General features: G+C 45.4%; 1 protein-coding gene across 1 annotated transcript; it reads right to left on the bottom strand.

Annotated features, from left to right (window-relative positions):
- Positions 1-41,390: 41,390 nt before the first annotated feature.
- LOC132817233 (caspase-8-like) lies at positions 41,391-60,839 on the bottom strand. The gene is made up of 11 exons (XM_060827556.1): positions 60,761-60,839; positions 59,704-60,029; positions 58,906-59,011; positions 50,968-51,100; positions 49,934-50,031; positions 47,875-47,944; positions 47,668-47,760; positions 44,830-44,894; positions 43,985-44,093; positions 43,286-43,895; positions 41,391-41,634 (listed from the first exon to the last, which is right to left on the bottom strand). The coding sequence occupies exons 2-11, from the start codon at positions 60,012-60,014 to the stop codon at positions 41,475-41,477; spliced, it is 1,755 nt and encodes a 584-aa protein (XP_060683539.1). The 5' UTR covers positions 60,015-60,029; positions 60,761-60,839; the 3' UTR covers positions 41,391-41,474.
- Between the last annotated feature and the right edge of the window lie 11,250 nt (positions 60,840-72,089).

The raw sequence follows: 72,089 nt of genomic DNA, 5'->3' as shown, positions 1-72,089 counted from the left end.
ATGTGCTTCTCTAAGGATTGTTTAAATCTCCCTAATGGGGCTGAGTTGACGACATTTGTAGGTAGGGCATTCCACACCCTTACCACTGTCTGTGTAAAGAATCTGCCTCTGACATCTGTCTTAAATCTATTAAATCTATTATAAATCTATTAAATCTCAATTTGTAGTTATGCCCTCTCGTACAAGCTGACGTCATCATCCTAGGGAAAAGTCTTTCACTGTCTTCCCTATCTAATCCTCTGATCATCTTGTATGGGAGTCCTTGATGAAAACAGCATTGATGGAGCTTTACTCTATATCTAACGGTGTGCTGTATCTGTCCTGGGAGTGTTACATTAGGAGAGGTTAGAAGGAGCTTTACTCTATATCTAATCATGTGCTATTCCTGCCCTGGGAATGATTAATAGGGATAATGTAGAGAATAAGTTTTACTCTGTATCAAACCATGTGCTGTACCTGTCTTGGGTGTGTTTTATGTTAACATATTGAGGTAGCTTTACTTTCAGTTTAAAACAGTAGAGGGAGCTTTACTTTGTATTTGGCCTCATGTTGTACTTATCCTGGAGGTGTTTGTGCGGGTCAGTATTGAGGTGCTTTGCTTTCAGCTTAAAAGAGTACACAGAGCTTTCCTGTAATTCCATGATGTCTGTGGTCTGGGAATGTTTGAAGGGAACAGTAGGAAGACAGCTTTACTCTATATCTAACACAAGAAACCACATAATTTCCAAAGGTTCTTACAACCAGCTATAACCTCCAAAGATGGGAAGGTGTGATTGTAACACTGCCATTCAAAAGCAAGACAGGAATCCTTGTGAAAATGATAATCACTTTAATCTAACCTTGGTTGCTGCTCTGTAACACGAGGAATGTGTTCGTCTAGTTCTGTCAGCATTCTGAGTTGCACAGCAGATGTTTAAATCAGCGAGGTGAATATTTCTGCAAGTTGGATGAATTTACAAGTTTTCTGAAATTTGCTGAGACTAGATTAGGGGCTGTGTAACTAAACAGAGAGGGCGTTGTTGTGGTGGCACAGGGAAGGAACTAGGTCAGCAGTATGAAGAATGATGGTGTGAAAATAGTCGGGAGGTCCTGATTTCACTTCCAGGTTTCCTTCTGTAGCTGGAGTGATTGAGCATGTGTACAAGGGGAAGGAGACAATTGTTAGTGGCTGAGCTTTATCACCATGTCAAGGTCAACAATCTAGTCCTGACCCAGACACAGCTCCAAAGACCCAGTCCAAGCCTTTCAGCTAAGGGTGTTTCCAGACTCTGCTGTATTGACATCCCCAATCCTTCTTGACTCTAACCGTTGGCTAGATAACTCACAAAAAGCACTTTAGAATTGGAAGCCCCAAGTTGGTGTGGCACAGTTCATTCCTTGTTTGTACTAGAGATCTTTTGGCACAGTGGATAGCATAGCTGCCTCTGAACTAGAAGCCCAGCATTCCAATTCCCACTTCAGGACTTGGTGGTTAATAAAGATCCAGTCGTAATGTGGCCAAAGGTTTAAGTATCAAATACATGCCAACATTCGGCATTAAGAACCATCCAGTCAGCCAAGTGCTGTAAAGAAATTGAAGCCTCTCCCATCACTTGTTTCATATTGCCAGGCTACAACAAAGAATCCCTACAGGGTGGAAGCAAGCTATTCAGCCCATCGAGTCAACACTAACCCTCTGAAGAGCATCCCACCCCACCATATGTTTACTACAGTTAACATATCACATCCCTGAACACTATGGGCAATTTAACATGGCTAGTTCTGCTAACTTAAACATCTTTGGACTGTGGGAGGAGACCAGGGCAAACCCACACAGATACAGGGCAAACGTTCAAAGTCCACACAGACAGCTGCCCGAGAGTGGAATCAAACCCATGTCCCTGGTGCTGTGAGGCAGCAAGACTAACCACTGAGCCACCGTGCACCCAACACATGAGTGTTGCCTCATCAACTCTGACTCTCTGAGTGTAACAGGTCCAAGACCAGTACACTAAGAGAACAAATTTGTGTACAAAATCCTCTGAAAATAATTTGCAAAGCATTTCCATGCATGTTCCCACACTGACCCTGAGGTTATTGTTATTCAAAAGCTGTTATTCCTCCCATTGCTATTTACTCTCAGATTTGGGAATCTAAATTTTGGAAATGGTCTCCTTCTGCCTAAAGCTGCCTGATACATCTTGGTAAGAAATTTAAAATGATTCAAAGTGGATATAGGAAGAGGGTGAGGAGACAGGGTCAGATTAGTCTCGAATAGCTTCCTTGGGCAAAATGGCCTCTTTCCGTCTTGGAAGTCATCTAATTCAATTTCTCATATCGTGTCCCTGAGAAATCAAAGGAAAGTTGGGAAGCCCTGATTCTATAGAAGATTCCAGAATGAAACGACTGAATGAGACCACGTGGATCAATGAGGAGTATCCAATTAACACAGAGGAGATTCCTGCCCAGAATGGAGGGAGCATTCGAATTTCAGAGAATAACTGCCAGATGGAGAGTGAAGAAAGGATGGTCAGATTCATCACGATCAGGATTGAGGAAAATGGGGCTCCATTGGAAGGTGAGACTGAATGATATTGACCCTGATTGAGATTGTTCTTCTCTGTGCCCCAGTCCAGAGCTCAGTGAGGGGCTTCTCTCTGCACCAGTGCAAAGCTTAATAATAGGCTTCTCTCAGCCCCAGTGTGCAGCTCAGTAAGGGATCTGTTTCTAGCCTAGTGTGGACCTCAGTGAGGGACCTCCCTTTGTCCCAGTGCAGAACTCAGTGAGGGGCCGCTCTTGGCCCCAGCACAGAGCTCAGATCCATCTGTCTCCTCTTTGACTCTCTGCTGTACCATGGCTGCAGCTACCATTTAAAATAACCATTGGATTTTGGTGTTACCAATGAAGCAGAACAGGTGTTTTTCTTTTATGCAGTGATGGAATCGGTTTCCAATTAAAATTGTTTTCCCTAATAGGCAGGCCCTTGGTACGACTCAGGCTCAGACACAAGCCAGGCCCAGCAATATTGAATAGGCACTGCCACTGTGTTGGCCTCTGGGCTAGTAAATAGAAAGGACCAATTTTGCCACATAAGGGGCAGGCGATGACGGTCACCTACAAGAAAGACTGTAACTATCACCCCTTGACATTCAATGGTGTTACCATCATTGAATCACCCCACTATCAACATCCAAGGAGTTACCATTGGCCAAAACCTGACTGGATTCTCCATGTAAAGACTGCAGCAGGACAGCATGTCTGAGCCTGGGAATTGTGGGGCAGTTAACTCACTCCCTGTCTCCCAAAGGCCTGTCAACCTTCTGAGGTACAAGTCAGGAGTGCGATAGAATACATTCATTTGCCTCGGATAAATGCTGCTCCAGAAACATTCAGGGAACTCAACACCATTCAGGTCAAAGCAGCTAGCTTCACCCACATTCCACTCACCACGACCGTAAACCTTCACTCCATCCACTCAGTAGCAGTCGTGCGTGCCATCTACAAGATACACTGTAGTCACTCACCAATACTACTTTGATAGCACCTTCCAAACCTGGGACCTCTACCATATCTTTCCTTTCTCTAGCACTAAGCTGTTAAATTTGAGAATCTAAGTTCAGAAAACTGCCTCTTTCATTGTTCAATGCCAATTTGAAATTATTCTAATAAATATGGGAAGTCTGCAGAGGAAAATATTCAAATATGCTGTTTTTGCCATGTCTGGGCCGGGGCAATGGGCTGAATAGGCTCCATCCATGCTGGAAATCCACTTTATAACAGATTTATAACATTCTGTCTTTGTGAAATCAAAGAAGAGTTGGAAGCTTCTGAATCTCAGGAAACTTCCAAAATGAAGGGACTGGATGAGTCGACACAGATCAATGAGGATTATCCAATCCGCACAGAGGACAGGTCCAGTCAGGATGGAGGGAATGTTGGAATTTCAGAGAAAGTGACCCAGAAGGAGAATGAGGAAAGAGATCTCAAAATCATCAGGATCAGGATTGAAGAAAATGGGGATCTATTGGAAGGTGAGGATGGATTATGTTGGGTGAAATATTTGATTTGATTTATTATTGTCCCATGTATCGAGATACAGTGAAACGTATTGTTTTGCATGTCGTATGGGCAAACCATAGCTTACATAAGTGTGTCAGGGTACAAGAAATGATGTAGAATATAACATTACAGCTACAGAGAAGATGCAGAGAAAGATCAACTTCAGTATATGACAGGTCTGTTCATAAGTCTGATAATAGCATAGAAGAAGCTGTTCTTAAACCTGTTAATAGGTGTTTTCAAACTTTTGTTATCTCCTGCCTGATGGAAGATTGTTATTGTTCCTCTCTCTGCTCCTCAGTGGAGCAGAACAGGATTAACAGTGGGCATGTAGGTGATTGCAAGTGGAGCTGCTTTGACTGTGGCTTTCTTTTGTGCAGTGATGGAATCGATTTCCAATTGAAATTGTTTTCCCTGATAGGCAGGCTCTTAGTATGGCACAGGCTCAGACACAAGCCAGGCCCAGGACCAGGCCCAGGCCCAGGCCCTGGACCAGGAATATTGAACATGTCCTGCCCACCATGCTGGCCTCTGGGCTAGTAAATAGGAAGGACCAATTTTATCAAATAAGGGGCAGGCGATGACGGTCACCTACAAGAAAGACTGTAACTATCACCCCTTGACATTCAATGGCGTTACCATAATTGAATCACCCCACTATCAACATCCAAGGAGTTACCATTGGCCAAGACCTGACTGGATTCTCCATGTAAAGACTGCAGCAGGACAGCATGTCTGAGCCTGGGAATTGTGGGGCAGTTAACTCACTCCCTGTCTCCCAAAGGCCAGTCAACCTTCTGAGGTACAAGTCAGGAGTGCGATAGAATACACTCATTTGCCTCGGATAAATGCTGCTCCAGAAACATTCAAGGAGCTCAACACCATTCAGGTCAAAGCAGCTAGCTTCACCCACATTCCACTCACCACGACCATAAACCTTCACTCCATCCACTCAGTAGCAGTCGTGCGTGCCATCTACAAGATACACTGTAGTCACTCACCAATACTACTTTGATAGCACCTTCCAAACTTGGGACCTCTACCATATCTTTCCTTCCTCTAGCACTCAGCTGTTAAATTTGAGAATCTAAGTTCAGAAAACTGCCTCTTTCATTGTTCAATGCCAATTTGAAATTATTCTAATAAATATGGGAAGTCTGCAGAGGAGAATATTCAAATATGCTGTTTTTGCCATGTCTGGGCCAGGGCAATGGGCTGAATAGTCTCCTTCCATGCTGGAAATCCACTTTATAACAGATTTATAACATTCCGTCTTTGTGAAATCAAAGGAGAGTTGGAAGCTTCTGAATCTCAGGAAACTTCCAAAATGCAAGGACTGGATGAGTCGACACAGATCAATGAGGATTATCCAATCCGCACAGAGGACAGGTCCAGTCAGGATGGAGGGAATGTTGGAATTTCAGAGAAAGTGACCCAGAAGGAGAATGAGGAAAGAGATCTCCAAATCATCAGGATCAGGATTGAAGAAAATGGGGATCTATTGGAAGGTGAGGATGGATTATGTTGGGTGAAATATTTGATTTGATTTATTATTGTCCCATGTATCGAGATACAGTGAAACGTATTGTTTTGCATGTCGTATGGGCAAACCATAGCTTACATAAGTATGTCAGGGTACAAGAAATGATGTAGAATATAACATTACAGCTACAGAGAAGATGCAGAGAAAGATCAACTTCAGTATATGACAGGTCTGTTCATACGTCTGATAATAGCATGGAAGAAGCTGTTCTTAAATCTGTTAATAGGTGTTTTCAAACTTTTGTTATCTCCTGCCTGATGGAAGATTGTTATTGTTCATCTCTCTGCCCCAGCGCAGAGCTCCGTGAGAGGCCTCTCTCTGCCCCAGTGCGGAGCTCAGTGAGGGGCCTCTCTCTGCCCCAGCGCAGAGCTCCGTGAGAGGCCTCTCTCTGCCCCAGCGCAGAGCTCCGTGAGAGGCCTCTCTCTGCCCCAGCGCAGAGCTCCGTGAGAGGCCTCTCTCTGCCCCAGTGCGGAGCTCAGTGAGGGGCCTCTCTCTGCCCCAGCGCAGAGCTCTGTGAGAGGCCTCTCTCTGCCCCAGCGCAGAGCTCAGTGAGAGGCCTCTCTCTGTCCCAGTGCAGAGCTCAGTGAGGGGTCTCTCTCTGCCCCAGTGTGGAGCTCCGTGAGAGGCCTCTCTCTGCCCCAGTGCAGAGCTCAGTGAGGGGCCTCTCTCTGCCCCAGCGCAGAGCTCAGTGAGGGGCCTCTCTCTGCCCCAGCGCAGAGCTCAGTGAGAGGCCTCTCTCTGCCCCAGCACAGAGCTCAGTGAGGGGCCTCTCTCTGCCCCAGCACAGAGCTCAGTGAGGGGCCTCTCTCTGCCCCAGTGCAGAGCTCAGTGAGAGGCCTCTCTCTGCCCCAGTGCAGAGCTCAGTGAGGGGCCTCTCTCTGCCCCAGCACAGAGCTCAGTGAGGGGCCTCTCTCTGCCCCAGCGCAGAGCTCAGTGAGAGGCCTCTCTCTGCCCCAGTGCAGAGCTCAGTGAGGGGCCTCTCTCTGCCCCAGCACAGAGCTCAGTGAGGGGCCTCTCTCTGCCCCAGCACAGAGCTCAGTGAGGGGCCTCTCTCTGCCCAGAACAGAACTCAGCGAGGGGTCTCTCACATCACATTGCAGAGTCTCTTGCTGTCCCAGCGTGGAGCTCAGTGAGGAACCTCTCACTGCCCCAGCACAGAGCTTAGTGACGGGCCTCTCACTGCTCCAGTGCAGAGCTCCTGTCTGTAAACCCTTTGGCCCACCCAGACCGCCTGGCCGTACCTGGTTCAGGTACATGTTTAACAAAACACAGGGCCATAATGAAGTGTTTAATTTGGAGTGAAGTAGGAAAATGTTGTACTGGAGTGAACAGTGCTGGTGTAAGGATGTAATCAGCTGTTGCTTTGACTGTGTACCCCATGTAGTATCTGGGTAGTGCAGGTTTACAACTGGGGCACTCCTTCCCCTGTGGCAGGGGGCACCTGCTCCATGTCAGACCCTGGCCCAGCCCTTCACCAACCAAAACCCAGGCAATGGCCGTTACCTTCTCTTAAGCTTTCTGGCTTTTTTATTCTTCAAGGGATGGTTGGTCTCTAACTGGGCCATCATTTATTGCCAACATGAGGATGCTTCACAAAAGGAGTATTTTGACTGCACTGCCTCAGTCTGTCACCAACCTGTGTAGATTCTGTCGGAGAAGATGTTCACTTTCTCACACTAACATTTATGAATATTCAGGCACAAGCCGAGAGTTTGAGGTCAGTATTGTTCCTGAGTAAAGGATTAACACCTTACTTTCCTCTCCGTACTCTGTGCATCTCTCTGAGCAACAGGAGGAGGCCTTTCTCCTCCCTTGAGTCTGTTTCAGGATTCAGTGAGATCATGATTGATCTGTTCCCACCATTGCTCCATATCTCCTTGTACTTCTGATTTAAGAAACATCCATCATCCTAAGGCATGAGATGAACAGCTGGTGTACTGTCAATTGCCATTTGCAGAGAGAGCTCCAAATGTCTACCATTATTTCTGGGTAGAGGGATTTGCTAATTTCACGTCAGTCACCTGAACCAGTACAAATAGATTTTCTTGATCTGTCTTATTCGATCCCCTTAACATTTTCAAAATGTTGATTTGAATCACACTTAATTCTCTGCGTACCAAGGAAGTGATCTAATTTTCTGTCAATTCTCCTTGTCTCTTAACCCATGGTGTTCAGGTTCCTTCTAATAGACCTTTGCTACACTCCCTCCAAGGCCATTGTATCTTTCCTAAGGCATATTCTCCAGAACTGAATGCAGTAAGTCCAGGTGAGGTCTCCAGGGCTTTGTATAGATGAAGAATGATCTCTATCCCCTTGTATTTTAGTCATCTATGTATATATGTCAGCATTCCACTGGGAATGTAACTTTGGAATATTGTCCTTTTCACCTCCATCTTACAGAGGTTCATAATAATAAAAGATTGGAGACAAATATGGAGAGAGGAAGGTGATTTTGGTTAACAGGTTTAGATTGGACCAGAATGGGTCCAATGGACTGAATGGGCCTATTTCCCATGCAGGAATTCCTCAGATTCCATTTTTGAAAATTCCATTTTCTCTTAGGAAACAAAGGACTGTTGGAAGTCCCTCATTCTATGCAAAATTCCAGAGTGGAGGCACTGGATCAGTCCACCCGGATCAATGAGGAGGATGCAAACAGCACAGAGGAGAAGTCTGGCCAGAATGGAGGGAATGTTGGAATTTCAGAAAATAATAGCCAAAGGGAGAGGGAGGAAAGAGAGGTTGAATCCAATGGGATCCGGATTCGGGAGCATGGGAATCTGTTGGAAGGTGAGTGTGGATTTTCTAATGTGAGATAGTCAGTGTCCCTCTCTCGGCCCCAGTGCAGAGCTCAATGAGGGGACTCTCTTTGCCCCAGTGCGGAGTTCAGTGAGGGGACTCTCTTTGCCCCAGTGCGGAGCTCAGTGAGTGGCCTCTCTCTGCCCCAGTGTAGAGCTCTGTGAGGAGACTCTCTCTGCTCTGGTGCGGAGCTCTGTGAGGGGACTCTCTCTGCCCCAGTGCAGAGCTCAGTGAGTGGCCTCTCTCTGCCCCAGTGTAGAGCTCTGTGAGGAGACTCTCTCTGCTCTGGTGCAGAGCTCGTTGAGATACCTTTAATCAACATGAGATTATCTGAACCGGCCTGGCTCAGAGTTCAAATCGCAGCTGGACCCGGAAGATATAGTTATAGTTGAACTTCTCATTTGTGGAGAGGCTTGGCTGTTTCCTATCTGCTGAGTTCCCTTCTCACTGGCTCAAAAGACCACATTAAACTTTAACACATACCGTGTAAGCCACATTGAGGGACTTCACATCGCCCCTGGCATTTTCAGCTCACCCACGAGTCCTTCGCTGTCTGATTCTTGACTGAATTCTAAAGACAGTTTTCCTCACACAGGGGGTGATGATCAGAGTCAGAAACCTGGGCGAACGCTACAACTGCTGCCTCCAATTCATGAGACGAGAGGCCCAGTGGGAAAGCGGAGGAGTAAGCCAGGCCTCAGGTGCAAGGCCAGGAGAACCAAGACTCCATCATTGGGTCCTGTTCGTGGCTCTGTACCGAAGGAACTAAAGGGTAGGCACAGAATTCCAGGGGAACAGAAAGGGGAGCATTAGCAGGGGGACACAATTGACATGGGAACAGAGGAGACCAATCAGCCCCTCAAATATATTCAATTATTCAGTTAGCTCATGACTGATCTGTTGATTAACTCCATCAACCCTCCTTATTTCCAATTCCATTATCAACTTTGGCAACATAAATCAATTGCATTCCATTCAGTAACATTGAATCAGCCCCTCGACTTTCTTAGTAATGCTTCAGGGGAAGAAGGTTCCAGGTGTCCGCTCCCCTTTGTGTGAAAAAATGCTTCCTGACATCATCCTTGAATGATTCCACTCTAATTGTAAGAATCTGCCATATATTTTGGTTATCCCCTCCAAAGGAAATCATTTCTGTCTATCCATCTCAGCATTCCGAGGTACAGCAACCCGTCAGTATCAAAATAGGAGCTGACCAAAATCTTTATCTCACTGAATGTAGTCTCCACCTATTTGAACATCAAGGCCAATTTTCTGTTCATCTTTCTAATTATATTTTCAACCTGCTCACATTTTTTCAGTGATTTGCATTCTCGGATAGAATCTCTACATTGTGGAATCAGGCTATTCGGGCCATCGAGTTCACACCAACCCTCTAAAGTGCATCCCAGACTCTGCATTCCCCATGGCTAATCCACATAGTCTGCACATCCCTGGGCAATATGGACAATTTAGCAAGGCCAATCCACCTAACCTGCAGATCTTTGTGGGAGGAAACCCACACTGGGAGAACTTGCAAACTGCACACAGACAGCTGCCCAAGGGTAGAATCAAACCCAGGTCCCTGGCACTGAGAGGCAGCAGTGCTAACCACTGAGCCACCATGCCATCCTAGCGCAGATCTGTTTGTTTCACCCCAATTTCCAGCTTCTCACCACTTCAGAGGTCTTAAGTAGATAAACTCCCATTTGGCTTGCATTGCACTCCACCTGGAATTGGTCTGCACACTTAGCTCATCTACCATTACCCCTTTGCAAGTTTCTGCTGTCATGCTCACTGTTAATGCTTTCACCTAACTTAGTGTGGCCAATAAATGTGGATACAGTAATGGAGGGAAATGAATCTGTGTATTGGATTGGGAGCTGTTTCCAATCACACTCAGACCTGTTTGGTTGTTAAGAATGACTGTGATGGGTGTGATTGCAATGTGGTTGGACTCTTGCTGTACCTCTTATCCCAGATGTGGCAACGCCCTAAGTCAGAGTACTTTGAGTTATTCAATGCGACAGTCAGATTTCTGATTCTTCTCTCTTTCTGTATAAGTTCACAAGAACATTTCAGTGGGCAGCCTCCTGATGGCTCCAGATGGTGAGATTGTGCACCTTTCCTGGCTGGGACCTTACCAATGCCCAAGCAATAACTTGATGATCAGCTTCTCTCAACAGCAAGGTGAGCAATTCTCCTGGACTGGGCTTCTAGAAACACAAGCTGGTTTCTGCTCCTTCTAAACAGGCCTGTCTCCAAGGGGCAGGACAACGTTTGAAGCCAGTGGCTGATCTTTTATTAGACTTTGGGTCATCAGATGGTCTTCTTACCACCTGAGTCTTGTGAGCACAAATGAGACTGTTCCCAATCTTATCTGCAATGTATGTGTGTAGTACACCAAGAGTGTATTATACAAATGAGGGGTGTGTGTCTGTATGATAAGCACATTTTGTGTGCTCTCTCTCTCTCTCTCTCTATGATATATTGTGTGTCTATGTGTCTGTATGGTACATTTTGTCTGTGTGTATGAGTCTGTCTGTTTGTATGGCACATCTGGTGTATTTAGTCTATACAATGTGCCTGCATGGTGCAACCAGTGTGTTAATGTAAATTTTTGTGGTACACTCCATCTATGTGTATGCATATGCAACTGTACATGGGTGTATATGTGTCTGTAGAGTAAAAGTGATGTGCATGTATGTCTGCCTGTGTGATCCATCCTATGTGCCTGTTTATATGGTATATCTGTGTGTGTGCGCTACACCCAGTGTATTTCTATAGTACAACCAAGGACTTGGTGAATGCGTGTGTGTGAGGTACATCCATGTGTGTGTGTTTAATCTCCTCTCACAGTCGATCCCTGGGCTATCACCTAGGAAATCAAATAAATTCCAGAGGGTTGAATCATCCTTATATATTCACTGGCGATCTAAAGCCCCAGATTCCTCTCTCCCTGAAAACAGCCACACCGTCTTGCTCCTGTTCATTCCTTTGGCTCACTTCACACCCAAACCTCTAAAACACAAAGCAGAAATATTCCCGAGCCTAGGAACAAACTCAACAAGTTGGGCGGAGGGGGGTGGGGAATGGGAATTGTGCTGAAAGGCCATCACGATGAAACATTAACCCCACGCTTCCTCCCACCTACAGACCTGCCGAGAGTTCGCCAGTGTTTTCTGTTTTTATATTTTTGTAAATTTTTTCATGCGACATAGGGTCAATGGCTTGACCAGTTGCTGATCCCTAATTGTCCTTGGGAAAAGGGAGGTGCCTTCTTGAACCACTGGAGTCAATGTTGTGAGGGAACCCCTGCAGGAATGTGCTGGGACTGAAACGACTGACCTCTGACCACTCTAACCATCGCCCCTTGTGCTGGGCATTACTGCGGCTGCGTGAGAATTTCCCCCCGATTCCCATTGATTTGAATATTACTCCAGCTCCTCAAAGCTATTATCAGTCAAATGCTGCCTTGATGTCAAAGGACGGTCACTCTCATCTCCGCATTGGACTTCAGCTTCAACTCTGAACCAAGGCTAGAATAAGATCCAATCCTGCATTTCCCAGTCCTGCTTTTTAAGATTGATGACAACTAGATCCATCAGGCAAAGAGGACTCTTTAAATCTGGGAAGCTACAGGGAGTAAGGTTCTCTGATCAAGGTCTCTATGGTAATTGGACTCCCTTATTATCCAGGGCACCGTCCACTTGAGTGTGATGCGAGTGGCAGGAAAGCCGGACTAATAACTAACCAGGAACCAGAAGGTGAGGTAGTGAATGGGGCTGTGCACAGAGATACCAAACACCTCGGAGATGTTCACATAGAGACAGGTTAGTACCTGCAAAGTAGAGTCGGCTCCTTGTGCTCCTGGTTGAGGAATAAATATTGGCCAAGCTGCTGGGACAACTCCCCTGCTGTTAATGGGAAAAATACTGTGTCCACCTAAGGGGGTAGGTAGGGATTTGCTTTACTGTCTCATCCTATAGACAGCACCTCAGACTGTGCAGCCCTTTCCCAGGTCTGACCCAGATGCCAACCTGGAGTACATGCTCGATACAGTGCAGTGGGACTTGAACCCACAATCTCCCGAATCCTGATCACCCTCTAGTGATCCCTGAGATTAATTTAATAATTATCTATGTGGTATGAACCCAAGATTTATGAGAACACATGTAAAACTCGGAGTCAGATATTGAGAACATCACATCCTACTTGGATCCTTTTGTGTTTGACCATCTTGTCAGTGTTATAGTATTCAGCTTGCCATTTATTTTGATCCATCAATTATAAAAGAATAAGTTAATGCCTCCTGAAAAGTTTCTTGATTTGAACATGAGAACTTAGATTTGAATTGTAATTCCCTGACTGTGACTCGTGCCAATCAAATGTTGCAGCATTGCATTACTCAAATATGTTTCAAGTAACAAATAATATAATGAACAAGAGTCTGAAGCATTTTGAATAAGGATCACTAGATCCAAAACATCAACTTCCTCCTTCTCTACCTTCCGTCCCTCCCTCCCTCTCTTCCTTACTTCCCTCTTTTCCTTGCTCCCTTTCTCTCTCTCTCTCTTCCTTGCTCCCTTTCTCTTTCTCTCACTCCCTCTTTACCTTGCTTTCTTTCTCTCTCTTCACAGATGCTGCCAGACCTGCTGAGTTTTTCCAGCAATTTCTGTTTTAATTTCTCATTTCCAGCATCCACAGTTCTTTCCATTTTTCTTTTCTATAGTCACCTTGGTCTCCTCCCAACAATCGATTAGGTCCTCTCCTTCACAAGTGCAGTGAAGAACTTTAAAAACCACTGTCTTTTACACTGAGTTAATGGCCCTTCCTGTAATTCCCCGTTCCTTCCAAATCTGCAAGTAGGCATTCCTCCAATCTCCTGCTCAGGTTAGCTGAGCTTGCAGTCTTCCAGATAAGGAAGACTAACTTTAGTCTTGTCAGGAGTTGTTCACAGTGCAGGAGCCTCTGGCATAACCTCAGCCCCTTCTGAATCTGAAACTCTCTCACAGGTCAGAAACTTTATAAGAAAAAGAAGACATAGTTGCTCCCAGCTCTGCATTTTTCTTTACGTGTGCACATTCAATGTCAGGTTAAACATTACATCATTTGCTTCTTTTCCTTCCAGTTGCTAGCAGCAAGGCAGCAAAATATTCCTCAAAAAACCCTCCACGTCCTCTCTGCGATATCGCCACCTACTGATTCCCTCTATTCTCTTCAGATTGTTTCCCAGATCCTGGATGCCTTGCCCTGGATTTCCATTACCTGTACACATCACAATTACACATTACATTACCAAATCCCCACTTTATTTTTAATTCATTCTTGGGATGTGGGGATTGCTGGCTAGGTAATTATTTATTGCCCACCCCTAATTGCCCTTGAGGAAAGTGAGAGGCGTTCATTCTGTAATCTGAGACCTGATACAAAGTCATCAGTTATCGAAATCTGTGCATGCAGAATGCACACAAATTTGTCTCAGATCCTGTAACCTTGGGGATGCCAACTCATTTTATTTTGATGTGCTTGATATGCTCCTGAACTGGGAATTATACGCAGGAACACCACCTGACTGACAGCCTGAATTCAGCAGAAGATTGACAAATAGGCTAAGCACTGGACAGTGGAAGTCCAGTGATAGAACAAAAATAGTTTGTTTTAGACAGTTTTGACTAGAGTAGCAGAGGAAAGGATGTTGTTAGTATAGTGTTAAATAGTTGAATGCTTCCAGGTTTGATTTGCAAGTCTATGCTCACTGCGCTTGATTGATGAGGTATGGGTGTTGACTGAGAGCAAAGTTAAAAAGTAAAGTAACATAAACCAGCACCAATGTGACTAGAAACTGAGCCTTAGTATGGACGTAGACATTCTGTGAGCGCTGAGATACTATAGAACTTATTGCATACTTAGAAACTAATGTAATCTCTGGACCACTCTGAGATAAATAAACTACACAAGAGTTTTATGTGGAATACAAGCAGATTTGTTACAAACCTTTGTAGGAGAATTGTACATAGAAACAAAACATCTGTAGGGCTATAAGGTACGAAAAGGTGAGAAGGACAAATTGGAATGCTCGTTCAAAGAGCAGGATGACTACAATGGGCTGAAAGGCCTTCTTCTCTGCTGTTAGTCACTTTGATTCTATATGGAGTGACATTCCCTTTCTTCTAATTCCTTCCTGATGTAGGTGACGACATTGTTTTCAGGAGTGACAGAGAGTCTGGTCACTCCCCAGGATCATACAAGAGGTCACAGCGAGGACGTGCCAGGAAGGTCAGTGTCAATGCTGCTTCTGTGGGATTCAGTACATTGTCCTCCATCACTTTCTAATTAATTTAAATGGTTAGGGGGAAAAAAAGAATGTTATGATTGCATGAAATTTGACACTTCCAGTGTTTGTCCTGATAATTACAAGATGAAGAGGCTTCAATGACAAGCTTCCATTTTCAGGAAAGGATTTATTCTTGGAATGTGGGCAATGTTGGCAAGAAGCCATCCAGGTTGCCATGAGGCGTTATGGGTCAACCATTATGGAGCATGGGACTGGAGTAACATAAGACATAGGAGCTGAAATTAGGCCATTCAGCCCATCGAGTCTGTTTCACAATTCAATCATGGCTGATAAGTTTCTCAACCACATTCCCCCAGTTTCTCACCATAACCTTGATCCCCTTGATAGTCAAAAGCCTATCTATGTCAGTCTTACACTCAATGACCTGGCCTCCACAGCCCTCTGTGGCAATGAATTCCATCGATTCCCCACTCTCTGGCCGAAGAGGTTTCTCCTTATCTCCGTTCTAAAAGGTCTTCCCTTTATTCTAAGGCCGTGCCCTCGGGTCCTAGTCTCTCCTACCAATGGAAACAACTTCGCAACATCCTGTCTGCCCCAGGCCATTCTGTATTCTGTATGTTTCAATTAGATTCCCCCTCGTGCTTTTAAAGTCCATCGAGTATAAACCCAGAGTCCTCAAACGTTCCTCACATGTTAAGCTTTTCATTCCTGGGAGCATTCTCATGAACCTCCTCTGAAGAGATGGGCTAGAGGATTGGGATTGAGAGAAGCCTGGGTTGCCATGGAAGGACACTACTTTGGTCGGTTGTCTCTTTGACATCTGAGTTACTGACTGCATTTTCATGGCTTTGATGGTTAAATTTGGTTCCAGCATGGTGTTTAGGTGACCCCTGAATGGTTCAGTGATGTCAGCAGCAGTCTCTTGATGAATATAAATGTTGATTCTCTTCTTGAAGAGAATGCGGGAGTCTCTGGTTCAATATAGCTTTAATTATAAATAGAGCCTATGTGACATCTCTGTGAAAACTTATACACTGCTCTAAAGTTCTGCTGTGAGTATTCTCACCAACAGACTGTGTAACCTTTATACGCACTCAGTTTCTGTCAATTTTCTTTTAGGCTTTCAGACAAGGGGGCCGGAGACGGAATGACCCTGATGGGGATTCATCAGGTAAGGAGCAGGTCATCAGGGAACTTGGGTCCGAAACCACCAGGCAGCCATTTAAACGCTGTCAAGAGACCACAGTATGGCATTTTGTGTGACTATGTTTAGGTCACAGCAGGTTTCCTACAATTGCTATGCTCAGGATAGGTCACACTGAGGTTCAACCAATTGCAGGAGCCAAGACATATCCCTGAAGGAAACTGCAGGAAATAACCATTACTTATTGGTCATACCACTTCTCCATTTCGAAAGAGGCAAGACCTATATTCCTAAACCATTAAAAGAGAATTGGCCAAGTACTTGGAAAGGAAAATATCTGCAAGGGATGTAAAGTGGAGAGAGACAAATTGGAATATTCTTTCAAAGAGAGTGAGCACTGTTCACCAGTTTTACGGGTTTTCCTTCTGGGATGGAGGTGAAGAGTTTGCGATCCCAAAGAGTTCGGAACATCCTTCACTAACTTCAGAAACACTTCCTAAACCCATATCCTATCAGATGTTTCTCCACAATGACCTGCACTTACTTCTGACTGTGTCTCATCGGGTCTCCCCAGCCAGTCACCTACAGTCAGGGTACCTCAGGAGCCCTGTGACTTTCCCTGTTATCGTACAGACAGCAGCCCATGGGCTACTTGCTTCTGCATTAGGATCAGTGGTGTAGATTTGGTCTGCCCCAAGTGTGCATTAAAAGACCATGTTGTCTATCAGTAAACGAGCACAAAGTGGACCTAGTTGAGTGAGTCCCTATGAAAGGGCAAGAGCTGAATTCAGAGAAAGGAGATGATAGGAGACCTCTCAAAGTCACAACTTGGAGATGGTGGTTCCAGAACTTAGTACTGGAGCCTTTTGTGGCAAAACTGCAGGACATTTGGTCGGCTTTAACCAGAACAAAGTGAGACAGTTAAATGTGTAAGTGTTGTTTTAAAGACTGAAGTGTGTGCCAGGACCCTGACTGGGCAAGGAAGGAAATGACAGACAGTGCCAATGTTTGACTTTGCTAGCCACAGTAAGTAACCTGAATTTTGCTGGTCCTGCTCTGGTTTCCAGTTAGTGCGGGAATTGATATCAGTGCCAGACCTGTGGGTGAGGGAGCTTGTCTTGATGCCCATGACTCCTTTTCCCGAGGTGAGTCACATCTCTGGCCCGATGAGTGGCACTGCAGCCCAGGATCTTGTGCCATGTGACTTACAGTTGCTGCACAGTGGGCAGAGGGTCACCAGCAGGGCCCTTCTCTTGCACTTTCCCATCTAACCCACAGGGTTCAGGTGGTGTTTGAGCAGTCTTAACTCTGAGCACCTCATAACAATATCATTGGACATAGCAATGTCTGCTTTATTTTAGCAGCAGAAATGAGAGAGTCCAGCTTTGTCCTTTTATTTACCTGGTCAGCTCCAATCTACATGGTATATACTAAAGGCTGCACTGAGTTGGAAGTGGGGTTGAGGGACATAGGGCAGTCTACATGTTCCAGACCATGCTGGCATTTGGTGCCCCATCAGTCAATGCTCAGTCATCAGTCAGCACTTGCTCAGCTGTAGTCTACTCACCAGCGCCCAGTTTGGGGTCTGCTAGACCCACTTAGCTCCTCACTTCATTACAGCCTTGGTTCAAACATGGACAAAGTAGCTAAACTCCAGATGGACTGCCCATGACATCAAGGCTAGTTATTGAAGGTGAGTCATTTCAGTCCCAGGACATCTCTGCAGGGCAATATCCTTGGCCCAACTATTTAGCTGCTTCATCAATGATCTTCCCTCCATCATAAGGCCAGAAATGAGGATTGTTCGTCCATGCCAACCAGGTTTCCTGAACTGAACTAGTCCCATTAGTCTATGTTTGGCCCATATCACTCTATCCACGTGCCTGTTTAAATGTCTTTTAACTGTTGCAATTGTACAAGCCTCTACCATCTCCTCTGGCAGCTCATTACATATACGCAACAACTTCTGCATGAAAACATTGCCCTGTCCCTTCTAAATCTTTCCCGTTTCACCTTAAAACTATACCCTCCAATTTTGGACTTTCCTACCCTGGGGCAAAGACTTTGGCTATTCACCTTATTTATGCCTCTCGTGATTTTATAAATCTCTGTAAGATTACCCTTCAGCCTCCGATACTCCAAGGAAAAAGGTTCCAGTCTATCCAGCCTCTCCTTATAACTCAAACCCTCCAATTTCACACATCCTTGTAAATATTTTCTGCACCCTTTTCAGTTCAGTAATATCCTTCCTATTGCAGGATGACCAGGTTGTACACTGTACCTCAAATGTGGCCTTACCAATGTCTAGTATAGCCACAACATGTCATCCCAACTCCTATACTCAATGCTCTGACCAATGAAAGCCAGGTGTTCCAAAAGCCTTCACCACCCTGTCTACCAGTGACACCACTTTCAAGGAACTCTGTACCTACACCCTTAGGTCTCTCGGTTCAACAACACACCCCCAGGACTCTTCTATTGGCTGTGTAAGTCCCGCTGTGGTTTGTCTCACCAAATTGCGATACCTCTCTTTTGTCTAAATTGAACTGCATCTTCCACTCCTTGGCCCAGCTGATCAAGATCTCATTGTAATCTTAGATAACCTTCTTCACTGACCACTATACCACCAATGTTAGTGTCATCTGCAAATTTGCTACCATGCCTCCTATATTTTCATCCAAATTGTTTGTATAAATGACATACAACGGTGGACCCAGCACCAATTCTGGCAGCACACATAGGCCTCGCGTGCAACCAACTGCACAGTGTTCAGCACCATTCAAGACAGCTCAGGTATGGAGACAGTCTGTGTCCATATGAATAAACATTAAGTTTTGGGATGGTAAGAGGCAGTCAACATTCACACTATACAAGCCCAGGCAATGATTACTTGGATGAGCCACATAAATACTGTGACTACAAGAGCAGATCAGAGGCTAGGAATACTGCGGTAAGTCATCTGACTCCCCACAACCCGTCCACCATCTACACTGCACAAGTCAGGAGTGTGATGGAATGCTCCCCACTTGGCTGAATGGGTGCAGCTCCAACAACACTCACAAAGCTTGATACCATCCAGGAGAAAGCAGCTTGTTCGATTGGCATCTGTCCATCAAAATCAACATTCACTCCCTCCACTCTGATGCTCAATGTGTACCATCTACATGATGCAGTAATTCACCAAGATTCCTTAGACCACCATCTTCCAAACCTGTGACCTCTATCACCTAGAAAGATGAGGGCAAACACGTGGAGGGGAACACTGCCTCCTGCAAGTTCCTCCATAAGCCACACACCATCCTGACCTGGAAATATTTCACTGTTTGTTCATTGACGTTAAGTGAAAATCCTGGAAATCCTTTAAAACAGCACCGTAGGTGTACTTATAGCAGAGACACTATGGTTGGTTCAACACCATTTTTTTCAAGGTCATTTAAGGATAACAACAAATGCCAGCCTAGCCAGTGGCACCCATATCCTGTGACCGAAAGTTTAAAAACTTTCATTGCTTAAATCCATTTTATATCTCTTCTTCACTGACTGGAGCAGAACTGAGCTGATTCAAGAAAATGAAATCACAAACAGAAAAAAGTCAGATTTGTGTCTTTATTTCACTAACATGTAATTGAATTAGGAAAATCCGAGAGCAGATCACCTGGAGGTGGGGTGAAGGTCAACTCGCACAGAAGGGGAAGGGTCAAACGGCAACCCTCAGAAGACCCCAGCAACCTGCAGGATGTTGTGTTGGATGAAGATGGAAATCTGACCTCTGCTGGTTCCCATCGAAGCCCAGTCAGTGACTCATTTCTTGAGGGGGAGGTAATGCGGAGCAGGAGACGTGCTGCACGCGGTAAGTGGTGCATTCTAAACCGATTCTCAGCGTATCCAGCCCAGGGGCTGAGGAAATTTCTTCAACAGGACAGACTTCTAATGTTTGAGGAATGCACTTAGTCATAGAGGTGGACAACACAGATGCAAACCTTTCAGTCCAAATCATCCATGCCAACCAGATATCTTAAATTAAGCTAGTCCCATTTGCCAGCAGACCCATATCCCTCTTAACCCTTCCTATTCGTATACCCATCCAGGTGCCTCCTAACTGTTGTAATTGTACCAGTGTCCACCACTTCCTCTGCCAGTACATTCCATACATGCACCACTCTCTGTGTGAAAAAGTTGCCCCTTAGATCCTTTTTTAATCTGTTCCCTCTCAGCTCAAACCTATGCCCACTAGTTTTGGACTCCCTGACCCTGGAGAAAAGACCTTGACTGTATACCCCATCCATGCCCCTCATGATTTCATAAACCTCTATAAAGGTCATCCCTCAGCCTCTGAAGACCCAGTGAAAATAGCCCCAGTCTATTCAGCCTTTCCCAATAGCTCAAACCCTCCAGCCCTGGCAACAACCTTGTAAATCTTTTCTAAGCCCTTTCAAGTTTAACAATATCTTTCCTTTAACAGGGAGACCGGAATTGAATCCAGTATTCCAAAAGTGGCCAAACTGATGTCCTGTACAGCCACAACATGACCTCCCAATTCCTTTCCTCAATACACTGACCAACAGAGGCAAGCGTACCTAAAAGCTTCCTTACTACCCTGTCTGCTTGTGACTCCATTTTCAAGGAACTATGAACAATTCAATATCTCTTTATTTGGAAACACTCCCCAGAACTTTACCATTAAGTGTATAAGTAACATACAAAGCAGCAAAAAGGAAACACTATCCAACCCCAGAAAAAGACCTTCCGCTGCCTTTTCTCTGAGCCTGATCTTTTTATATTTTCTAATCAGCCTGATCAGCGAGATGTTATGATACACCTCTTGAGCAGGTGGGACTTGAACAGAGGCAGGGACACTATCACTGCACCACAAGATCTCTTCTCTTCGCATGACAAAAGTGAGAGTACATGTTCCTCAGATGAAAGTTTTCTATCCTGCTCTGATAGTACCAACTTAATTTGTAACAATACTTCCAGAGTCCATCATGATCAGAAGTTTCAGAAACCTGACGTTCATCTTCCAACATTAAAAAAAAAGAAAGTTCAATATTTACTTCATTAAATCTGAGGAAATCTAGTTTGTTCCATTAGCTACAGCAGCTAGATCACTCCCTATCTATCAAATTCAACTCAAAGACAACATGACAATATCAATCATGTTATCATGAATATGTAATAGAACAAGGGTGTTTTTCACTCTGTACCTAACTTCATGCTGTACCTGTCCTGGGAGTCATAGAATAAGAGAGTCATAGAGTCATACAGTTCATTAACAGACTCTTCAGTCCACCTCGTCTATGCTGACCATAATCCTAAACTAAGCTAATCACACTCGCCTACATTTGGCCCATATCCCTCTAAACCTTACCTATTCATGTACTTATCCAAATATCTTTTACATGTTGTAATTGTGCCTGCATCCACCACTTCCTCAGGAAGTTCATTCCACACACGAACCACTCAGTGTATAGAGAGCTTTATGTTGTATTCAATCCCGTGCTGTCCCTGTCCTGGGAGTGTTTGATGGCGACAGTGTACAGAGAGCTTTATGCTGTATTTAACCCTGTGTTGTCCCTGTCCTGGGAGTGTTGATAGTGTTAAGGGACATTTGCTTTCCATTTAAAAGAGCACAGGCCACTTTACTCCCTACCTATCCCATGCTGTATCTGTCCTGGGAGAGTATAATGGTGACAGTGTAGAGGAAGTTTTACTTTCAGTTTAAAAAAGTAGGGGGACCTTGCTCCGTATCTAACCCTGTGCTGTACCATCCCTCGCAGAGTTTCCTCGTAGAGAGACCTTATGATTAAAAGAGTAGAGAGGATGCTTATTCTGCATCTAACCTCATGCTATCTCTGTCCTGGGAGTATTTGATGGGGACAACATCGAGGAAGCTTTATTTTCCTTCCCCTTTTAGTTTAAAACGGTAGAGGGAGATTTACTCTTTATGTAATCCTGTGTAGTATCTCACCCGGGCTTGTTTGATAGTGTCGAGGGAGCTTTAATTTTAGTTTTAAAAAGGGAGAATAAGATTGACTCTGTATCTAAACCCATTCTTTTCCTGTCCTGGAGGGTTTGAGAAGGTCAGGCAACGATCGTGTGGCATCAGGAAAGCAGCAGAAATTGGTTTGTCCTCCAGAAATGTGACGGACCACCCAACTCTGCCTCCATTTTGGAGACAATAATCCAGTCCTGTGTCAGGCTTGTTCCATAGAATGTAATGTGTTACCAGAGCAATGCCTTTCTCACCAGCTCTGCTGTACTCTGTTCTCAGGTTCCGGGTTTGAAAACTCAGCAGTGATCCCTTCCCTGACAGGCTGGTCCGAGACAGAACCCAGCAGCCTATCAGCAACTGACGAGCTGGAGGCAATGTGTGGTCTGCACACAGTGTGAGTGTTACTGAATTTGTGAGAGAATAGCAGAGAGGGTTCTCCTAGCTGGAAGCTCAATGGTACCAGGATTTAAAAGGATTGGCAAAAGAACCAAAGGGCAGATGATGAGAGTTTTCCTTTCAGATATTTTTGAATCCACTTGTTCAGAGATGCTATGACACGCCTCTGGAGCAGGTGGGGCTTCAACTCACATCTCCTGAAAGCTAATTCTTACTTACTCGGAGTTGTTGTGATCTGGAACATGCTGATCTGATCAGGTGATCCAGCCATAACTTCCAAAGGGAAATTGGATGATTAGAATCATAGAGTTGTACAGCACGGAAACAGACCCTGCGGTCCAACACATCCATGCCGACCAGATATTCTAAATTAATCTAGTCCCATTTGCCAGCGTTTGGCCCACATCTCTCGAAACCCTTCCTATTCATATACCCATCCAGATGCCTTTTAAAAGTTGTAATTTGAGGGGCATGATTTATCCAGGCTGTGGGAGTGAGCAGGGGAAAGCACAATTAATTGCATTGTTCTTTCAAAGAGCCTGCAGTGACCCAATGGGCTGAATGGCCTTCCCAACATACATCATTCTCGGAGTGCAGTATCGCTGTATTCTCCCACTTTATAGTACGGAGTGCTGAGTGCTGGGGAAAGGGATCTTGCCTGAGGGGATTTCTCCCACCAAAACAGCCCCCATATCAGAGAATCCCCGATTCCCACCCTATGCTTGGCCTGGTAAAGATGGGGTAGACTGCTGTGCCACGGAGATTTCCCCTCTCCTTGTGGCCCAGCTCTGGTTGGGGTCTTAGCCTCCTGGAAAAGCATGAAAGGCATGGGATTGTCTATTGATTCCCTGAGCCCCCACAGCCCCTCCTCCCTGCTCCACGTGTAACCATGGGACATGCTCTGTTCTGTGCAGCGATGATGGACGTTCCCCTAGTCGCCGTAGGAGGAGTCGGCTTCTGTTAAAGGATGATCATGTGGTTGCAGTGGATTTGGGGACAGATGCTGAAGACCAAGAGGCTGAATTATGGAACCAACAAGGCAAAGGAAGCACTGGAATCAAGGCTGTAAGTTAGTCAGAGTGGAACTCCTCTCCTGAAGGGTTTAGCTTTGATGTAAGGCCTGAATAGGTTCAGGGTGTAGATGGAACTGGGGGCCAGGGCTCTGGGGGACTGGGAACTGGATCATTCTGGAGTATCCCTATAATTAAAGCTCAATCTTTCAGCTGTTGTTACAAACAGCCAAAGAGAAGAATTATAAGGACATTAAAAGATGGTGTGAGACTATTGTCTGCAAATAATTTTGATAGAAAAGCATTGAAGTTAGAGGAGGGTTTTTTTTTAAGGTTGATAGTTTGGAACTGATTTGATGAAACTTTCAGATACACAAACAGCAATATGAGCTAAGGTTTGAGTATAGGTAATTTCTGGCTACAGCCATTCTGAGTGTGACTGTGATAAGTCCTGAGATTGGGAATGTTGACTGGCCTCAGTCCTGGGATTTCAGAAGGGCAGCCATTCAGCCTGAGGTGCAATTTGTAAACGTATGTTCTCTCCGCAGAAGAAAAAGAGCAAAAGAAATAGAGGGCAGAACAGTCCCAACCAGGATCCAAATGCTGAGGACAGTGATGGTACGCCCAGTGACTGTGAAGAGCTGAGGAGCTCACGGGAATCAAACTATGGAGCAGCCCTGAACAAAGCACCAGGCCCGAGGAGGTCACTGGGGCCGAACCCAGCATTGGGGCTGAACAACCCATCAGAGGCACAGAAGCTGACGGGTGGAGACCAGGAATCCGGGCCAAAACGCCAGCCAGGCCCAAGGGGTTCACCAGCTCCGAACCAGAGCTCGGGGCCAAACAATGAAAGAAGCAGGAACAATGGACGCGCTGAGTTTGTTGTAGGTGAGCTGAACTTTACACCTAACTGAGACAGGGGGAGGCAAGCAGGTTTGGGGGGGAGGGGCATGGTAGTTAATGTGCAGCAGCGCTGAGTCAGCTACCTCCCTGCTCACTCTCACTCCCCACATGGGTATTTTGATGACAGGAGTGGAGTTGGGGGACATTTCACTCTTGTCCATATTCTCTCTGTAAACTGCCCAAAGCCAAGTGTGAGGCCTATCAGGTGAAACCTGGACTGGTCTAAGGTGAGGTGGTGTTGGTTGGACAGCAGAGGACTGCTCCTGAGGTTCTCTTTTTCCTCCTGCGTTTATCCTCCAACCCTGCCCTGCTCCATCAGTCCTGATTACCCTTTTACCATCCTCCCTGGAGCTCACCTCCTGAATTCCTGGGCTGACCTGAAATTCCAGTCCCCTTCTGCCTGTCATCCCAAGGATGGCCACAGCTCCTGGTGGCGCTGCAGGGGCGTGAGCTGCCAGTCATAGACTCAGAGAGTCATAGAGATGTACAGCATGGAAACAGACCCTTCGATCCAACTTGTCCATGCTGACCAGATATCCCAACCAAATCTAGTCCCACCTGCCAGCACCCGGCCCATACCCTTCCAAACCCTTCGTATTCATATACCCATCCCAAATGTCTCTTAAATGTTGCAATTGTACCAGCCTCCACCGCATCGTCTGGCAGCTCAATCCATACACGTACCACCCTCTGCGTGAAAAGTTGCTTCTTAGGTCTCTTTTATATCTTTCCCCTCTCACCCTAAACCTATGCCCTCTAGTTCTGGACTTCCCAACCCCAAGGAAAAGACTTTGTCTATTTATTCTCTCCATGCCCCTCATTATTTTGTAAACCTCTATAAGGTCACCCCTCAGCCTCCAACGCTCCAGGGAAAACAGCCCCAGCCTGTTCAGCCTCTCCCTGTAGCTCAAACCCTCCCAACCCTGACAACATCCTTGTAAATCTGTTCTGAACCCTTTCAAGTTTCACAACATCTTTCCGATAGGAAGGAGACCAGACTTGCATGCAATATTCCAACAGTGGCCTAACCAATGTCCTGTACAGCCACAACATGACCTCCCAACTCCTGTACTCAATACTCTTACAAATAAAGGAAAGCATACCAAACGCCTTCTTCACTATCCTATCTCTCTGCGACTCCACTTTCAAGCAGCTATGAACCTGCACTCCAAGGTTTCTTTGTTCAGCAACACTCCCTAGGACCTTAACATTAAGTGTATAAGCCCTGCTGAGATTGTCTTTCCCAAAATGCAGCACCTCGCATTTATCTGAATTAACTCCATCTGCCACTTCTCAGCCCATTGGCCCATCTGGTCCAGATCCTGTTGTAATCTGAGGTAACCCTCTTCACTGTCCACTACACCTCCAATTTTGGTGTCATCTGCAAACTTACTAACTGTAGCTCATATGCTCGCATCAAAGCTTTTATGTAAATGACAAAAAGTAGAGGGCCCAGCACCGATCCTTGTGGCACTCCACTGGTCACAGGCCTCCAGTCTGAAAAACAACCCACCACCACCCTCTGTCTTCTACCTTTGAGCCAGTTCTGTATCCAAATGGCTAGTTCTCCCTGTATTCCATAAGATCTAACCTTGCTAATCAGTCTCCCATGGGGAACCTTGTCGAACGCCTTACTGAAGTCCATATAGATCACATCTACTGCTTTGCCCTCATCAATCTTCTTTGTTACTTCTTCAAAAAACTCAATCAAGTTTGTGAGACATGATTTCCCATGCACAAAGCCATGTTGACTATCCCTTATCAGTCCTTGCCTTTCCAAATACATGTACATCCTGTCTCTCAGGATTCCCATGAACAACTTGCCAACCACTGAGGACAGGCTCACTGGTCTATAGTTCCCTGGCTTGTCTTTACCACCCTTCTTAAACAGTGGCACCACATTTGCCAACCTCCGGTCTTCCAGCACCTCACCTGTGACTATCGATGATACAAGTATCACAGCAAGAGGCCCAGCAATCACTTCTCTAGCTTCCCACAGAGTTCTCAGGTACACCTGATCAGGTCCTGGGGATTTATCCACCTTTAACCATTTCAAGACATCCAGCACTTCCTCCTCTGTAATCTGGACATTTTGCAAGATGTCACCATCTATTTCCCTACAGTTTATATCTTCCATGTCCTTTTCCACAGTAAATACTGATGCAAAATATTCATTTAGTATCTCCCCCTTTTTCTGTGGCTCCCCACAAAGGCCACCTTGCTGATCTTTGAGGGGCCCTATTCTCTCCCTAGTTACCCTTTTCTCCTTAATATATTTGTAAAAACCCTTTGGATTCTCCTTAATTCTATTTGCCAAAGCTATCACATGTCCCCGTTTTGCCCTCCTGATTTCCCTCTTAAGTATACTCCTACTTCCTTTATACTCTTCTCAGGATTCACTCGATCTATCCTACCTATACCTTACATATGCTTCCTTCTTTTTCTTAACCAAACCCTCAATTCTTTAGTCATCCAGTGTTCCCTATACCTACCAGCTTTCCCTTTCACCCTGACAGGAATATACTTTCTCTGGATTCTTGTTATCTCATTTCTGAAGGCTTCCCATTTTCCAGCCATCCCTTTACCTGCGAACATCTGCCTCCAATCAACTTTCGAAAGTTCTTGCCTAATACCATCAAAATTGGCCTTTCTCCAATTTAGAACCTCAACTTTTAGATCTGGTCTATCCTTTCCCATCACTATTTTAAAACAAATAGCATTATGGTCACTGGCCCCAAAGTGCTCCCCCTCTGACACCTCAGTCACCTGCCCTGCCTTATTTCCCAAGAGTAGGTCAAGTTTTGTACCTTCTCGAGTAGGTACATCCACATACTGAATCAGAAAATTGTCTTGTACACACTTAACAAATTCCTCTCCATCTAAACCTTTAACACTATGGCAGTCCCAGTCGATGTTTGGAAAGTTAAAATCCCCTACCATAACTACCCTATTATTCTTACAAATAGCTGAGATCTCATTACAAGTTTGTTTCTCAATTTCCCTCTGACTATTAGGGGGTCTATAATACAATCCCAGTAAGGTGATCATCCCTTTCTTATTTCTCAGTTCCACCCAAATAACTTCCCTGGATGTATTTTCGGGAATATCCTCCCTCAGCACAGCTGTAATGCTATCCCTTATCAAAAATGCCACTCCCCCTCCTCCTTTGCCTCTCTTTCTATCCTTCCTGTAGCATTTGTATCCTGGAACATTAAGCTGCCAGTCCTGCCCATCCCTGAGCCATATTTCTGTAATTGCTATGATATCCCAGTCCCATGTTCCTAATCATATTCTGAGTTCACCTGCCTTCCCTGTTAGGCCCCTTGCATTGAAATAAATGCAGTTTAATTTATTAGTCCTACCTTGTCCCTGCCTGCCCTGGCTGTTTGTTTGACTCACTTCTGTTCTCAACTGTACCAGCCTCAGATCAATCTCTTTCCTCATTATCTCCCTGGGTCTTCCCCCCACCCCCCCCCACCCCCACACACACACACCTTACTAGTTTAAATCCTCCCAAGCAGTTCCAGCAAATTTCCCTGCCAGTATATTAGTCCCCTTCCAATTTAGGTGCAATCCGTCCTTCTTGTACAGGTCACTTCTATCCCAAAAGAGATTCCAATGATCCAAAAATGTGAATCCTTCTCCCATACACCAGCTCCTCAGCCATGCATTCATCTGCTCTATCCTCCTATTCCTGCCCTCACTAGCTTGTAGCACTGGGAGTAATCCAGATAGTACTACCCTTGAGGACCTCCTTTTTAAATTTATGCCTAACTCTCTGTAATCTCCCTTCAGAATCTCAACCTTTTCCCTTCCTATATCATTGGTTCTAATGTGGACAATGACCTCTTGCTGGCCCCTCTCCCCCGTGAGAACATTCTGCATCCTCTCTGAGACATCCTTGATCCTGGCACCAGGGAAACAACACACCATTCTGCTTTTTCTCTGCTGGCCACAGAAACGTTTGTCTGTACCTTGGACTACAGAATCCCCTAACACAATTGATCTCTTGGAAGTCGACATACCCCTCATTGCATTAGAGCCAGTCTCAATTCCAGAAACTTGGCTGTTCGCGCTACGTTCCCCTGAGAATCCATCACCCCCAACATTTTCCAAAACAGCATACCTGTTTGAAATGGGTATGTCCACAAAAGACTCCTGCTCTAGTTGCTTACCTCTCTTACCCTTCCTGGAGTTAACTCATCTATGTGACTGTATCTGAGACTCCCCCCCCCCGCCCCCCCCCCAACAGCACTTATGGCAGATATAATCCGCAGTAACCCTTAAATTCTCTTTAAACTCCCTCATCTGACAAGAAGTACATATCACTGCAAAAGGACATTTTTGCTCCTTCACAATCTACAGACCCAGAAAATAACACCGTCTTATTCCTCTACAAACACTGCCCCAGGTTAAATTAATAGCTATGGCTTATATTTTAAGTTTAATCAAGAGACTTATCTCCAAAAACATATAATCAAGAAAGAACCCACTGTACTCACTAATACAGCCTTTCTCTTGTACAGACTTAAAACAACAATTAACTTATCTGATTCTGTGCTGTGAACTTCATCCAACGGTTCCTCCAAGATTAGTTGTGAATTTCACTGTTTGTTAGTTTTCCCAGATGCACTTCGATGTCCAGCAATACATGAATTCAAACAGCAAAGGCAGTAACTGTGCAGGTTCTCTCTCTCTCTCTCTCTTTAGATAGATTCGGCACCAACATTTACACCCCCATTCCCAAATCCCTCGTCTCAAAGCTCGGCATCTTGTTCCCAGGTCACAATGGTGTGATCCGGTTCATACCGTGAATCCTGTTGATGTCCCCTGTGGTCAAACTGGTGCTACTGACCCTCAGGGCTGAATCCCTTCTCGATTGCTGATCACCGTCTTATCCAGATGCAAGCGAATGAGAAGGCCATCCCAAAGTTGACAAGTAAATGAAATCCTCCCTCCATTTGCTTGTATAGGGAGGCCCAGGGAGATGAGAGCGCGGCAACCCCAGCAACGACACCCCTCCCAAACAAAGCAGAAGGAATCTTCCAAACCGGTGACAAGGAAAACGGTGAGAGGCGATGGTGAGGAGGAGGATTCGGAGCAGAGCTCTGAGGAAGGTGGACCCCTGCACTCAACCAGGACGAGGAACACTCCAACATCAGGGTCAACACTCACTGCCTTTACTGCTGGCCAGGATCCCAACTCCCAATACAACAACACCACAATGAGAGATCCAGAGAAGGATCAGGTGATGTACAGAGAGCCTTTCAGAGTAAGTGACACTGGAAATGGGTCAGACGGCTGCTCAAAGGAAAATACATATCCAGGGGAGTTGGCCACTGGCATTTACCAAACCCCACCCCCCTCACCTTTAACATCATCTGGCTCCACTCCTGCCTCAGCCCATCAACTGCAGAAACCCTCACCTATACCTGTAATTAACTCTAGATTCAACTGTATGAGTACTTTTCTGGTAGGCCTCCAACATTCTAGTCTCCATAAACTTGAGGTCCTTCTTAAATTGCAACAGGTCCTGGTTCCCTATCTTCCCTGTGCTCACCGGCCTCTGGTCAACAATACTTCCATTGAAAAGTTCTCATCCTTGTTATCAAATCCCTCCATGTCCTCTGCAAAATCTGTAGTCATCCAATTCTGGTCTCTTGCAGCATCCCTGAATCTAATCCCTCTTAGGTTGGCAGCAAAGTCTTCAGCTGTCTGGGCTCCTAAGTTTTGCAATGTCCTTCCTACATCTCCCTTGTTCTTCCTTTCCTCCTTAATGCCGCCATCTTTGGCCTGGCCGTTGCCAATCTGGTAACTCATGTGGCTCAAAGTCAACTTTTGTTTCATTACAATTCTGTGACAGTGCTATATAAATCAAGTTGTTGCTGCTGAGGTGAACTGTCAACATTCTTCACAGTAAAGTGGGAGAAGTGCCCTTGTGCCGTCACACAAATCAGCCAGCTTACCCAGGGATCAATCTCAGGTTCCATAACAGGCCAAAAGCCAACTCTCCCTCACAACTGAGGTAAAATCCAGCAGGGGCTTTTTACAGAGAAAGGGGTGTGCATGCTCTAACTGTCTTTGTATCTGACTAGGAGAATCCGGACTACCCACAGGGGACTACACATTTACCAGGCTCAAGGTCCCTGAGGAGGTCAGGGAGCAGCAGCCTGATGGAGGGTGGAGACTGGCTCCAGAGCCAACAGGAGCACAGCGAGCAGAGACGGCAGGAGGTGCAGCGGCGAATTCAGCAGGAACTGGACAATGATCAGAGACAGAAAGAACAGGAGATCAGGTAGCAGGAGCTGGTGACGGGGGGGGGGGGGGGGGGGGGAGTGGTGTGTGTGGGGGGGGGAGCAAGGGTTTAAACATCCATCTCCTATGGGTTTTGTGCAGCAGTATTCTCAGTCAAAGACACCTGCCCGGGGTGTTCAGGGCATAGCAGGTGCCTGGGGTTAGACAGAATCTCACCCAACCCCGAAATCGTCAGCCCACTCCATTCTCAGAGTTCAGGTGCCTGAAGCTCAGTACTACTTTGTTGGACCTTTTCCACGATTCTGGCAGTACCTGGAACTCTGCAGAGTCTGTCTGGAGTACTGGCTGCAAGCCTGGGTTCTTTATAACTCTCTGTATAATTGGCACCTTGCACTGTTATTGCTGTAAAAACAACAGGCTGCTGCAGTGTTTACCCTTGCACTCATACCAGGACACATGCAAGAATGCACAATTTCAACTGCAGCAATAATTTATATTATGAGAATAACGGGTGCAGATTGGTTAGCAAGTCAACTCTAATTTAGATTTCTTACAGTGTGGAAACAGGCCCAACAAGTTCACACCGACCCTCTGAAGAGCAACCCACCCAGACTCATTCCTCTACATTTACACTTCACCTAACACTAGGGGCAATGCCCCTGACCTGCACACTTTTGGACTGTGGGAGGAAACCCACACAGACAAGGGGAGAATGTGCAAACTCCACACAGTCAGTTGCCTGAGATGGGAATTGAACCCAGGTCTCTCGTGCTGTGAGGCAGACGTGCTAACCACTGTGCCACCGTGCCGCCCTAATTAGCCTTGATTAGTCAAGGTATTGCCATGAAGAACGCACTATATTCCTTGAGGAGTGTAAGGAGAAAATGGATACAGGCCCAGTAACATACAAGACCGCTAACCACCATCTCTGACATCCAGCCTGCAGTGTTACCCTGGTGACGGACTTTGCTTGTGATTTACAGGAACCAAAGGCAACAACGCGAGCGCGCGATATTGCAGCAGCGGGAGGCTGAGCAGAACCGGCAACAACAGGAGCAGCAGTCACAACGACGGGAACAAAGGCAGCAGGAGGAATATCGTAGGAAAGTGCAGGAAATGCAGCGGAGGAAAGAGAGGAGCTTGGCAGAGAGAGCAGGTGGGTGGATGGGGGTCACCGACATGCAGATTCGTTTTTTATAAAAATGCGCTCATGGGATGTTCACATCTCTGACTTGGCCAGCACGTATTGTCTATCTCTAGCTGCCCTGGACAAGGTACTGCTGAGCTGTCTGCTTCAACCACTGCAGTCCACTTGTTATAGGTAGGAAACATACACAGTACTGTTAGGGAATTCTAGGATTCCTTCACTCAGAGGATTTTGGATCTTTGGTATTCTCTACCCCAGAGGGCTGTGGAAACTCAAACAATCATTGAGCAGGCTCAAGACAGAAATTGCCAGGTTTCTGAAAACCAATGATTTCAGGGATATAAAGATAATGCGGCAAAGTAGCATTTGAGTAGATGTGCTCCACCGTACATACTCGAGTAATCATCACATTTTTTTGACAACTTTGTAAGGTTAAATTTATGAAGTTGACTATTATATGGATACTACTTTTGAGGGGCTGAAACTCAGGCCTATCAAAATTCATATCATATCATGAGCAGATGTCCAACTGATCTCTAAACAAATAAAGAGAAAAACAGTGAGTTGTGGTAATTCTGAAGACCCAGATTGGAGCAGGACAATCAGCACACTGACTCATAAATGTTGATCTGTTATCTGTGAAGAACTAAAGGTGACTTATGAGATATATGCAAAATTCCAGATTTTGTGGCCAAAAATAGGGGGTCGACTTTTACATGAGATCGACTATTACTCGAGTATAGACGGTAACTAAATGGCAAAGCAGGCTTGATGGGCTGAATGGTCTACTCTTATTTCAATGTGCTATGGGGTGTACAGTGCCAGAGGGGAGGGAATCATTCCCTAAAGATAGGCAGGAGTCGTGGTGTGTGGGATGAGGTCGTGATTTACAAAGCCAATGCTGACTTGTCCCATGGGGTGGTTCAGGAGGACACTTGGTGCTTTTCAGAAATTTAGTGTGAATGATGAAGAGATGTGGGAATGAGTTGAGAGATAAAGAGATGAGAGTGAGGCCAGTGCATGCACAGTAAGTGAAGTGTCTGTGTTTCTCACTTTGCTGCACCAGAGGAGGAGAAGAGACTTCAGAGAGAGCGTCAGAAAGAGCAAGAAGAAGAGGAAGAGCTTCTGAAGGCAATGGATGAACCACAGAGAATGGAATACCTGAGGCTAAAGCAGATTAAAGAGGAGAGAGAGATGGAGGAGATGGAGGAACGGCGCAGGAAGGAGGGGGAAAGAAGCAGGATTCTGATGCAGGAGGCGATGCAGGAAGCAATCTTTCTGCTGCAGTGAGTATCACAGCAACTGATACATAGAGCGCTGGAAACCCAGACACGTACACACAGCATGCTTATAATCCAGACACAGGCAGGGTGCTGGAAACCCAGAAACACACACACACACACACACACACACACACACACACACACACACACACACACACACACACACACACACACACACATCGTGCTCATAACCGAGACACAGGCAGGATGCTGGAAACCCAGACACAGACAGACAGACACACACACACCGTGCTCATAACCCAGACACAGGCAGGATGCTGGAAACCCAGACACAGACAGACAGACAGACAGACACACACACACACACTGTGCTCATAACCCAGACACAGGCAGGGTGCTGGATACCCAAACACAGACAGATAGACAGACAGACACACACACACACACACACACACACATGCACTGTGCTCATAACCCAGACACAGGCAGGATGCTGGAAACCCAGACACAGACAGACAGACACACACACACCGTGCTCATAACCCAGACACAGGCAGGATGCTGGAAACCCAGACACAGACAGACAGACACACACACACCGTGCTCATAACCCAGACACAGGCAGGATGCTGGAAACCCAGACACAGACAGATAGACAGACAGACAGACACACACACACACACACACACACACTGTGCTCATAACCCAGACACAGGCAGGGTGCTGGATACCCAAACACAGACAGATAGACAGACAGACACACACACACACACACATGCACTGTGCTCATAACCCAGACACAGGCAGGATGCTGGAAACCCAGACACAGACAGACAGACACACACACACCGTGCTCATAACCCAGACACAGGCAGGATGCTGGAAACCCAGACACAGACAGACAGACACACACACACCGTGCTCATAACCCAGACACAGGCAGGATGCTGGAAACCCAGACACAGACAGATAGACAGACAGACAGACACACACACACACTGTGCTCATAACCCAGACACAGGCAGGGTGCTGGATACCCAAACACAGACAGATAGACACACAGACACACACACACACACACACACACACACACACACACACACACACACACCTCATAACCCAGACACAGGCAGGGTGCTGGATGCCCATACTGACGCCGCAGAATTTTAGTCCCACTTTCCATGGTCCTTTGGGTTTAATTAGGATATCAACAATCCAAGGCAGTTGTTACACCAGTGTTCTTTATTAAAGCATAGTGTGCTACAAATAAAACGCGACTACATTCTTACACGTGTTTACAGGTGAATCCCTCTAAACTGACTTGTCCGAAAAACAGTCCAGAATAGGTGATCAGCCTGCTCTGGCTCAAATTCTTGTCCTTGATCAATCAACCTTCCTCTGAGCGAGCTAAATATTTTACTGTGAGGTGAGCTACTGTATACTCTTTCCATATAAAGCATCTCTACATTTTACACTCTTGACACTGTGAGGTCTCCACAAAATGAACAGTTTGACCACTGACCAACAACACAAACATGTCATGATTTCCATGTCAGCTTGATCAATTAACTCATTAAAACTTGTCTGTGTCTCTTTGCAAAGAAGTTCATCTCTTGCCTTTAATGAACTTTAACATAAAACTTTAGCATGAGCTCACTGTTCACCACTTTTATGTTATCCAATCAACTGACTGATTTTACACAGCACAATTCTTTGGCAATCACAAATTCAGCTGATAAACAGTCCACATTATCACATCTGATTTACTGTATCTGTTTTAAACTAAACTTCATCTTTTCTAGAGTAACAGTGACAGTTCACTCCATTATTGCTCGAGTTATAAGACTTGATGTGAACAAACACATTCGTTCAGACCCAACTACAAACACTTTAAAAACGCATGAGCTTTCGAATCATTAAGTTATCAGACTTCACATGTTTTCTCCATCTCATTTTGTTCTAATTTCATTTCAGCTAACACAGCAAAGTTTAGGTCAATATCCCAACATTCCACCCTTTAAAATCTCTGAGACACTTCAAAGATGGAACGAAACAGAAGCATACTCATTCCCTCTTGATGATCCTTGGCTCAGAAACTCAAATTTCATCTGTTGTTGTTTGTGTGTTAAGGCATCTCACAAGCACAGGCTACAGCTACACAAGTCTCTCCCATATCACCACTCACGGCGCCGGCGTTGTCCAATTAACAGATGCCTTAAAACCATCCAAAGCTTTCTCTGTGTTGGAGATGGGGTGGGCAGAACAATTGCTATGTTTCCCACCTTACACCCATTAAGGTGGACCCTGAAATTACTTTCCCTGACTGTACAACATAAGAGTGCATGTTGTTCTACATCATATGGTGTCCTTCTTTATATGATTCCAATATTGTCTTAGTTTCCCTGTTTTGAATTTCTCTTTCCTGTTATGTTGGAATTACTAACTTGTTCCCACATTTTGATGTCTTTGGGCCGTTGGACGGCATAGATCATGGGACCAGTGTTGTCCATAATACTGGACAGACCCCTATTCAAGAACTCAAACACTCCCCTCCTTGTATAGTTCTATACTGTCACCTGACCCCCTAATATCCCTCTTCTGTGTTTTGTTTGGCATCAGCTCCAATTTAATTTGCTGATGCCTCTTCCCAAAGTTACAGGATGTTGTCTGTACAGTTTGCTGCAACTGTTCCCACAATGAATTTGTTTATTCAGCTCTTGAGTCTGCTGGACCAATAAGGGAAGGGAATGCTACAATTATAGCAAAGGGGGCACTTTAAGCAGGAATGCTGGACTCCACATAAACGGAGAAAAGAAAAAAATGCATATTTGACTTCAGAAAGTTAGGGGAATGATGCTGAGAGGCAGCTGAAGTCAGAACATGGGAAAGGTCCATACCCACAGTTGGGAGAGAACCTCTCCCTCCAATCTGCCCTGATTGTCTTCTCAAGTGGGCAAGACCCCGCGCCCTTGTGTATAGGGGAAGACAATGGGGAATGTATCCAGTTGACCCAGAGGGTGATCCATTCATCAAAGCCACTGGGATCTCCCCTCTTCAGGGGACAACCATACCAACTGGTATGGTTGGCATGAGGAGGTGTGTAGCCTGCCTGTTACTGCCTCAGTAACTGCCATTTTTGAGCTTGTTCCTTTTACAGGACCATTTTAACGTTACTGTTGATGCGCTCCTCTGTTCTGGAGCACTTCCTGGGCCAATCGTATTACCTCCTGTCGGAAATCCTCTTCCTTTTCCTCAACTTGTGACTGGTGGCTCATCAGTACCTTCGCTAAGAGTTCCTGCAAATCATATGGTTTCATTGTTGCCCCACCTAGCCTCTCCCCACTGCACCATGAATTATCACAATCCCTGGTCTTCCACCACTCCTCCCAGAGACCATCATTGACCATATCCTCTACCACACCATCATTGACCATATCCACTACCACACTGTGAGCAGTGAGCCAACCTGCTTCTGTCACTCCCTTAATCAGCTCTCCCTATTTCATTAATATTCAATTCCATTGAGTCTCTAGGTTTCCTCACCCTTAATAGAAGAGGAATAGAAGAAGAATCCTCAGCTTGGAAACAGGCCCTTCAGCCCAACAGGTCCAGACCAAGCCTCTAAAGAGTAATCTACCCAGACCCATTCCCCTACATTTACCCCAGACTAATACACCTAACCTATGCATCCCTGAACACTATGGGCAATTTAGCATGGCCAATTCACCTAACCTGCACCCGGAGGAAACCCATGCAGACACGGGGAGAATGTTGAAACTCCACACAGACAGTCACCCGAGTCAGGAATCAAACCCGTGTCCCCTGGCACTGTGAGGCAACAGCGCAAACCACTGAGTCACCATGACACCCCGAAGTGTAATTTAGGAAATTTTTCAACCATGATCCCTAAATGATCAGGGATATATGGTACTGTGTATTCATGTTCTTCCTCCCCATTCTGCCCAGCTGATATTGGTGCCTATGATGGGTATTAAGACTCAAGGGTTTTGATCCCACTCCCATTTCCAAGTCAGCCATGAAAGCCTCCAGTTGGTATGGTTGTCCCCTGAAGAGGGGAGATCCCAGTCGCTTTGATGAATGGATCACCCTCTGGGTTAACTGGATACATTCCCCATTGTCTTCCCCGATACAAAAGGGCACAGGGTCTTGCCCACTTGAGAGGACAATCAGGGCAGATCGGAGGGAGAGGTTCTCTCCCAGCTGTGGGTATGGACCTTTCCTGACTTCAGCTGTTCTGACTTCAGCAGCATCATTCCCCTAACTTTCTGAAGTCAAATATGCCTTTTCTTTTCTCCGTTTATTTGGAGTCCAGCATTCCTGCTTAAAGTGTCCCTTTTGCTATAATTGTAGCATTCCCTTCCTGCTCAGAGCCCCATTAACCCCTTGATTCTTCTCCTCCTGATTCCATGCCTTGAGGGGACTGCTTTTCACTTCACAGAACTTTCCCCTGCGGCTTCTATTCTGGCCCCACTTTCTCATTCCATTCACATAAGGCAGCTGGGGATCCGTTAGATAATCTCCAGGAAGGGCCTAACGGTTGCTCCATGTCCCTGAGTGCTACCCATGGCAACCAGTACATCATTTTGAAACGCAACCCATCCACCTGTTCCTCATTTAAATGTAATGGAGAAGATGGCATCAGGCCACTGGAGAACGTCAATAATAACTTTCCATTATTTCCCACTCCCATCCCCTCCATCCAAATTCTGGAGATTAGTCATCTTATCCAACTCCTGGAAATATCTAAATGGGTCCTTCCCAAAGTTTAATTTAGGAAACTTTTCAACCCATATCCATAACTGATCAGGGATATGTGGTACTGTGTATTATGTTCCTTCTCCCCATTCTGCCCAGCTGATATTGGCTCCTATGATACAGAGCCATCGTTGGCTATTTACAGGAGGTCTTGAACATCTTCTGACTAAAGATCATTAATGTGCACCTCACCACTGCACTGCACACACCATCCCTCTTGTTCATTTCAGAACCTCCTGTAGCCTGTCCATCCCATCCCAACATAAGCCAGGATTCTCCTCCTGTCACCGTCTTCCAGGACATTTCTTTGACCAGACAATGATAAGCTGTTGTCAGGCCTTTACACTGCTGTTCAGCGTCCTCAGCTCTTCACCATTGTTTAAATTCCTTTTCTGTCAGACCATCGGATAGCTGATTATCAACACACCCACTTTCCAACAAATTGCAGTCATGACACCATTTCTCCCTTTTTAACTCATATTTGCTTGATTTCTCTATTCGTCCTCACCTCTAAAGTTGTTACGGCAACTTCTCCATAACTGCCTTCCGTTTTTAAAAATTTTCATTTAAAATCCACCATCTCTCATCATGAATTTTTATGTTGAAATGCCATTATCATTTGTGCCTTACAAGTGGTCACTCGAGTTCACTCAGCTTCCTGGACCGGATCCTCTCTACTTAAAATGGAGTCTTCTTTGTGACATAAACTTCCTGTTGTCTCTTTCATTACCTAGCATGGGTATTTCTTTTATCGTCAACCCTCATGGCTGTCTCACCAATAATATGTCAGCTTTTATTCCGACTTTCCCTGGTCCGTCTAGTTTATTCTGAATATCAATAAACCAAGACGGTTCTTACAATAGAATATACGCAATGTTCTTTATTAAGGCAAAGTGTAATACAAAAATATCTTCCTCATACAATGTTTGCAATCATACGTGAACACTTTTATACTGACTTGGCCAAAGAGACCAGGGCAGGTGATTTGACTGCTCTGTCTCACCATTGATCAATCAAGCATGTTAAATATTTTACTGTAAGACGAGCTGCTTTCTGCTTTTCCATGTAAAATGTGGAGCTTTTATACTCTTGACACTATCCAGTCTCCAGAAAATGAACAATCTGACCCCTGAGAAACATGTCATGATGTAGGTTTGACCTCAGTAAGACTTGTTCGTCCCTTGCCTTTAATGAAATGTGACTTGAGCTCACTGTTCACAATTTTTATGTCACCCAATCAACCAAATGATATTTACACAGCACAACGTTTGACAACCATAAATTTGGATGATAAATAATCCACATTATCACATCTGGTTCACTGTTTTAAATTAAACTTCAGCTTTTCTAGAGTTACAATGACAGTTTAGTCCATTATTGCTTGAGTTACAAAATTTGATGTAAACAGAAATGTTCCTTCAGCACAAACACAAACACTTTAAAAAGCCATGACCTATTCTAATCATTAGGTCATTACCAATTTTTAAAAAAGAATTCATCTTTAATTTCATGTCAGCTTTTGCAGTAAATATTTAGATTAATATCTACACCCAGACTGGCACAGAGTGCTGGAAATCCTAACACATGCAGTCCAATCCATGAGTTGGAAGACTTATTGTAAACAAATATGTTCTTTCAGCCCAAACACAAACATAGAAGTCTATGAGCAGTAAGGGGAACAGTAGGAGTAGGCCATACAATGTGATCATGGCTGATCTGGCAAAACAGGTAAAAACAATGACTGCAGATGCTGGAAACCAGATTCTGGATCAGTGGTGCTGGAAGAGCACAGCAGTTCAGGCAGCATCCAAAGTGCAGCGAAATCGACGTTTCGGGTAGAAGCCCTTCATTAGGAATCAATTCCTAATGAAGGGCTTCTGCCTGAAACGTCGATTTCGCAGCACTTTGGATGCTGCCTGAACTTATCAGGCAAAACAGTCTAAGCAACCTTTTGATCCCTTTTGCTCTAAGAACTATATGTCATTCCCTGTAAACACTCAATTTTTTTGCCCACAACCACTCTTTGGGTAAAGAAATTTCTCCTCAACTCAATCCTAAATGGCCCCTCCCTTGTATGCTTAGACTGTTATCCCTGGATCTGGAATCCCCTGTCATTGGGGATATTGGAGCCTAACAATGAGTTTATGAAATCTCCTCACCCACATTATTGCCTCTGTCACCATCCTGCAGTCAGCTGTGAACACTTAAAAAAACCCAGGGCTTTTCCAATCATTAGGTCATCAACACGGTTCATATGTTTTCTCCTTCACATTTCATTCTAATTTTGTTTCATTTTGGCAAAAATGGAAAATTTTATTTAATATCTACCAACACATACACTACTGCAAAACCAGGCACGTGTACACACTCACTGTTCGAAACTCAGATTACCCTCCATAGCCTCTTTCCCCACCCTCCCTAATCTCATTCTTCCCCTGAACCATCACCCCCACACTCACCCCATCATCTATCCCCACTGCCTCCTCTCTACCTGTTACTAACCATATTCTCTCTGATTTCAGTCAAAAGGGGCTGATGGAACGTGACCTAACATTTTCTCGGAATCTGTGGGTAGAGTTCCTCGGCCTGGAGCGAGACCAAAACATCACCAGGCCCTGGGTCTTCTCATACTTTGAATTGATCAACTTCCTGGGTCTGCAGACCCCAGTGGAAGAGGGAACGGAAGAGAGCAGCCATATTGGTCAATGGGACTGAGCAAAGGGGAGACCCAGAGAGGAATGGAATCCATTTTCTTAAAACACTTGGTTCTAACCAGACAGTGTGGAGCAGGAGAGGCAAGTTTGAATACGTCAGTCAGGGGAGGCTGATCACATATACAATGTTGAATCTGTGAAATTATCACAGGCAGTTGCAGAAATACTCTTGCACACGTTCATACATACATGCGTACATACTTGCACATAAATGAACACATGTATGAACACACAGACATGTACATGTGTTTACACAAAGATATTTACACAGACATGTACTACCATACACACACACACACACACACACACACACAAACCCTGGCACAGACATGCAGTACTCGAATTATCCCTTACCAATGCAAAGAAAAATGACAAATACAGTCACGAGACACAGAATGATTAGAATGGAGAGAGCACAAATAGCAGAGGGAAACAGATGAACAGAAGAGAGGTTGGTGACAGAAAGAGAGGAGGGTAAGGACATCACACCATATCATAAGTAATAAAATGTCATGGGTCAGCCTCACAAATTTCAGATAATAAAGTCACTCATATAAAAGTTAGAAACGTCTGTACATTTTTTTTTACATAAATAGGACACCTTTCAAAGTTCCGCAGTGCATGCTTTTACATTCATTGGGAGAACTTCAGCCAGACCAACTTAGTTACTGTCAGTTCCCCAGGTAAGGGCTGGAATCTCCTTCTGGATCCCAGCGTCACCCAGTTCCAGGCATTCCACTCCTGCCTCGCCGCTCGAGCCCTTGTCGGACAATAAGTGCAAGCAGCAAAACTACCGGCCCTCGGTGAATGACCTGCCCAGAGCTGGTGCTGAGTACAGAAGGCAGGAGAGAAGCCACAGAGAAATATAAAAACACAGCAGGTGACAAAAACCTTCAATGAAATTCCTTTTCCCAACCTCTCACAAAACCCTTCAATATTTTCATTAATGTAATATTGTTTCTTTAAAAATTCTGCTAGGAAATATTGCCGTCGTCATGGCAAAACAGTCTGGGTAATGATGTAATCTATAACTTGTTCAAATCAGAACCAATTGTTGAGTTAATGATCTGCATTGACAACAAGATGAAGAGGCTTCCTGACACACAGTCACACTGTCCTTCCTGACTTACCACCAAGCATTCCCTGCACACAGAACCTACTAAGAATCCCCAGGACTTGCAAACCCAAAGTTCACCTTGCTTCCTGTGCCACAGTGGCTTAAGTGGAGTTTTTGAAACTGGTGAAGCTTTGGGTCACAGGGAAGTAAAGTTTCTTCCTGAGGGTATAACTGGGCTGTGGCATTTGGGTCTTGTCTTTCTTGTCCTTTTTCCCACTGACATCTCTGTTGACGATGGTCAGAATGCTCAATAGATCCTCACTGGAAAAGAACAGAAGTCCGTTAGAGAGTGTCGCTCTGAATAGTTTCTACCTTCACAGTGCAATGAGGTCAGTCGCGGTTGGGAGAGACAAATTCAGAGACCACAACCGCCTCACTCTTGCTGCATTACACGTCCCACTCTCTCCCAACTGTTGGCAATGTCCCTCTCTCTCTCTCTCTCTCTTCACCCCACCCACAGCCAAGTAACCCCTCAGCTTGTCGCCACTCACACTTCCCTCACTTTTCTCCCCTCAAGAAAACAATCTTTAATTCTTCCATCCTTGCAAAGTACCATTGCTCTTCAAAGTCCTTCATTACGATGTTGCCTCAAAAATCTGTATCCATCTTTCCAGGAACTTCATGTTTGAAACCCTCCGTACTGGAACGGCTTTTCAGCAAAGTCACAAACAATGTCTGAGGTAACTGTCACAAAGGAAAACATTTCTTCCTCATCTTTCTCAAGCTGTCTGCAGCCTTTGACACAGTTAATCACACCATCCTCCTCCAATGCCTCTCCACTGTCATCCAGCTGCCTGGGAGTGCTCTCACTTGGTGTTACTGGTCTAATCGAAACAGGAAATCGGACTTCTCTTCCTGCCCCTGCACCATTAACTGCCCGGTCCCCACAAGAATCAATTCTTTGCCCCCATCTATCTCTGATCTTGCTATTCCTTGGTGACACTGTTCAAAGACACTGCATTTGTTTTCACATGAACACTGATGTCACCCGTAACTACTTCACCAATACATCTGTCCACTCCTCCTCATTGTTAAATTATCAGCCTAAATCCAACATCCAGTAGATACTGAGAAGACCAAAGCCATTGTTTTTGGCCCCTGCTCCAAACTCCTTCTTTATCTCCATACTTGATCTAAGAATCTGAATAAGCCAATTAGTTCATAATCTTGTTCATATTTGAACCCAACATGAGCTCGAGCACAATATCTATACTGTATCTACCTCATATCTGTAAAGCAGTCTTTCTCCACTTTCTCCAGCCAACATCACCTGGCTGTGCTCCATCTCAGCCCTTCTGTTACTGGAGTCCTAATTCATGTTTTTGTTCCCTCTAGACTCGACTGTTCAAACCTACACCAAACTGGTGTCCAATTTTCTACTCTCTGCCGTTCATCTTAATTCTCAGCAAGTCCCGTACCCCTTTCACCCCTGTGCTTGATGACCTAGCTTGGTTTTAAAATTCTAATCCTTGCTTTCAAAATACTCCATGACCTCACCCTCCCCGTCTCTGTAACTTCCTCCAGCCTGATGACTCTTCAAGACATCAGTGCTTTTTTAATCCTGACCTCTTGTGTGTATCCTCAGTTTTAATCTAACCACCATTACTGGCCATGTGCCTGGGCCCTAAGGTTTGGCGATCCTTCCTTAAAGCTCACCGTCTCTCTACTTCTGACTCCCTTTACCTTTAAGGCGGTGCTCAAATCTCACTCTTTGCCCGAGGTCATCCAATCTAGTATCTTGTTATACTGGCGAGTGTGGTAGTTTATTTTGTGCTGCTCTCGGGACCTTTATTTTAAATGTGCCTTGTTGTGGAGTGTCCCACTCTCCATCCCAGTTTCTCTCCCCTTGTACCCCCACCCCCACCAACTGCTGCTCGGTCACTATGAGGGAGGGTGGGAGCAGAGTGTGTACCTGGGACAGTATTTCTCCAGGTTCTCACACAGTGACTGGATATACCAGGTGCCCAGCTGAGTGTGTCGGAACGAGACGTATCCCTCCACCGTCGCCATGCCTAGGAGAAAGTCCGCCTCGTCAGGGATGGTGGCCATTGCGCTGCTAATGGCATCCTGCTCCAGCATGGGGTCGGTCTCAACACTGATCACCTCACTTCCGCTGCTCCTGGGCCTCGACCCCATCAGACTCGACTCCGCCCCCACAGGGCTGACCTCCGACCACATGAGGCTCGGTTCTGCCCCCACAGGGCTGACCTCGATCCCGACACTGTCCTGTTTCTTGGTGCCCTGGCACGCCTGGATGAAGAAGAGCTTGGGCTTCTCTAGGAGGGTCGGGCACTGTGAGCCCGAGAAGAGCGAGGTGATTTCACGGATGGCGACCATTTGGCCGTCAGTGCCGCACATCACGCCCTGCTTGCCGTGCGTCAGGATGCAGCAGACAAAGCAATCCCGCTGCGAGTGGTCCATCTCCCGGTACCGATCCATGGTTTCTCTCATCTGCACAGCTGACTGGTTCCGGAACAGGACCACTTCGAATCCAAGCCACTTGAAGATACCGTCGAGCCGTTCTGTGGAAACACAAATTTGGGCCCATAGTGATACAGGGTTAAGCGTCAATCACATTGACCAAGCACAAGTCAACAGTAACAATAATTACTCGCATCCACTTCCGTTCCTTTGCGTTGTGGCATTGTCTCGAAGATACTGTTGTTAATTATGACGCAGTAGCCTCTTGGTTTGCTCTCCATTTTGTACCTGCCCAGAATCTGTTACAAAGAGAGAATCTTGTGAGATACATCCAGGGACTTTTCACCAGTGCATCCAGCCCCAGAATATGATTATCAGTCACCTACAGGGTGTCACATTTCAGTGACTCCTTTCTGAAAAAATATAGTCTTATGAATCCCACAGACGCTTGGTTTTGACATTTACAATCAGGTCCCAACCTCCGTAGCTTTTTGAGATAGAGAGAGAACATGAGCTCTCCACTGCCCTTTCTACAGAGGGCTGCTTCCTCACATCACCCCAAAAGGCTAAGCATTAATTTAAAGGTTCTGCCCCGTAATATAGACATGCTCCCACACACCTTACCCCCACCCCAGGAGAGGAAATACTTTCTATCTTTTATCACCTGATTACAATAATACTTTATAACACCTCAATAAGATTATCGCTTAATTTTCCACATGTGAGGAAACACAATCTCATTCTGTGCACCCTGCTTTCGTAACTTAACCCTTTTAGTCCCAGTACCACCTTGGTGATTCTGTGCTGTATTGCCTCCAAGGCCAATTTGTCCTTCCTGAGTGGACAACTGAAGACAGTGCAAATGGAGTCCAGTAAGACCTTTAGATAACAACCTCCACTCTTTGTAATCAAGCCCCCTTTAGTTAGAAGGTTTATATTACATTCACATCTTTAATAATCAGAACCTGGTTAAAATCGTGTAAAGAAACTAAACCAGAAAAAGCAAACAATGGGAGGCGAGTGAACTGGTCTCACCTGATGCTCAGATGTCACCTCAGTACTTGGACCTTGGAAGCCAATACCATCTTGCTCCTTCGCGTCTGCATAAAAGTAAATGATTCTCAGTAAATGCTGTAGTCCAGAAGATACACATCAGTGTGATAGAAACTAAATAAGACCATAAGACATAGGAGTGGAAGTAAGGCCATTCGGCCCATCAAGTCCACTCCGCCATTCAATCATGGCTGATGGGCATTTCAACTCCACTTATCTGTAGCCCTTAATTCCTCATGACATCAAGAAACTATCAATCTCTGGGGGGTTGATAGGGGGTTCAGGGGCAGAAATTCCCAAGAGTTTGCACACCTCAGTCTTTGGAGAAATTTAAAACAAAATGCTAAAGAAAATCCGGCTCCTTAAAAAAATTTATTCTTTTCCTGAACTGTGTACAGGTTCACCTATCTAAGGAAACATGTATCGGCATTAGATTCAGTCCAGAGAATGTTCACTGGGCTGATAGCAAGTAGGACTGTCTTATGAGGAAAGGTTGAGGGGCCTGTACTCATCAGAGTTTAGAAGAATGAGTGGAGACCTTATTGAAACTTAGGAGATTCTTGGTGGACCTGTTTCCCCTCGTGGGAAAGTTTCAGACCAGAGGGCACCTTCTCAAAGTAAGGGGTCACTCATTTAAAAGACAAGGAGGAATTTCTTCTCTGAGGGCTCTGAACCTGTGGAATTCTTTGCTGCAGAAGGCTGTCGCGGCTATATCCTAAGTATACTCAAGTCTGAGAGACAGATTTTTAATCAGTAAGGGAATCAAGGGTTATGGGGAAAAGGCAGGGAAGTGGAGTTGAGGGCTATCACATCAGCAGACATGATGGGCTGAAGAGCCCACTCTGCTCCCATTGGGCAAATCTAAACTCTGCATCTTGTCTTTGAAACGTCCTCTCAGTGCGATGTTCTTGGGTCCAAATTCTGCAGATCTATAGACATTATAGACATTAGTGAGGGCACCGCACCTGATTCCGAGTCACCCACAAGACATTTCAGACTTTCGGAACCAGCACCCAGCATAGGGACCTTCCAAGTGGTGAGCAGTTACCAATTGATACCACCCCACACACCACCCTCTAAAAGGAAGAGGAGGAGGACATTTAGCTCCTCAAGGCTGTTCCAACGTCCAACTGAATCATGGCTGCACTGTAACTCTATCTATCCACTTTGTCCCTTAATGCCCTTGTCTCATAAAACTCAACTGATCATGTGTTTAAATTCATTAACTGAACCCCAGTACCTATTGCTCTTTGTGTGGGAGTATTTTCCATATTTCTCCAACCTTATAAGTGGAGAAATGTTTCCTTACTTCAAGACCTGCTCCTGTTTTAATGTTACAGTTCTCTCCCATTGACCTAAGAAAAAAAAAGATTTTGATCTACCCTTTCAAAATCTCAACCAGATTACCCCTTCACCATCTACATTCAAGTCAATACAGATTCAGTTCATATCACCTTTCTGACTCTTAGAAATGGAAACAGACCCTTCAGTCCATCCAGTCTATGCCAAACATAATCCCAAACTAAACTAGCCCCACCTGCCTGTTCCTGTCCCATATCCCTTCAAAAAACTTCGCTATTCATATACTTACCCAAATGTCTTTTAAACATTGTAATTGTACCCACTTCCTCAGGAAGTTCATTCCACACACAAACCACCCTCTGCTGAAAAAAAATTGCCCTTCATGACTTATATTTTTAAAATTTCCCCCCTCTCATCTTAAAAACTGTCCCCTAGTCTTGAAATCCCTCACACGAGGGAAAAGACCATTAACCCTTATCTCTACCCCTCATTATTTTATAAACTTCAATACAATTGCTTCTCAACCTCTTATGCTCCTGTGAAAGAAGTCTCAGCCTATCCAGCTTTTTTTCATAACTCAAACCTTCCATATCTGGCAACATCCTGGTAAGTCTCTCTGAACCCTCTCCAGCTTAATAACATCCTTCTTATAACTTGACACAGTACTCCAGAAGAGGCCTCACCAATGTCCTGTACAACCTCAGATAAATACTGAGCCACCTATAAAAGGGACATGTGCCCTAACAACTAGTCTTTTACATGGCACTGTATCGAATCCCTTACTGAAACCCAACTGATTCCATCTGCTGATTTACCTTCATCCACGCAAGCTTCTTACCCCAGTACCAAGGGCAGAACACGTCTGACCCTGCTGAAGCCAAGCTGCCTCAGGATAATCAGAAGTTGGCCATCTCAACAGCCCCTTATTAATCTGTCATTATTTTCAGAGCCCTTCCACAGTCTCAGGGCCAGACTCCTGTCTATGAACCTTGTACAAGTGAATTTTGTTACATAAAAGGTACCAAGGTCCTGAAAACCCACATCACATTATCAGCTTCACCCTTCAGATCCAGGGAGCTCATTGATTCTTGATGTGTTCTTCAACTGACTTAACTAGTTTCTGAATTGTTTTTCTTAATGTTAGACAACTATGTATCCTCGATGCTACATAACTGGCTATACAGTAACATGGCATAAACCCACTTGGTCATCCTAATTACTTAAAAACAGAAATAATGTTTATTTCTTCCTAACACACACCCGCTCTCAGATTGCCTCTCTCTTTTTCACTGCCTCTCATCTTTCCATCTCTTTCCTTGTCTCCGACACTCACTTACTCCTCTGTCTCATCTTGCTCTTCTCTTTCAGTCAATTTTGCTTTCACCATCTGCTTTCTGCTGTGTGCATACTCTTCACCCATCTCCTCACACCCAGAATTTCCTTATCTTTGACAGCGCTCTCCACCCTCTGCCTCTCTCACTGTGTATCTCCATGCCCTTTCCTGACTGAGTTGGTTACCTTGACTCTCGGGACTCTGCGTGGTGCTGCTGCTGCTGCTGCTGCTGCTACTGCTGCTTGCATCCTGGACAGGACCTTGCTGGTTTTGAGCGACTGAAATATGGACAGAAAGCAGAGGCTGTGTTGGAGACCTAGACCCCAATATTATGCAGTGAAAGACCTGTCCCACCAGAACTGTACCCCAGTATTATACACTGTCAAACGTACCAGAAAGCTGTGCCAGTTTTGTTGACAAGGGATTGTGCAGTTCAACCATCCTGGGGGGTTCCAACTGTTCCTACAAAGAGAAAACAATTGTATCTGAGGATAGGATCATTGTCAAACCTTAAATGGCAACAGTGACTGGCATACATGGAATGCCCTCCTCCACAGGCGAAACATCGAAGGACACAGAATCCTTACAGTGTGAAAGCAGGCCACTTAGCCCATCGAGTTCACATCCAACCTCTGAAAAGCATCCCTCCCAGATCCACCCTCCTACCTTATCCCTGGAACCCTGCATTTCCCATGGCTAATCTACCTAGCCTGCACATTCCCGGACACTACGGAGCAATTTAAGCATGGCCAATCCACCTTACCTGTGGGAGGACAGTTGCGCAAGGGTGGAATTGAATCTGGAACCGTGGCACCAAGAGGCAGCAGTGCTAACCACTGAGCCACCACACCTTCAGTACTCTCAGCCCACTCAAGGATGTCCAAGTGCTCCAGTACCTGCTTGCAGGACTTAAACATGGATTATGTCTCTCTGTGGTCCTCCTCCACATAGCCCTGTCCCTTTGGAGAGACACTACTCTTGGAGACAGCCTTCTGAAACACCGCTCCTGAACAAGAGATTGGTGACTGACATACAGTTAATTAGATGGGGTATTCCAGCCCACATGGGAAGAGTGGAGTCTAAGATTATGGCAATGTTTTCCCAGTTTCAGTAGAGTGCATGAGAGGGTCCTGTTACTAGGAAACCCTGCCTGTTATTAGGAAACCAACTTAACTCCCTTACAACCCACCCCCCTCAACATCCACTCTTCTTGGCCAATTCCTCCACCCCTGACTATAGGCCCACTGCCAAACATAGCCCGTCTCATTCTGTCTCCTCACTATCATTACAGCACAGAAGCAGGCCATTCAACCCATCAAATTCATGCCTGCTGCCTGTAGACTAACTCTGTTCCATTCCCCTGCTTCATTTCCCTTACCTTGCAAGTTTATTTCTCAAGTGTTAGATCGCAATATCTATGAATACAATCAGGCCATTCAGCCCATCATGTCTGTTTCACCATTCAATAAGACCATGATTGCTCTGATAACCCTCAACTCCACTTTCCTGCCTTTAAACCATAGCTTTTTAATCAGTAAGAAAATTAAATGTTATGTCAACCTCAAATTTACTTAGTGACCCAACCCCAACATGTCTCTGTGATATTTAAAAAAAAAATCACAAATTGACTACCCTCAGAAAGAAACAAAAATCCTCATCTCTGTCCTAATTGGGCAACACCTTATTCTGAGATTATGCCCAGTGATCCTAGATTCTCCCACAAGGGGACACACCCTCTCCATATAAACTATGTCAAAGCCCCTTAAGAATCTTTTAAACTCTAATGAGTACAGGTCCAACCTACTCAATCTCATTACCTACTCCTCATAAAGACAATCCTTCCATACCTGGGATTAACCTAGTGAACGGTCTTTACACTGCCTCCGATGACGGTATGTCTTTCCTTAGATAGGGGGGTCCAAAACTGTTCAGTGTTCCAGCTGTAGTCTGACTACTGTGCCATGCATAGATTTAGCAAGATTTCTTATTCACCTTTCTTTTTGAAATCATTTATTGATTCTTCTTCCACAAGTCTTGTGGGAAGTGAGTCCTAACTCACCACCACTCACTGGGTTAAAGAAAGTTACATTCTTCCTCACATGCTCCCTGCATCTCTTGCCAAAATCTATGTTCTTATACCATCAGCTAATGGGAAAAGCTTATCTTTGTCTAGCTCACTGAAACTTCAAGCTCACCTCTACCAAACCTCCCCTCAACCTCTTTTGGTCCAAGGAGAACAACCCCCAGCTCCTCCAACCTTGTAGATAAAATCCCTCAATCCTGGAAGCATCCCGATAAATCTCCTGTGGTCACGTCCTTCCTAGAGTGTGGGGACTGGTACCTGATGCTAAAGCCCATTCTGTGGCCTAACCAAAGCTTCACAAAGATACACCTGATTAGTCAGATTGAGAGACAAACATAACAGCACAAACCAATGCAAGGTTTACTCACCCCAGATGGCAACCTGTGAGGAATTAAATTCACAAACTCATTCTCAGTCTCGGGAGTTGGAGCCAGCACTGGACCAGATTCCTCACCCTTCTGGCTTTCTAAATTGACAAAGGAATAAGGACGCCGAGTTACGCATTCTGATATAAACAGCCCATCCCTGCATGGGTAAGTGAGCTCAGGTGGGAGCTCATGGAGTGCAGACACAGGAGGTGTAGCCCCAAGACCAGAGATCTGTACCTGGTCTTTCTGGACTTTGAGGACAGTAGAGGGGAAAGGACAGAAACCATAAGTAGTAAGAGTAGAAGTCAGCCATTCAGCCCATCAAGCCTGTTCCGTCATTCAAATAGAATGCAGCTGATCTGATTATCTTCAACTCCACTTTTGTGCCTTTTCCCCATGACCTTTGATTAAAAATAAATTAAAAATTTCAGATTAAAAATGTCTTTCTCAGCCTTGAATGTATTTAATGACGGAGCTTCGACTCTCCAGTAAAAATGTCCACAGATTCATTACCCTCAAAGAAAATATTCCTCCTCCTCCTCTCTGTCCCAACTGGACAAACCCCTCACACAGATATCACACCGCCTGGTTCTAGACTATCCCATGGTGGGGTGGGGGGGAAGCAGCCATCTCTCATCCACCTGGTCAAGCTTGTTAAGAGTCTTGTATGTTTCCATAACGGGGTCCTCCTATTCTTCTAAACTGTGATGAGTACAAGTCCAACCATCTCAACCACTTCCTGTCCCTCCACACTTAGTGAACCTGGAGAGGGGAGCGGAGAGGCGAGGCGAGCAAGGACAAGAGGAAAGAGGAGGGAGAAAGAGAGAGGAGGAGAGAGCAGAAAGAAACAGTGAGAGGCAAGAGGTGAGGGGAGAGGAGTGGAGGAGCTGAGATGCCAGATCTGTCACAAGTTGTCAGCGGATCTTCACTGGTTGGTTTACCAGTGTGGTACATGCGGGCTGCAAACTCACTCCCACTGACCATTCTCCCTGAATTTCCCAGTAGAACGCTGCGCGAAAACCGATGACCATTACCTTCCCTTCTGTAACATTCAAACTTCTTCACTAAGTCCTCCCCAATTTCCTTGCAAATGTTCTCCAGAAGCTCCATATTATTTTCTTCCAGCAATCCTTCCTTCTCCATTTCAGTGAGGGCATCCAGCATGGTCTGAGGGGAGGTGTGAGAGTGACACAGCAAACTGTTAGTGAAAGGCTCATCCTGAAACAAAAGCAGAAATCACTGGAAATATTCAGCAAGTCTGCCAGCATCGGTGGAGAGAAAGCAGAGGTAACACTTCAGGTCCAGTGACCCTTCTTCCAGCATCCAGTTCTTTGTGTTTTTTTTTTGTTTAAAGACAGTTTCTGATTACTCGATGTTTTACCCAATGACTCTGATTGTACAGGAGCCACACTGGAGGTGTAATTAAAAGACAGACTTTGTGAAAGGTTTTAAAGCAGGAGCGTTTGCCAATTATATAAATTATGTGGTCGAGAATTTAGGAGGCATGGTTAGTAAGTTTGCAGATGACACCAAAATTGATAGTATAGCGAAGAAGGTTATCTAAAGGATCTTGATCAACTGGGCCAGTGGGTTAAGGGGTTTAGGTAGATGGGATTTAATTTGGTTAATTGCAAGAGATTACATTTTGATAGAAAAAACCAGGGCAGGACTTACACAATTAATGGTAGAGCCTTAGGTAGTGTTGTCATTCAGGGAGACTTAAGGGCTCAGGTAGACGGGGTGGTTAAGTAGCCGTTTAGCATGCTTGCCATCATTGCTCAGAATATTGAGTATAGGGGTTGGGACATCATGTCGAGATTGTAGAATGTTGGTGAAGCCACTTGTGTACAGTTCTGGTCACCCTACTGCAGAATATTAGAATCCCTACAGTGTGGAAGCAGACCAGTGACAGGGACCCAAGTTCAATTCCAGCCTTGGGTGACTGTGTGTGGAGTTTGCATGTTCTAACCACATGGGTTTCTCACAGTCCAAAGATGTTCAGGTTGGGTGGATTGACCATGCTAAATTGCCCATAGTGTCCAGGGATGTGCAGGCTAGGTGGATTCGTCATGGGATATACGAGGTTACAGGGACAGGGATGGGTTTGGGCAGGATGCTCTTCAGAGGGTAACCACTGAGCCACTGTGTGGCCCTAAGAAAGGATATTATTAATTTGGAGAGGGTTCAGATTTACCTGGATGTTGCTGGGACTGGAGGGTAAGAGTCATAAGGAGAAGCTGGATATGCTGGGACCTTTCTCACTGGACTATAGGAGGTTGAGGGGTAACCTTATAGAGCTTTAACAAAAATCATGAGGAAGATAGATAAGGTGAATAGCAAAGGTCTTTTCCCTGGGGGAAGCGACTTCAAAACTAGGAGGCATATTTTTTAAGGTGAGAGGAGAAAGATTTAAAATGGACCAGACAAGCAACTTTTTCCACACTGTGGTTCATAAAAGGAATGAATCAGCAGAGGAAGTGGTAGGTGCAGGCACAGTTACAACATTTAAAAACATTTAGATAGGTATGTGATTAGGAAAGGTTTACAGGTATATGGGCCAAATGCAGGCAGGTGAGATTAGTTCAGTTTAGGAAACTTGGTTGAGATAGACAAGCTGGACCGAAGGGTCTGTTTCCGTGATGCATGACTGTAGGAGAGGAACGTGGAGAGATTTAAAGAGAAAATTTCAGAACCTAGAGCTCAAGCAGCTGAAGGCAAGACTGCCAATTGTGGAGCCAAGTGGGTATGAGACACGAAGGGGAGAGGGGTGAGGACACAGGAGGGGAATGGAGATGGATGAAGTGGGGGAGATGGTGCAAGTGGAGGAGGATGCTAGGTGGGGTAAAGAGGAGCTCTACAAGATAAGGGAAAGGGGTTTGGGAAAGAGATGGTGTAGAAGCAGGCAATTCAATCCACCTTGCTGCACAACTCCCCAAATGAACATTATAATTTAGTACCATTCTGCTGCCCTTTCCCCATAACCTACACATTATTTCTATTTAAATAATCATCTAACACCCTGCTAAGTACCTCACTTGAAGTACACAGATAGGAGGCTGGAAGTACACAGCAAGCCAGGCAGCATCAGGAGGTGCAGAAATCGACATTTGGGGTGTAACCCTTCTTCAGGTCCTTCAGCCAGTGGATTGGTTGTGTATAATTATTGCTCAGCTTTCTACTATTCAACCTAACTTGAAAACCCCCAATTGCTATTTCCTTATTAAATGAATCTATCTCCCTCATACACCTTCAGGCAACCCTGTCGAGTTGTAGAGATGTTCACCACAGCAACATGCCCTTCAATCCAACTGGTCCGTGCTGACCAGATATCCTAACTTAATCTAGTCTCATTTGACAGCACCCAGCCCATATCCCTCTAAACCATTTCTATTCATGTACCCATCCAGATGCCTTTTAAATGTTGTAATTGTACCAGTCTCCAGCACTTCCTCCGGTAACTCATCCCATACTTGCACCACCTTTTGCATGAAAAAGTTTCCCCTTAGGACCCTTGCAAATTTTTCCCCTCTCACCCTAAACCTGTGCCCACTAGTTCTGGACTTCCCCACCCCAAGGAAAAGACCTGGTCTATTTACCCTATCCACGTCACTTATGATTTTATTAACCCCTCAGCCTCTGACACTCCAGGGAAAACAGCCCCAGCCTGTTCAGCCTCTCCCTATAGCTCAAATCCTCCAACCCTGGCAACATCCTTGTAAATCTTTTCTGAACCCTTTCAAGTTTCACAACATCCTTCCAATAGGAGGGAGACCAGGATTGCATGCAATATTCCGAAAGTGGCCTAACCAATTTCCTGTACAGCTGCAACATGACCTCCCAACTCCTGTACTCAATACTCTGACCAATAAATTTGGGCGGCACGGTAGCACAGTGGTTAGCACTGCTGCCTCACAGCGCCAGAGACCCGGGTTCAATTCCTGACTCAGGCGACTGACCGTGTGGAGTTTGCACATTCTCCCCGTGTCTGCGTGGGTTTCCTCCGGGTGCTTCGGTTTCCTCCCACAGTCACAAAGATGTGCAGGTCAGGTGAATTGGCCGTGCTAAATTGCCCATAATGTTAGGTAAAGGGGTAAATGTAGGGGAATGGGTGAGTTGCACTTTGGCGGTTCGGTGTGGACTTGTTGGGCCGAAGGGCCTGTTTCCACACTGTAAGTAACCTAATCTAAACGAAAGCATAACAAACACCTTCTTCACTCTCCTATCTACCTGCCACTGCACTTTCAAGGAGCTATGAACCTGCACTTCAAGATCGTTTTTTTTTATTTTAAATATATACTTTATTCATAAAAGGAGGATAGTAAAAGCTTTTTTAGGTATGTGAAAGGCAAAAAAATGGTTAAGACCAAAATTGGGCCCTTGAAGACAGAAACAGGGGAATATATTACAGGGAACAAAGAAATGGCAGAAGAATTGAATTGGTACTTCAGATCTGTGTTTACTGGGGAAGACACAAGCAACCTCCTAGAGGTAACAGTGGCTAAAGGACCTGAACTTAAGGGAATTTATATTTGCCAGGAATTGGTGTTGGAGAGACTGTTAGGTCTGAAGGTTGATATGTCCCCGAGGCCTGATGGTCTACATCCCAGGGTACTGAAGGAGTTGGCTTGAGAAATCATGGATGCGTTAGTGATTATTTTCCAGAGTTTGATAGGTTCGGGATCAGTTCCTGTGGATTAGAGGGTGGCTAATGTTGTACCACTTTTTAAGAAAGGCGTGAGAGAAAAAGCAGGAAATTATAGACCAGTTAGTCTGACTTCAGTGGTGGGAAAGATGCTGAAAGGATGAAATTACGACACATCTGGATAGTAGTAACAGGATAGGTCAGAGTCAGCATGGATTTATGAAGGGGAAATCATGCTTGACTAATCTTCTGGAATTTTTTGAGGATGTAACTCTGAAGGTGGATGAGGGAGATCCAGTAGATGTAGTGTATCAAAAGCTTTCTGAAAGTCCAGGTAAAGTCCCACATAGGAGGTTAGTGAGAAAAACTAGGGTGCATGGTATTGGGGGCAAAGTACTAACTTGGATTGAAAGTTGGTTGGCTGATAGGAAACAAAGAGTAGTGATAAACGGCTCCATTTCAGAATAGCAGGCAGTGACCAGTGGGGTACCGCAGGGATCAGTGCTGGGACCGCAGCTTTTTACAATATATGTTAATGATATAGAAGATGGTATTAGTAATCACATTAGCAAATTTGCTGATGATACTAAGCTGGGTGGCAGGGTGAAATGTGAGGAGGATGTTAGGAGATTGCAGGGTGACCTGGACAGGTTAGGTAAATGGTCAGATGCATGGCAGATGCAGTTTAATGTGGATAAATGTATGGTTATCCACTTTGGTGGCAAGAACAGGAAGGCAGATTACTACCTAAATGGAATCAAGTTAGGTAAAGGGGCAGTACAAAGAGATCTGGGTGTTCCTGTACACCAGTCAATGAAGGTAAGCATGCAGGTACAGCAGGTAGTGAAGAAGGCTAATAGCATGCTGGCCTTCATAACAAGAGGGATTGAATATAGAAGCAAAGAGGTTCTTCTGCAGCTGTATTGGGCCCTGGTGAGACCACACCTGGAGTAGTGTGTGCAGTTCTGGTCTCCAAATTTGAGGAAAGACATTCTGGCTATTGAGGGAGTGCAGCGTAGGTTCACGAGGTCAATTCCTGGAATGGTGGGACTACCTTACGCTGAAAGACTGGAGCGATTGGGCTTGTATACCCTTGAATTTAGAAGACTGAGAGACATATAAGATTATTAAAGGATTGGACACTCTGGAGGCAGGAAACATGTTCACCCAGAGAGTGGTCGCTGTATAGAATGCTCTGCCCAGAGGGCAGTGGAGGCCCAGTCTCTGGATTAATTTAAGAAAGAGTTGGATAGAGCTCTGAAGGATAGTGGAATCAAGAGTTATGGAGATATGGCAGGATCAGGATGATCAGCCATGATCATATTGAACAGTGGTGCAAGCTCGAAGGGCAGAATGGCCTACTCCTGCACCTATTGTCTAAAATATTTTGATGATGTGTACAATTGGTCACGCCACACATACATAAACCTTACATTTCTTTTGCATACAGAGACAGAGTAATCATTCATATATACAGGTCTGTATGATTACTACCCACATTTTTAGCTGGGGGTTCCGCATAGCCCCCTTACTGCATGGGCCCCCTGTGCTTAGGCAGGCAGATGTTACACGGTGGTCTTTCCCCACTGCGCCTTGGCGGCAGCTGCCCCAAGCTTCAGCACATCCCTCAACACGTAGTCCTGGATTGCAAAACGTGCCAGTCTGCAAAACTCAGTCAGAATCAACTCCTTCAGCTGGAAGATCAATAGGTTTTGGACCACCCAGAGAGCGTCCTTCACTGAGCTGATGATCCTCCAGGCCCAGTTGACGTTCGTCTCGGTGTGCGTCCCGGGGAACAGGCCAAAGAGCACGGAGTACCGCGGCATGGCGCTGCTTGGGATGAACCTCGACAAACACTGCTGCATTCCTCTCCAAATTTCCTCTGCATAGGCACATTCCAAAGGAGGTGTGAGACAGTCTCGTCCCCATCACAGCCGCTTCGAGGGCAGCGTGCGGTGCGGCAGAGAGTCTGGGAACTCCAAGGTCTCTTTGTTCAGCAACATTCCCAGCACTTTACCATTAAGTGTAAAAGTTCTGCTAAGATTTGCCTTTCAAAAATGCAGCACCTCACATTTATCTAAATTAAACTCCATCTGCCACTCCTTGGTCCATAGGCCCATCTGATCAAGATCCCATTCTACTCTGAGGTAACCTTCTTCACTATCCACTGCACCTTCAATTTTGGTGTCATCTGCAAACTTAGGAACTATACCTCCTATGTTCACATCCAAATCATTTATATAAATAATGAATCACATTGGACCGAGCACCAATCCTTGCGGCACACCACTGGTCACAGGCTTCCAGCCTGAAAAGCAACCCTCCCCCACCCTCAGTCTTCTACCTTGAGCCAGTTCTGCATCTAAATGGCACCTACTAGGAACAAGAGTATCCCATTCACTCCATCAAGCCGATTCCCACCATTCAATGTGATCATACCTATTCTGAATGCATCAACAGTTTTTACCCAGCCCGTCCCCGTAACCTTGTACAACATCAATATTTTGCTGATTCCCAAATCTCTACCTTAACCCATTCAAAAACTCCATTCAAAAACTCCATTCACAGCCCTCTGTGAATTCCAAACATTTACAACCTTTTGAGCAAAAGATTTCTCTTCATCAGAATCCTAAAAGAATATTCCCTTATTTTTCAGTAATGCTCCCTTTTCTAGATTCCCCAGTAAAGGGGTGTGTGTGTGTGTGTGTGTGTGTGTGTGTGTGTGGTGGGGGGAAAAGAGCGCCATTCCTGCACCTACTAAGTCTATTCTTTTCAATATTTTGTGTGAGTTTCATTGAGGAAAAACGCCCACTCTTCAAAACTGTACAGAATACAGGCCCAGTTTGCCAAATCTCTCTTTATAGGTGAGTTCCACCATCCCAGGAATAAGTGAACACACTGGGTATGGCAGTAGTATTAATTTTCTTGAGATAAGGAATCCAAAACTGCGCACAGTACCCTAGTTGCAGTCAAGCCAAGTGAATCAATTCAGTTGAAGTAAGACTTCATAGTTCCTGTACTCCGATCCTCGTGATAAATACTAACATTCCATTCACCTTTCTAACGGCTTTCTGCTCCTAAACATCAGCCTTCAGTCACATTTTGGCAATGACATCCAAATCCCTTTGCACATTTACATTTTCCCAACTCTCACCATTTAACAAAAATTCTGCATATTTGCTGCAAATATTTGTTCATTCACTAAATTTGTCCTAAACCTCCTAAAGCTTTTTTTTAAACACATCCTCACAACACACATTCCCACTTAGTTTTTACAAATTTGGAAATGTTACAGTTGATCTCTGTAGTGATTGGAATCAGCTGAATGTTGTTGACTACAAGGTTCTTGATTGGGTTCGTTAATCAGAAAAGCCCTGGCAGACCAACATAACCAGGAGATTAAGTTTTTAAAAAAATATATAACCAGATGGTTAGAATCTTCTCAGTTCAGGGGACTGACTCTGAGCTGACAGGCTGGCCAAAGCCTGTGTACAAGTAAATCAAGACTGACTTTCAAAACTGTAGAGAATACAGGCCCAGTTTGCCCAGTCTCTGTGCAGTTATTTCAGTCTCCAACTCCAAATCATTGATACATATTATAAACCGCTGGGACCCAAGTTCTGATCCTTGTGTTGCCCCACTAGTCACAGCTGCCAACACAAAAATATCCAATTTATTCCTACTCTCTATCTGTTGGCCAATAGTTAATCCTATTCCACATGCTCTAAGTCATCGAACCAACCTCCAAGCGAGGGAATTTCAATGCTCCAATCTCTTTCCACTTAATGGACTCCCTCATTCTCAGACATTTGCTACCTGACATTTCACACTAAACTGCATCTGCCTCCTGTCTACCCCCAACTCTACCACCACATTCCCTGAACCTTTCAGGCCTCCAAATATCTTTCGCGCTCCTCCCGACTGTCAAATCTGCGTGCCAGCAGCTCATTTCAAAATACACAGGGGATTGGGAAATGATCCCAGGGATTTTAGTTAGGAGGACAGATGGCTAGTACTTTTCCCCATTGGTGAAGGTTTATCACCATTGTCTAGTAATTCAACAACTAAATCAAATTCCAGCAGCATTAAAAGATCAAAGTGAGAGTTAGGAGCATTTATTTTGTATGGAGGATTGAGAGCACCTGGAACCTTTTGTGAGAAATGGCAAAGGAAACATAATCCATCAAGGATCCATCCAAAAAGGCAAAGGAGAGAGATTGATTGCTATGAAACTAAATGAATAGATATAGAGAAGATATAGGGATAACATAGTAAAGGGGATTAGCTCTTTCACAGGAGGCAAAAATACCAGCATATCTATTAAACTCACTGTGATGTTCTCCAGCTTCAATTTGGATAGAGATGAGCGCAAAAAATGTTTCACAGTGTCCAAATCCTTCATAGTAATATCCTCTGAAACTTCGAACAAAAACTGTCTGCAAAAGAAGCAAATGTATATTAAAACATGTCTCAGAGACAGGTACGGTTCAGGAACAAGAGCGGAATCCTCTCTACTTCCCCACAGGATGGTTTTAATTCATTACAAGGCTGTTTGTAAAATGTTAAAAATGAAAGTGAACATAAATTACTTTATTCATAGACTGCTATGTTCAGATCCCATCAAACACATGGAAGTCAGGTCCTATAAAATTTAGAGACAGAGCAAATCTCTCCACATTGTACACATCAAGGTACAGCACAGGGTTAGGTAGAGAATAAAGCTGCCTTCCCTCTCCCACAGGCCCCCTTAACCTTTCCAGGACAGGTACAGCATACAGTTAGTTATAAAGGTATTTCTGCATTGTCCCACCAAACACACCCTGAGCAGGCACAGACCTATTTAAACACTGCTAAGTATTGTTTTATACAACCTATTCAACCCCTAATTGATTCAACAGGAATCCTGCTCAGCTCTTCCAATCCACATCTTCACTGTCTAGTGGATGAGCTGATTCATAGATGTTTCTGGGAATCCTCACTGCTGCTGGAGTGGGATTGACAACTGTCCTAGAACACCTAACCACATAAGTTTAGTCTGCTCGAGTATCTGCCCTTATTGCACATCTCCTGAGGTGATCATGAAGGAGAGTCAATGAGTGTACGGTTGACCATGAGAGATCCAGCTGACCTGTACAATGAGATCTTGGCCGTTCCTGGTTCTTTCAGCTGCTTGCAGACGTCCTCCTTGTTGTAGTTCATCCTCTTCAGGAGCCTGAACTGCCTGGTCCGATAGAGGAGCTCTGCCACAATGAAGGGGTCATTCTCATCGAGAAGGCCCTTCTCCTGCAGGGCGGTGAAGAGCTTTTGTCCAGAATCAGCCGCGTTGAGCCGGTTACTGTGCAACAGATCTCGGCAAAGGAACTTCATTGCCTCCAGCTCATCGCTGCCCAGGTTCTCACTGATTTGATTGAGAAGGACTCGGAAACGGAAATCTTCCATCGTGGCTTCAAATGCCTGTGTGAGCAGAGAGATCGTACGCATCAGAACCCTCCCCGTGCTTGTGAGACTCCCCTTCCTCATAAAAAGAGTCTCTGCACCTTCCCCACCCATTGCTGAACACCTCCTACAAACCCTTTGGCCTTTCCCCATGGCTGATTTCCCCTCTTTCTAACCCAGGAGTCACTGGGTAACTAAGGATCAGGGACAGGAATCGTGGGCGAATTTCTCTTCTTCCCTATCCCGGGGGGTCACTGGACAGTGACTGGGGACACGGAGAGGAGGTTTCCTCATAGAGACAGTCCAGAACCGGGAGCACTGCTGCAGAACTAGGAGTCACCTTTTCTAGTTTCGTCAGGGAATTAAAGGTCATTGAACTGAATTGTAATATGAAATTCAAAACACAAGCAGAGATCGGCCATGATCTTATTGAATGAATGGTCTCCTTCTGTCCTTCTTTTGTATATTTATGTGGGCAGGAGGAAGACTCCTGGCTGATTTCTCCCCCTCCCCTCCTTTCTAACTCAGGGGTCACAAGGCAGTGATCAGGAGCAGAGACCCTGCTTGTTACTTTCTTCTGTTGGTTACATTGTTGTCAGATTCGGATTGGTTCCTCAGCCACGGGGACACAATGTATCTACCTGAGGGGAATGTGTCAATACAACTGGGGCTGCTTCCAGCTCTGGGGAAGGGGCAGGGGCAGGGGCTGGGCAATGTAGTGGGCCCTGTGTTTGGGGAGCAGCACTAACCTGGGCGCAGGGGTCAGCCTTGGCGGAAAGGCCTCCAGAATCGGCGGCCTGCGCCTCTGACACATACGGAAGTTCAATGTCTGGGAGGCTGAGTCACTGTGATGGGACCGCCCAGAGAGCTCAGCGACAGCGTACTGAGAAAGAAGAGAAAAATACACATCCGGGCTTGGGGAAATACCCCGAGAAACGAGCGGACAATAGGGCGAATAGCACTCAAACATTGCACAGACAACTACATATGGTGCAAACAACCACAATGTAAAAACTTCACAAATAATGTGAATACTTGGCCGGTCCCCCCAAAAGCAAATGCGCCCAAAAAAAACACAGAAGGAGGCCGTTCGGGCCGTCACTCATGCACTGGAAATGAAGTGCTCCTCTGACAAAGGGTCGCTAGACTTCAAATGCTAACTGTTTTTCTCCCGCAGATGTTAAGTTTATCTAGCACTTTCTGTTTTCATTTCAGAAGTCGTCTGTCTTCCCGAGCTCTATGCATTCTTCAGTTTTCAGGTAATTATCCACTTCCCTCTTGAATGCCACGATTAAAACCTTCCTGATGAAGGGCTTATGCTCGAAACGTCGAATTGTCTATTCCTGAGATGCTGCCTGGCCTGCTGTGCTTTGACCAGCAACACATTTGCAGCTGTGATCTCCAGCATCTGCAGACCTCATTTTTTACACAATTAAACCTCGCTCAGGCAGCTCATTTGTGTGTGAGAGAAATCTTTCTCAACACATCTTCCGTTGCTACTTTTGTGTTAGATCCAAATGCTTACGTTCTGGATCCTTTCATAATATCCACTCTATCTAGATCCCACATGGTTTTGAAATGTCTATCAAATCCACTTTCGACCTCTTTTCCAAGGAAGCCGTCCCCACCTCACCCAGTCTATCTTTGCAATTGAAGCTCGCCGTCCCAAAAGCCATTTTACAAATGTTTCTGCCCATTCTCGAATGCCTTCACATCCTAAAGCAAAGTTCAGTTTTTAGTGGACTCCAATATCTCAGGGTCCTCTGCAAATATTTGTTTTCTCAATTTGATTTTTCATTGGTTACAGTTATCGGAAACAATGAGTAATCAGGAATAGAGAGAGAGTGAGCATTGCAGGTTCTGCTGTTATGAGTTTATCTTACCTTCTCTATTCTTCTCAAAAGCAGCTATTGAAATATAGTTTTGTAAATGTATCCCCGAGCCCAGCTTTATTGCCTTTCCAAGTACAATAACTTGCAGGTGAGACTTTCATCTTCTAGTATGTACAAGTTTCATAGAAGTGTAAATTAAAATAGGAAGTACAGGTTTTAGTTTCTTCACTCAGATGACTGGTGGTTGTTGTTGGCTGTTTGAGGTCAGATGTTTTTTATTCATTTCACATTGATTTTCTGAGCCAAACTGTGTTCAGGCGATGCTGCAGCCATTTTATATTAATAGTTGTCCTTTATTAAAATTAAAAAATATTTTGCAAATGATCTCAGATAATAAAATCACATATTACAGGTTAAAATTGATAGCCCATATTTTATCACTACCGAGACAACACCCTTATCCACCTGCCACCTTTCCCTTATCCAGCTGGCACCCTACCCTGTTATCCACCTGTCACATTACCATCTTATTTCCCTACCCACATACATGCCAATCTCATCCACTTATCTTACACAATTACCTTCTTCCAACACCTATCAAAGAGATTTTGTGACATGTGCTTGCTTCCTGGAGTTTAGATTTCGATATATTATCGCATGTTGCCTTTTGGATGACCATGTACTCTACATTTGCCTTATAACCCTCTCTGTTACTTTTCTCAAAAAAAACCTCCAGAAATTCAGTTAACTATGAAACCTTTTTAACAAATCTGTGCTAGCTTTCCCTAATTAGCATACTTTTGCCAAAGTAACTATTAATTTTGTCCCAAATTATTGCTCCTAGAAGCTTCCCTAATTCCAAAGCAGAAATTCTCCCACCACTTACAGCACCTAACACCCCCACCCACCCCTGAGAAGTCTGCTCTCGGGTATTTCCCACCTTCCACCCTACCTGTCCCCCCTCAGACCTATAAGAGTGCAAACCAAGGAGAGTGCCCAGTCTCTGGGCAGGACACATTTAGCATGTCTGGGCCCTCTGGGCATAAACTCCCCCTGAGGTCACCCAACATAGCAAGGAATGTCTCTGATAAAGAGTCATCTGGACTGGAAAGATTCACTTCCTCTCTGTCCAGAGATGCTGCCTAACCCGCTGCAGCATTTTTATTTTCATAGCAAGCAACATATCCATTCTCTTTACTAATCACAACTAGCAAATATGAAAAGCTGCCTAGATTTATATGCGAAACAACACCGATGTGTGATGAGATCAATTGAATTGAATTAGCTTTATTGTCTCATGTACTCAAATGAGTACAGTAAAAAGTTGATATGTTGTCACTTACAGTGCCATCTTAGGTACAACGATACCTAGGCACAACTTCTTCAGTTACAGATTTGTTATCCTGTCACAATGTCACCAACACAGCGCCATCTTAAGTACAGAGTACCAATGTATAATCGTTAGTAAAAGGAAAGGCAAGGATGCTGTGAGTATCCAAGTAGGTGCAAAATGAGTGAGTGTTGAGACAGCAAGTGAGGATCTTCGAGATGCACATTGCCTAAATCCATGAGATGGATATCTGACCCTGTGTGCAAAGTGTCCTGGCAGCAGCATTCTAATGAAAGGTGTCGATGTGCTCCCACAATGCAGCATTGAAGTGCAGATTCGTAGTGTAAGTGGAACGCCATGATAGTGCAGTGGTGCTATAATAATACTGTAGTGCTGGTATGTGTTGGGTACCATGGTCCATAAATGAAGAGTGAGTGCAGTCATTATCCAAGGACTGTGCCCTGTGATTTTAGTGCCTGCTATCCAGGATTCTTCCTGATTTCTGTTCTAAGTTTTTCTAAGTGCCAGTTATAACCTCCTTAAAGATATGGTTCTCACACTAAAAGTCAAGCTAACTGACCCACAGTCTCTTGTTTTCTGCCTTCCTCTCTGCCTTCATCTCTTCTTGAATAGCAGAGTTATACTTACTACTTTCCAGTAGAATATAGCAAATTTTGAAAAATTAGTGCCAATACATTTAATAATTCATTCACCACATCTTTTAAAACCCGAGGATGAAGTACTCCAAACCCAGGGATTTGTCATCTCACAACTCCATTGATTTGCTCTATACCATGATCCAAGTGATTATAATTTCACCAAGTTCCTCATTTCCTTCCACCTCCTGACTTACAGCTATCACTCAGATATTTTTGTATCCTCTACAGTGGAGTCAAAAGCGAAATGTAGAGAGGTGAATGGCAAGGCTGCTCTACCCCCTGGAGTTCACATCCTGTGATGTAGACTTTGTCATGCACCGACTGTTTTGCAGCAAGTGTTGCCCAATGCAGTAGTTTGAATTTGGGTTTCATAGTTTTGTGCTGCAGCTGGGGTGCATCCATGAGATTGGGAGCTTCTTGCACATCACATTCATAGATGTGGTCACTGTGCAGCTCAAGAGTGTGTAGGGAGTGAGAGAATGGATTACTAGCAGATGGTCAAGGAGAAGGAGGAGGCCATGTTGTGTAGAAGTCCCCTGAGTGTATTTCACTCTCCACCCAATATTCAGTTCTGAGCACTGACTGGAATAATGGATCTTCGGGGGTGTGTAGCTAAAGCCAAGTCTCTACCAATATGGGTGGCAGAGTTGGGAGGGGGACAGAGAAGATTTGAAGAGCAATCGAAACAGGATATTTGGTTCAGAAACAAAACTTGCTGGAGAAACTCAGCAGGTCTGCCTGCATCTGTTGAGAGAAGTGTGAATTAGTGTTTCAAGTCCAGTGACCCTTCATCAGAACGGGGAATTTATCATTAGGGAATGTCATGCCTGCAGAACATTAAGATTTTGTAACTTGTTTTTAAAAAGCAGTATTTTGTTGGCGAAGAAATTGACCTTACTGGACTTCTTAAAATGCCTGCAAACAAAAATGCCTTCAGTATCTAAAGGGCTGGAGTACAAGGATGTAGACCTTATGCTACTGTTATACAAAATCCTAGTTAGACCCAACTTGAAGTACTGTCAGCAGGTCTGGGCACCACACCTCAGGAAGAATGTTTTGGTCCTGGAGGGAGTTCAATTCAAGTTTACAAGAATGATACCTGGACTTCAGGGGTTGTTATAAGGAGACATGAGACAAATTAAATCTTTATTCTCTAAAATTTAGAAGGTTAAAGGGTAATTTAATCAAGATTTTCAGGCTATTAACAGGGAAAGATGGGGTTGATAATGATAAACTATTTTCATTGGTTGAAGATTCTAGACCTGGGGTATACTGTAAAAATTAGGACCAGGCCAATCAGGAGAGATGTTAGAAAATACTTGTACGTGCAAAGAGCAGAGGAGGTTTGGAATTCTCTTCCTCAAGCAGCAGTCAATGGTAATTGAATTGTTAAATTTAAATCTGGGATAGATAATTTTTTTATTAAGCAAGAATATCAAGAGATTTGGGCCCAAGGTATTATTGCACAGATCTCAGAAAGGCATCTTTGAGGAAACTATTTGCGATCACAGTATGTGATGTTCTGGTATAAATTTACTCAGTTAGTTAAGCAAGCCCAGTGTAGTGTCATCAGCTCAGAGCTTTGTATACCAGTAACAAAATTAAGCAGAGAACTCACACTATAGGCTGAATCTTTTTTTTTGGCTAAGTCTAGTTTGTGTCCAATTTTTTTAGCGATTTATTTACTGGTAGGCATAGTGCACCTTTTCACTGTATCTCACCAAATTCACTTCATTAATTACCTACCACGGCTCTATGGTATCTCTCACATTTGATTTTCACTGTATCTTACTGTGTGCCGTTCCCAGAACAACTCGTCCCTCAGCAGATATCCACCAAAAGACCAGCTACTTTAAAGGGCACTCGATGAGCACTGGCATTTTAAAGATGCCCAGAGTCAGGAGATGGCAGGGAAGGGGATGATTGCACCACGATTCTCTGATGGGTACCTGGAGGTCTAGGAGAGACCATGGCCCACCCTCTCAATTAATCTGACCAGACAGTTCCAGGGAAGATGTGTCTAGAACCCCCGCTCACCCACTGACTGGTGGCATACATCTTCCCTGACCAGTTAACCTTCTCACCAGGACTGGCTCCGTGGAATCTCAACAGCACAGCCATGGACACCTAGACTGATAAAACCTGGTCCAACCAGACACCTGATCATGGCATTCCTCAGTATAGGAGGCTGCCATTGGCTGATAGTGCCAGAGCCCCCTGACTGACGGGTGTCTCCATAGACTTAATTGATGTCAACTCCCTTAATAGGTGGATATATAGCTGATTGCTTGCTGCACTTGCAGTGTGTTTGCAGCAAAAGCTGCTGGCCTCTAAGGGCTGAGGACTGCTTAGCAGCAAGGCATGCTGCCTGTTTGTGTGACTGCTCCAACTGGCAAGGCAACACCTGGATGGTAGGTAAGTGCTCAGTTAGTGAACGCCAAGAAAGCAAGCTAGCAAGCAGCTTTGATATACCAACTTTGTCCAGTCCATGAGCTGTGATTCTGTGCCTACTGCAGCCTTTCAACACTAGTTGCCAATGTGCCCTGCCTTACACTGCCAGTTCATTGGAAGGGCATGCTGGACACTGCACGCCAATATCTGTGGAAGAAGTGTCTGTGATCATTGCCTGTGGATATTGAGATGTGCCTTGCTGCACTTATTGAGTAATTCTGCCACACAGCTCGTGATAGTCCACATTGCTCAGATCTCTATGAAATTCCCCCCAAGTATAATTCTGAGATATCATGCCTCTGTTAATTAATATTGTTCATATATGTTAAAACATCTGTCTCAACAAGGAACCCAGTCTTCATAGCATATGTCCCATTGGACAGCATTCAGGTGAAATCATAACTATAGGTTTCCCCAGGGAATGACATCACTGTTCATCAAGCTTACTACTGCTCAACAACCTCACAGTGTTGATTAAACCTTACTAATACTCCTACACCACTTCTATTAATAAACGTCAGCAATATTTATAAACCTTACCAACGGATTGCTCTTTCACAGAGAAAGGAAACAAGAAACCTAAGGGTCATTACACCTCAGGCAAGCATTGAGAAGGCTGGACCTTCGTGGTTTCTCTGATCATTGTAGGACTAGAACACACACTGTTCACATCATACACCAGCCATCTCTTTTTTTAATTACAAAAATATACTTTATTCATAAAATAATTTGATGGTCTGTACAGTTGGTCATGCCATACATACATAAACACTTGCATACAGAGATCAGAATTTATCATTTGTATATATAGGTCTGTGCGTTTATCAATCATATGTCCATACATTTAGCTGAGGCGTCAGCGGAGCCCAAATGACTACATGGGCCCCCTGTTCTTCTTAGGCAATAAATGTTGACCCAGTCAGTGACTTGCACGTCCCATGAATAAATAAAAAAGTAAACAGCAGAACACCCAGATCCTTCTGTGTATCTCCAAGTCCTGCATACTCTTGTCATTTAAATAATGGGCAGATTTTCCTGTAAATGTGAATAAGTTTACATTTTATTCTGTTTGCCAAATGTTTTCACATTCACTTCACCTGTCTATGTTGCTTTGCAAACTCCTTATATCCTCTTCTTAACTTGCTCTCCTACCATGTTGGTGCTGTCTGCAAATTTACCAATGAAACACAGTCATAGAGTCATAGAGATGTACAGCATGGAAACTGGTCCATGCCAACCAGATATCCCAACCCAATCTAGTCCCATTTGCAAAAGCTGGTCCATATCCCTCTCAACCTTTCCTATTCATATACCCATCCACATACCTTTTATATGTTGTAATTGTACCAGCCTCCAGTTTCAAAGGATACAGCTCGTGCATTTCACTATTCTCATTTGTTGTACCTACCTTCAGTCAGACCCTAACCTAGGGGGAATATATGGTTCGGTATGGAAGGTTCAGAGTCTCTTTATGAGGTGGGGTGGAGGGTCACACAAGCTGCATGGGAGTGGTGTGGGCTTTGATGCATGTGATCTCTCTGCCCATACAGACATTTGAAACTACAATGGGCGATATCAGTTTCCAGTTGCTAGACCTTCTCAATCAAATCAGTGAAAACCTGGACAACGATGAGCTGGAGGCAATGAAGTTCCTTTGCCAAGATCTGTTAGACAGTAACCGGCTCAAAGCAGCTAATTCTGGACATAAATTCTTCATAACCCTGCAGGAGAAAGGCCTTCTCGATGAGAATGACCCCTTCATTGTGGCAGAGCTCCTGTATCGGACCAGGCAGTTCAGGCTCCTGAAGAGGATGAAATACGACAAGGAGGACGTCTGCAAGCAGCTGAAAGAACCGGGAAAGGCCAAGATCTCATTGTACAGGTCAGCTGGATCTCTCTGTACAGTCAGCTCAGTCTCTCATGGTTAACTGCACATCCACTGACCCTCCTTCATGTTCATCTCAAGAGGTGTGTGCTGAGTGCAGGTACCCTGGCAGATACTTAGGCAACCTAAACTATGTGGAGTTAAATGTTCCAGGACAGCTGTCAACACATTCCAACAGTGACTGGGAGGATTCTGGATCAGTGGTGCTGGAAGAGCACAGCAGTTCAGGCAGCATCCAAAGTGCAGCGAAATCGATGTTTTGGGCAAAAGCCCTTCATCAGGAATAAAGGCAGTGAGCCTGAAGGGTGGAGAGATAAGCTAGAGGAGGGTGGGGGTGGGGAGAAAGTAGCATAGAGTACAATGGGTGAGTGGGGGAGGGGGTGAAGGTGATAGGTCAGGGAGGAGAGGGTGGAGTGGATAGGTGGAAAAGGAGCTAGGCAGGTCGGACAAGTCCGGACAAGTCATGGGGACAGTGCTGAGTTGGAAGTTTGGAACTAGGGTGAGGTGGGGAAGGGGAAATGAGGAAACTGTTGAAGTCCACATTGATGCCCTGGGGTTGAAGTGTTCCGAGGCGGACGATGAGGCCTTCTTCCTCCAGGCATCTGGTGGTGAAGGAGGCCCAGGACCTCCATGTCCTCGGCAGAGTGGGAGGGGGAGTTGAAATGGGCCACGGGGCAGTGTGGTTGATTGATGCGGGTGTCTCGGAGATGTTCCCTAAAGCGCTCTGTTAGGAGGCGCCCAGTCTCCCCAATGTAGAGGAGACATCGGGAGCAACGGATACAATAAATGATATTAGTGGATGTGCAGGTAAAACTTTGATGGATGTGGAAGGCTCCTTTAGGGCCTTGGATAGAGGTGAGGAAGGAGGTGTGGGCACAGGTTTTACAGTTCCTGCGGTGGCAGGGGAAAGTGCCAGGATGGGAGGGTGGGTTGTAGGGGGGCGTGGACCTGACCAGGTAGTCATGGAGGGAACAGTCTTTGTGGAAGGCGGAAAGGGGTGGGGAGGGAAATATATCCCTGGTGGTGGGGTCTTTTTGGAGGTGGTGGAAATGTCGGTGGATGATTTGGTTTATGTGAAGGTTTGTAGGGTGGAAGGTGAGCACCAGGGGCGTTCTGTCCTTGTTACAGTTGAAGGGGTGGGGTTTGAGGGCGGAGGTGCGGGATGTGGACGAGATTCGTTGGAGGGCATCTTTAACCACGTGGGAAGGGAAATTGCGGTCTCTAAAGAAGGAGGCCATCTGATGTGTTCTATGGTGGAACTGGTCCTCCTGGGAGCAGATATGGCAGAGGCGGAGGAATTGGGGATACGGGATGGCATTTTTGCAAGAGATAGGGTGGGAAGAGGTGTAATCCAGGTCGCTGTGGGAGTCGGTGGGTTTGTAAAAAAATGTCAGTGTCAAGTCAGTCGTCATTAATGGAGATGGAGAGGTCCAGGAAGGGGAGGGAGGTGTCAGAGATGGTCCAGGTAAATTTAAGGTCAGGCTGGAATGTTTTGCTGAAGTTGATGAATTGCTCAACCTCCTCGTGGAAGCACGAGGTGGCGCCAATGCAGTCATCAATGTAGCGGAGGAAGAGGTGGGGAGTGGTGCCGGTGTAATTACGGAAGATCAACTGTTCTACGTAGCCAACAAAGAGACAGGCATAGCTGGGGCCCATACGTGTGCCCCTGGCTACCCCTTTGGGCTGGAGGAAATGGGAGGATTCAAAGGAGAAATTGTTAAGGGTGAGGACCAGTTCAGCCAAACGAATGAGAGTGTCGGTGGAAGGGTATTGTTGGGGACGTCTGGAGAGGAAAAAACAGAGGGCTTGGAGGCCCTGGTCATGGCGGATGGAGGTGTAGAGGGATTGGATATCCATGGTGAAGATGAGGCGTTGGGGGCCGGGGAAACTGAAGTCTTGGAGGAGGTGGGGGGGCGTGGGTGGTGTCTCGAACGTATGTGGGGAGTTCCTGACTAGGGGGGAATAGGACAGTGTCGAGATAGGTAGAGATGAGTTCAGTGGGGCAGGAGCATGCTGAGATAATGGGTCAGCCAGGGTGGTCAGGCTTGTGGATCTTGGGAAGGAGATAGAGCCGGGCAGTGCGGGGTTCCCGGACTATGAGGTTGGAAGCTGTGGGTGGGAGATCTCCTGAGGTGATGAGGTTCTGTATGGTCTGGGAAATGATGGTTTGGTGATGGGGGTGGGGTCATGGCCGAGAGGGCAGTAGGAAGAGGTGTTCTCGAGTTGGCGTTTGGCTTCTGCGGTGTAGAGGTCAGTGCGCCAGACTACCACTGCGCCCCCTTTATCCGCTGGCTTGATGGTGAGGTTGGGATTGGAGCAGAGGGATTGGAGGGCTGCGTGATGTGAGGGTGAGAGGTTGGAGTGCGGGAGGGGGGGTAGACAGGTTGAGGCGGTTAATGTCCCGGCGGCAGTTGGAAATGAAGAGGTCAAGGACAGGTAATAGGCCAGTGCGGGGTGTCCAGGTGGATGCAGTGTGTTGGAGGTGGGCGAAGGGGTCCTCGGAAGGTGGGCGGGAATCCTGATTGTGAAAGTAAGCTCAGAGGTGGAGGCGATGGAAGAATTGTTCGACGTCACAGTGTGTATTAAATTCATTGATGTGTGGATGGAGGGGAATGAAGGTGAGTCCTTTGCTGAGGACTGATCGTTCGTCCTCAGTGAGGGAGAGGTCTGGAGAGATGGTGAAAACTCGGCAGGGCTGGGAACTGGGATCTGGTGTGGGTGTGGAGCTGGGAGTGGGGTCGGAGCCAGTAACTGGAGTGGGTGTGATGGTGGGGAGAATGGGGGTAGAGTCATGAGCAGGGGTAGTGTTCCCCTCGCGGTTTTGGGGGGTGCGCATAGTGACAGTGGGGTCTGTGGGGGGCATGTCAGCAGAATTCAGGTGAGTGGCGCTGGTGGGGCGGAAGTGGTGGTGACCACGGCAGTAGGGGTGGCGGAAGTCATTGAGCGTGTGGCATCAGCGATGATGTGAGGGGTGGACGTGATGTCACGTGTGATGCATGAGGAATTGTGAGGGGTGGAAGTGGTTGTGGGAGTGGCAGTGATGAGGGCGGAAGTGACATCATCAATCAGCGTGGGGGTGGTAGCTGCATCAGCCGCATGGCTAATGGCGTCTGAGTCATTTCCAAGGCCAGGGGAATCTTCTGGAATGTGCTGGTTGTGGAGGTGGGTAGATAAAAGTTTGTTGTACTTACAGTTTTTGATGTTTGAGATGGAATTGAAATACTGGTTGTTGAGAGTATGAATTCTCCTGAGGATGGAGTACAGAGTGGGTCCTTTGCAATTCTGAGAGAGTGTAGCCCTCAGCTGAGGCAGGGCTGACTGTAGAGAGGTTAGGTGCCGGCGCATTGCTGCGAGTGTGGAGCGGAGGATCTTGAAGGAGAACCGTTGCTGGTGTTTTTGAATCTGTAGTCTGTACTGTTTGTCCTGTTCTGGTCCGAACTCTGCTGGTTTAAAGGTGGTCCGGAGTCCATGTGGGATGAGTTGGTTACGCAGGCAGGCACTGAGGAAGCAAATGTGGCTGTGGTACCGAGTTTGTTTCACGACATGGTTGAAGAGCTTCAGGGCAGAGGAAATGACCTGGGAGTTGCAGTGGGAGAGGGACTCCCTGAGATTCTTGTAGAGAGAGGAGGAATAACTGTGTGGTTGGGAGGTGGGTAATTGAAATGAAGGGTGTCTTTGGGTTGGGTTGGGGGGTTGTGGTCAGGAGGGTTACTTGTGTGGTTGGGAGAGTAGTTGGGTCAGATCAAGGCGGTTCTCCGAGAGTGAGTGTGAGTGGCTGAGGTTAGGGGTGGTGTTCAGTTGTGTATATACTCAGATAGGTTTCAGTCTGTCTAACATTTCCTAGATAGCTATTCAGGCAAGTACTTCAGAATTGTCCATTGTCACTGATTCATTTGTGGAGGGTTTTAGGGAACAGGGGGT

The sequence above is a fragment of the Hemiscyllium ocellatum genome, chromosome 7 (assembly GCF_020745735.1).
Source record: "Hemiscyllium ocellatum isolate sHemOce1 chromosome 7, sHemOce1.pat.X.cur, whole genome shotgun sequence".
NCBI classification, from domain to species: domain Eukaryota; kingdom Metazoa; phylum Chordata; class Chondrichthyes; order Orectolobiformes; family Hemiscylliidae; genus Hemiscyllium; species Hemiscyllium ocellatum.
The sequence above is the reverse complement of the archived record's forward strand: the minus strand, read 5'-3'. Positions and strand labels throughout refer to the sequence as shown.

Excerpts from the sequence above, each read along its gene's own strand:
- LOC132817233 (XM_060827556.1), bottom strand. The coding sequence starts at position 60,014 with ATGGAAGATTTCCGTTTCCGAGTCCTTCTCAATCAAATCAGTGAGAAC. Across the intron at positions 44,895-47,667 it reads GCAGAGTCCCGAGAGTCAAG|ACGCGAAGGAGCAAGATGGT; the intron begins GTAACCAACTCA and ends ACTTTTATGCAG. Across the intron at positions 41,635-43,285 it reads CTGGAGAAATACTGTCCCAG|TGAGGATCTATTGAGCATTC; the intron begins GTACACACTCTG and ends GTTCTTTTCCAG.